This window comes from Mercurialis annua, linkage group LG3 (genome assembly GCF_937616625.2).
Source record: "Mercurialis annua linkage group LG3, ddMerAnnu1.2, whole genome shotgun sequence".
Taxonomy (NCBI): Eukaryota; Viridiplantae; Streptophyta; class Magnoliopsida; order Malpighiales; family Euphorbiaceae; genus Mercurialis; species Mercurialis annua.
The window spans coordinates 61,563,003-61,635,091 of record NC_065572.1 but is presented as its reverse complement, the minus strand read 5'-3'; the positions used below and the strand labels follow the sequence as shown (position 1 = coordinate 61,635,091).

Below are 72,089 nucleotides of genomic sequence, written 5' to 3'. Positions count from 1 at the left end.
TTTGAGCATATAAATTAACAACTTGATTACTTAAATATCTTAGTGTAATTTGTTGTTTCTATTGCCTCATGCTATTTTATATTCTTTCCGTCCCGTTTAAGAAAGAACGGATTAATTCTGCATTATGATTTTTATTTTACCTTGTTTACCTCGCTTAGTTAGTAAAATTTGATCTCGTGATAAACTAAATGTATCATAGATTTGTATTAATATATGTTTAAAATTATTAAAAGGATAAAAATGGCAACTCAATGCACATTGACATAAAACAATATGATATAAACTTCTAAGATGAGACATGCAAACATAGAATATGTCTATTTTTAAATGGAATAGGATGAGCAACTATTTTAATATTCTATTCTACTTAATAATTTTCTTTATTATTATAATTTTTTAATATAGTGTGGAAATATATCTTGTTTATCAAAAGTCGAGTATAAAGGTAAAATGATACCTTGTTTATGCATTTCATAAACTTTAATTGATCTTTTTCTTTTTAAATAGAATAGGATAAAGAAAATATTTTTAATTAATAATCAAAAGTTTATTTAGAAAAATTTAAACGCCACGAAATTTATATACTTTATGCGTATGTCTAATAAATCAACAAAGTGAACCTAGTTTCTGAAATTGCGTTGATATGTTCAAAATTTCATTTCTTTTTTCTTGGTATAAGCATAAATAATCGTCATTTCTTCCTTCTTTTAACAAAATACCTTTCTTTCTTCATTTTGCTGTTCAAACAGTCCGTTGCTAGACATGGGTTTAATAACAGACTATTTATACCCACTAGTTTTGCATTACGTGTTACGAATGTGGCTTGTAATATAACTCGACAATTTATATAATATTTTAATTTATTAATTTTTAAAATTATTTAATATTAACAACATTTTTTAGAATTTATTTTAAATTTATTATTGTTATACCAATGTATCTTTCTTTTCTTTTTTGAAAATAACCAATGTATCTTATGTATAATTAATATTGAATTAGTAAGAGATTTTGTTGGATTAACAAATATATTTATGAAGTAAAATAGTAATAATTGTAATATATTATTAATTAATTTTGTTATAATTATCTAATTACATTAAATTTATAATCAATGTTAAATAGGCTAGATATTTTTTTGGATTAGAAATCATATTATGAGTTGGATTAAAATTATTATATTAAATTAATCATAATTATATTATTGTGTTTTGTTTATGATCAATTTCAATATATTTTTTGTTGGATTAGAAAATATCTTATAAATTAGATTAAATTAATTTTATCATAATTATATCACTGTATTCTATTTATAATCAATATTAAATTAGTTAAAGATAAATTAGATTTTTTGTTAGATTAGACAATATCTTATGAGATTGTGATTATTATTGATTACTTATATTAATAATTAAAAAAATATTAATGTAAAAGTGATTGTTTCCTCCCAAATACTACTTGAAAAATAAAATTGAAAGTCATATTTATGCGTACTAGTTTCGCCATTACGTGCTATGCACGTGGCTCGTAACGTAACTCCTCAATGAACATGTTAGTAAATTTATTATAATTATATCAATTTTTTATTTATAATTAATATTAAATTGGTTGAGAATTTTTGTAAAAATAAATATAATATATTCGGCTATTAATTTTTTTTTCATACTGAATTTATTCTTCTTTTGTTTTTATAATAACCATAATTAAATAATTAACTTAATTTTATTAATAATATCTTTAAAAATAATAAGATAAAAATTTAACTAATAATATATTGACCAAATACAATATTTTAATTTTGTAGTTCAATCAAACTAAAAGATAGGTATTCCTACTAATTTGGAGACAATTTAGTTATTTTTTACATACTGAAAATAAAATTGGAGATAGTTTAACTGCCTATTCTAATTAGGACTTTAATTACAATAGTGATTAATTAAATAATTACACTGAAAATAAAATTGAAGATAATTTAGCTACCTATTCTAATTAGGACTTTAATTACAATAGTGATTAATTAAATAATTAATTAGTTAATGACTATAAAACCTTTATTTAGTAGTAAACTGAAAAGGATTATTCAATAAATTTGCCTGTCCCCCCCCCCCATCCGTGCTTTTATATATACTAGTTTCGCATTACGTGCTATGCACGTGGCTCGTAACGTAACACGTCAATGAACATATTAGTAAATTTATTATAATTATATCAATTTTTTATTTATAATTAATATTAAATTAGATAAAAAAATTTGTTAAAGTAAATATAATATATTCGGTTATTAAATTTGTTCCATACTGAATTTATTCTTCTTTTGGTTTTATAATAATCATAATTAAATAATTAATTTAATTTTATTAATAATATTTTTAGAGATAATAATAAGATAGAAATTTAAATAATAATATATTGACCATATACAGTATTTTAATTTTGTAGTTTAATTAAACTAAAAGATAGGTATTTCTACTAATTTGAAGACAATTTAGTTATTTTTTACATATTAAAACTGAATTGGAGATAAGTTAGCTACCTATTCTAATTAGGACTTTAATTACAATAGTAATTAATTAAATAACTAATTAGATAATGACTATAAAACCTTTATTTAATACTAAACTGAAAAGGATTATTCGGTAAATTTGCCTGTCCCCCCCCCCCCCATTCGTGCTTTTATATATAGTATAGACTAGTCTCGCTTTACGTGCTACGCACGTGGCTCGTAACGTGACTTGTCAATTCATGAATTATTATTTTAAAACAAAATTAAAAAAATCAAATTAATTTTTTTTATAGTTTTACACATAACGAACAAACATTTGGACAATATTAATTGTGTTGCTAGTGTAATTAAATCAAAAGATTGATATTCCTATTAATTCGGAAAAGATTAGATATTCTTTCTATACTCAATTAGTATTCATCTGTCATGATACAATTTTATTTTAACTAAGACTCTAATTATAATAATTTTTAATAATTAATTAAATAATTAATTTGTTAATGACTATAAAATCATTATTTAATATAAATTAAAAAGGATTATTCTGTAATAAAAATTCAACAGACTTATAAGATTAGATCGATCATCTAATTAATTACAACACTAAATTCAATATAAACAAAATCGTCACTTTTTCTCTCAAATTAAAGAGACCTTGGCTGTCCAAGTTCCTTTTCCGTTTTCTTTTTCAGTTGCCACTAATCCATAGGTTTCAAAATTATTCAATTCAAATTGTGTAATTTCGTAGAAAAATTAGTTTATTATTTAACACCAAATAGTCTATTAAAATTAAAACCCGCCATTCTAGTGACTTATAATATGAGTTGCATTTAAACTCTTTATTAATCTATAATATTTTTATTTGTATTATTATTATTTAAATTAATTTTTATTTTTAAATATAAATTATATCCTTAATGAAATCTATTAGCGTAATTTTGCCTGTCCCCCCCCCCCCTTCCCACATATAAGATAGTTATAGATAGATAGTATAGATATAGATAGATAGTAAGTATAGATGTACTAAATACATAAGATAAGTGTTGTTAGAAATTTCAAGTACCAATTAGGCTTTATGCAATACAATGAAAAAACCAACTATCAATATGCAATTAACAGTCAGCTCTAGCCTAAAAGAAGACCTTAAAAATAGGTAGTCCGTTCAAATTGAAAGTTAAACTCTTTTATTAATTAGAAAAATTATTATCTATATCCATTATATACTATCTAATATGAAAGTTAAGTATTAAAATCGTGATGCACTATTTCTTAAAAAAAATCGTAATTACACTTATTTGTGTTAATTAAACACATAGTCATCAACTTCTTATAGAACTCTATTTTAGGATACTTAATTTTAGGAATCAAATACCAACGAGCTGTAGCTCAAATGGTATAAGCGCTGGACAGCAAACTGTCAAGATCGTGGGTTCAATTCCTCCCACAAGCGTTCCCCCTCCCCCAATTATCAAAAAAAAAAAATTTAGGAATCAATTAGTAATTAATGATGACCATAAACCTTTTCATCAATATGAAAAAAGTTTAAAAATACTTTTATATTTAATTCATTTTTCAAATTAACATTAAATCATTTTAAATTTTTTATTTCAGATTTATAATTTTAAAAATTAAAATATTAAACAAATGCATGAAGAAATATTTTTGGGAATGAACCGACCGTTCATCCTTTGAGAATGAACCGACCGTTCATCCTTTGAGAATGAATAGTGTTTGTACTTAGAAGATGAACAGTGTTCGTCTTTGAAGACAAGGACTTACTTACTGGAGTAAGTTGTCACCGATTGGAGTGTAAAGGAAATGGTGATCGGAGTGTACGAGGATGGTAGTAGTTGGACTAGAATTTAAAATTTTAATTAATTAAGATTTCAATTAGGTTATAATTAGAGAATAAATTATGATTAATTATAATTAATAAAGTTAATTATATAGAAATAAGAAATTCACTCTTTGAGGGGTGAGTTTGATGCTAAAGTGTTAAGTTACGGGTTCATTTGACCCACTCCTTCGAAAATGATCCATTTAAAACTCGTCAAAACCTAAATTCAAAAAAAAAAATCAAAATAAATAAAATAAAATTTTTATAACAGAATACCTCTGAATCATATGCTTTTTCAGAATATCTAGTAAAGTTTTATAATAAATTTACAACTCTACATATGTTATTTTATGATAAATACTCATTTATCTATATCTTTACTATGTATAAAAGCACGGATGGGGATGGGGATGGGGATGGGGGGGGAGGGGGAGGGAGGGGGGGGGGGAGACAGACAAATTTACTGAATAATTTTTTTCAGTTTATTATTAAATAAAGATTTTATAGTTATTAACTAATTTGTTATTTAAATTAATCACTATTGTAATTAAAGTCCTAATTAGAATAGATAGCTAAATTATCTCCAATTTAGTTTTTAGTATGTAAAAAATAATTAAATTGTCTCTAAATTAGTAGAAATACCTATCTTTTAGTTTGATTGAACTACAAAATTAAAATACTATATTTGGTCAATATATTATTATTTAAATTTCTATCTTATTATTTTTAAAGATATTGTTAATAAAATTAAGTTAATTATGGCTATTATGGTTATTATAAAACCAAAATAAGTATAAATTCAGTATGGAAAAAAAATTAATAACCGAATATATTATAATTACTTTTACAAAAATTCTTAACTAATTTAATATTAATTATAAATATAAAATTGATATAATTATAATAAATTTACTAATATGTACATTGACGAGTTACGTTACGAGCTACGTGCATAGCACGTAATGCGAAACTAGTTATTCTTAAATGTGCACATTAGATTCCAATAGCCAGAAACAGGCTTTAAGCTAAAATTTAAAAATATTCGAAAGTTTGTGTTAGTATTTGAGACAAAATTATAATTCGTGCTATATGATAGGAATACTCCAAAACGACGTCGTATAAAAAAGGCTACACTGACGCTGACCACGTCAGATTTCAATGCCAGAAACGAGACATGGATTAACAAATAAAAATATATAAAAGGTTGTGTTAATATTTGAGATAAATAGTAGTATGTGTTTAAATCGAAAAAATACTAAATGTTGTGTTATATGATAAAAATGAATAACTCAATTTAATTTGGAATTTATATTTAAAAGTCTCAGACCGATTAGAATTTTCGATCCAAATCCGCTAAACCGGGCCATGAACAGTGTAAGCCCAACCCATCAGCTAAATGTTTTGGAGTTGATATAAAATATTCAATTTGAAAAATTTAATTTTGAAGTAAAAAATAAAAAGTGGACTACTATTTACCGCCCCAAATAACCACCCACCGCCCAACTTTTGACCAAACTACCCCTAACCTATTTTCAGTTTTTTTTTTTAAATCAATTCTTTCAATTCAATTAAAAACCCAACGAATATTCAAGCGGATTTATAATAAAAATGTTAAAATCGACTAAAAATAAATCTAACAATTAATCGGTTTTAAATTTGTTCATTTAAAAATTTTTAAATTTTTTTTTAAAATTTTTTAATGGACAATCGCCCTAAGATGGCGATGGTCCAATGGACCATCGTCCAGCTTTGGCGATGGTCCAATGGATCATCGCCAAAGCTGGACGATGGTCCAATGGACCATCGCCATCTCCTGGCGATGGTCCATTGGACCATCGCCAACGCTGGACGATGGTCCAATGGATCATCGTCCAGCTTTGGCGATGGTCCAATGGACCATCGCCAGGAGATGGCGATGGTCCATTGGACCATCGTCCAGCTTTGGCGATGATCCATTGGACCATCGCCAAAGCTGGACGATGGTCCATTGGACCATCGCCATCTCCCGTCGATGGCCCATTAAAAAATTTTAAAAAAAAAATTAAAAATTTTTAAATGAAAAAATTTAAAACCGATTAATTGTTAGATTTATTTTTAGTCGATTTTAACATTTTTATTATAAATTCGTTCGGATATTCGTTGGGTTTTTAATTGATTTGAGAGAATTGAATTTTTTTTTAAAAAAATGAAAATGATTTAGGGGTAGTTTGGTCAAAAGTTGGGCGGTGGGTGGTTATTTGGGGCGGCGAATAGTACTACCCAATAAAAATCAGAAAGTAATTGAAAATTGAGCAATGAATTTTGAAACAGAAAATGATGGGATGGGGAGTGACGTGGTAAGAGAAGAATGGAGAAGGCACGCTCGTTGATGTTAACGGTTAGATAAAGTTGCAGAACCGCTTTGTTCTTCTGAGTGGACCGCCACATTTTGGAAAGCTGCTTTGGCTAAGCTATGAGGCAGCCGCTTTTATGCACCGTTCCACCTTTGCTGCTCATATTTTTTCATTTCCCAGTAATTTTTTATGCTCACTTACTTAGATTTGTCATAGATATTTTTATTTTAGAATACTTTTATTATTAAAAAAATTGACATAAAATAAAACCAGTAGATAAATGTTTATTTAGAAAAATTAACCTAGAGAAAGTAAAAGCGAAAATACTATTTTCTAACGGATTAGAATTCTCTCCTGTTTATTTTTTTTTTATTTTTTATCTGCGAAGAAAGGCCAAAGCCTAGGGAACAAACTAATTAATTCTACAAACTCTAGGAATAGAGACACCAGCTATATCTTCAAGCATCAGGTTAGCTATATCCGGCAGCATTTCTTCATGAATAGAAATTCCAATGGGACGAGAAAAACCATAGTTAGCCATCCAATCCGCGCAGCGGTTTCCTTCTCTATACGTATGGTAAACACTCACTTGCCAAGGTCTGTCCAGAAGGGACCTGATGGCTCGAAAAAGGTTCGTGTTAGCGTTAGCAGAACTATCATTCTTCCTGATAGCATCAACAGCAGTCTTGCTGTCCATTTCGAGAATGACATGGCGGTAACCCTTCTTCCAGGCAATCTCAAGACCATCCAAAGCACCCCACAACTCAGCTTGAAGGACTGAACAAATGCCAATGTGCCTACTGAATCCGAACTCCCAATCTCCATACTTGTTACGAGCTATACCCCCGGAGGAAGCATTGTTTGAAGGCGAACGAACGGCTCCATCAGTATTGAGTTTGATCCACTGAACCGGAGGAGGGGACCAACCAATGAGGTAAGTCTGTTTTGGTGTAGCGCCAGGATCAGAAAGCAGGCTGAAATGTTGAGCCTTCAAAGTATAGCTCACCATAGTACGGATAGAATGAATCATGTCGACTGAGCTACGTCTGACATCTTGAAAAATAAGAGCATTCCTTTGAGACCAAAGAGACCAACATGTGATGCCAAAAGTCAGCCTCCAATCTGACTGATTCCAACTTTTAGTTTCCTGCAAATTTTCAAAGAACCACTCGTGAAAAGGGTTGTTAAAAAAATCAAGGCAAAACTTGGGATTAATAAGTTTACGCCACACTTCCCTTGCAAGAATACATGAGCGAAGGATATGCTCATTATCTTCGATAGCAGCTCCGCAAAGATGGCAGGAAGCATCCTTCGTCATATGTCTGCGTCTTCGTTCATGATTCGTAAGAAGTTTGTCCTTCGCAGTAAGCCACAGGAAGGTCCGCACCCGCTGAGCACCTGGCCAGCTCCATATACTCTTCCACTTGGAATTTTCCTCTCCACAAAGATTACTTACCTGCATATTATAAGCTGAAGATACCGAGAACTTACCTGAGCTGGTGAGCCCCCAATAACGCCGGTCACTACCATCAGAGGAAGAGGGAGGCTTCATAGCAGCTAGATGTAAAAGAACCTCATTTGGAACCAAACCCTCTAATTTATCCCACTTCCAGGAACCATTGCAAACATAATCTTTTACTGTTTCTTGAAAGACAATGTTAGGAACAGGAGTTAAGGCCAACAATTTAAGCTGACCAAAATTGCCTAGCCAATTATCCTCCCAAAACCTAACATTATCGCCATCCCCCACAGCCCAGTGAATGCCAGAGAGGACATTATTCCAGATGTGAGAAATATTTCTCCAAAGACTTGAACTCGAACTGTTAACTTTGCAAGTGTTACCATGACGAGACCAACCGTACTTGTTGCGAAGGACCTGAACCCACAGAAGCTCAGGTTTAGTCAGAACTAAAAAACCAATTTTCATAATAAAGGCGTTGTTTTGCTTGCGAATGTCCCGAATGCCGCTACCACCATGGGCGGGAGGGGTGCACATATCAGACCAATTAACAAGAGCAGGTTTCCTGGATTCATCCGTGCTACCCCAAACAAAGTTGCGAACGACACGGTCAATTTGACCACAGAGGCTCTTAGGCAGCGAATTAGTTTGCATGGAGTACCCGGGAATAGCCAACAAGACAGTCTTAGCCAAGGTGATCCGACCAGCCATAGAAAGAAGACTTGCGTTCCACCCGGATAGCTTAGATCGAATCTTATCAAGGATATAAGCATAAGTGTCTTTAGTTACTCTAGAATGCAAAAGAGGAACACCCAAATACTTTCCGAGATCAGTTGATTTTTGGAACCCCAAGTGGGAACTAATATTAGTAGCGCACTGACCGTCAACATTCGGAGAGAAAAAAATCTTAGTTTTATTTAAGCTAACTTTGAGACCGGAACTAGCAGCAAATTCATCAAGTATAGCCTTAATGACTCTTGCTTGGTTCTCGTTCGCATGCCCAAATAACACCATGTCATCTGCAAAAAAAAGATGGGAGAGGTTAGGTCCGAGCTTATTCAACTTAATGGGCAGCCATTCACCATTTTGAATAGCGAGTTCAATACGGTGAGATAGGCGTTCCATGCATAAAACAAAAAGGTAAGGAGATAGGGGATCTCCCTGACGGATGCCCCTGGTCGGTTTGAACTCTTGAGATTTACACCCATTCCAAAGAAGACTCATATGCGAAGAAGAGACGCAATTCATAATCACTTTAATTAAGTTGTCGGGAATGCTTGCGTCTTTGAGGGTGTCTTCAATGAAATTCCAACTAAGACGATCATAAGCTTTCTCCAAATCTACTTTGATTGCAAACCAGCCCTCTTTGCCTTTCTTCCTTCTCATAGAATGAATAACCTCTTGGACAATAATGATATTATCAGTGATGTTGCGCCCAGCGACAAAGCTGACTTGAGTGGGATTAACGATAAGAGGCATAATAGGCTTGAGTCTGTTGGTAATAATTTTGGTAACAATTTTGTAGACTACCGTGCACAAACTTATAGGCCTAAAATCTTTGATAGTTACGGGCTTATCAGCTTTGGGAATGAGGCAAATTAAGGTCTTATTAAGTTCAGGATCCATAATACCATCGGCAAAAATTCTTTGAACTAAAGAGCAGATCGAATTTCCCACAACAGCCCACTGATTTTGGTAGAACGCTGCAGGGATACCGTCCGCTCCCGGGGCCTTCCAAGGCTGCATCTGAAAGACCGCTTGATGGCACTCTCCATTTGTCACATTACTGGACAGATTTACAAGCATACCGACTTCAATGGAAGGGAAATAACCTCTGTAATGATAAGCGGGTCTGGAAGCCACATCTTCGGAGTATAAATCCATGAAAAAGTTGACAGCCATATCACGAAGAGTTGCTTCATTATCACACCAGTTTCCTTCAAGATCTTTGAGCATGCTAATACGGTTTTTTCTTCTTCTAGCCATAGTTTTAGCGTGAAAGAAGGAGGTGTTTTTATCTCCGAGCATAATCCAGTCACTTCTAGATTTTTGAACCCAAAGCGACTCCTCTCTAAGAAGAATTTCATCAAGCTCAGCTTTGAGTTGCGTTTCCAAATCACTAAGGAAATTAGAGTGACGGATTTCCAAAGCTTTTTGAATTCCATTAAGCCGAGCAAGAATAGACTTCTTTTGTTTGAAGATATTACCAAAAACTTGAACATTCCAAACCCGGATATTATCGATAAAGTGCCTCACATTGTCATTGAATGAATTAAGAGAGTTCCAGCAATTACTAACAAACAAACTGAAATCTTTGTGAGTGAGCCAGGAAGCCAAAAAACTGAAACTTTTGGGATTATTAACTGTCGGACTAGGAGGATTGAGCTTTATGAGAATAGGTCTATGATCTGAGCATATCCGAGGTAAGTGATGGATGATAGCTTCAGGGAAAAGACGCTGCCAAAACTCATTACAAATGCCTCTGTCAAGACGCTGAAAAAGAGATCCCCGCCTCCAAGTGAAAACAGGACCAACGAAGTCCAATTGATTAAGAGCGTTAGAATCCAAAAAGTTGGCGAAATGGGTGCAGCTGTAATTTCTTTGACGAGCTCCACCTTTCCTGTCAGAAGCGCAAAGAATAGCGTTAAAATCTCCAGCTAGCAACCAAGGAAGATCATTACCTGTATTAAGGGCAGAGAGGTCGCTCCATAAGGATTGTCTTTTGGATTTATTGGGGCTTCCATAAACTGCCGTGAAGAGGAAGGATTCATTCCTGTTAGCCAAAGAAAGAGAAGTGTGGATATATTGACGGTGGTTAGATAACACCGTAATATTAATACTATTATTCCAGAGCAGCCAAATACCACCCGAGAAGCCTTGAGCTTCCACCCGGTGAGAGAACTCAAAACCGGAACGTTTGATGACTTTATCTGCTTTTAGTCCTGCAATTCTGGGTTCAACCAAAACAATCAAGGAGGGATTATAACAATCTTTGAAAGACTTCAAAGTACGGAAAAAATTGTTGCTAGCTGCCCCTTGGCAGTTCCAAATTAAGAGATTTAAATTCATTAAAAAGATGGGGAATAGAAAGCAAACCGCCTTTAGGATGGCCGGTTAAGGTCTTCGACGCTAGTAGAAGTCGCCACTAGATCCTTGATACTAAGGTCATCCAACAGATTGTTGCTGCCATCTCCCTTCATCACTGCATTGCCCATCTCCAATATCATATCACGAGCAGAAGAACATTGGAGGTGAGGAACTTCTTTTTTCTTTCGAATTTTGGTATTGCTTTTCGAATGTTTGTTGATCTTCACACTCCACTGACTATGAGATTTATCAGGGCCTTTTTGATTAAACTTATCTCTTAGAGTGAGATTTTTTAGTTGAGATAGTTGAATCGAATCCTCGTTATTGTTATCTGACGAAATGATAGACACAGCGGAATGCTTTGTGGGATCCAAGGTAATGCTCACTTTAGCCATAGAATTATCCAACTTAGTTAGGATATTGTTTTGGTGCATATTACTTAACCTGTTAGTTTGTTTTGCTTCTGCATGCTTTTGCATTGGATTGTTGTGGTCTTGGGTCACGTCACTTGCATGAATTTGCATGGCCATGAGATTACTAATTTTAGGAATATTTTCCTTTCCCACATGAGCTTTATTTTTTCCTTTTCCAGATGAAGACCTTGTAGCATGATCGGCGATTTTCCTAATCTGAGGTCCTGACATATTTGTCTCTGAATTAGGAATAGCCATCTCAGCCTTACCATTCTGGGCATTAGTTTCCTGAATATCCTCCACCAGGTTAGCCAGAGAATCAAATCTTGACCCTGATATTTTTTGACCGTTATTGCCATGATTGTTGGCCTGAAAATCTGGTTTCCTTCTACGATTAGCCACCTGCATCCAGGGACCGAATTGAGCATCCTCGACCACCGTAGCTGGCGGCTGGTTGAGCACGGAACTGTTAGATTTAGCCAAATCATCCATAGAAGTATCAACAGTTTTAAAAGGACAACAATTTTCACGATGACCGTAGCGGCCACAGTCAAAACAAATTATCGGTAGCCCTTCGTATTCAACCTTTTGGATTCGGCCATCAATCAAAATTCTCGAAACAAGAGGCTTGGTAAGATCCAAACTGATGGCAAGACGGGCAAATTTCCCACGTTCCCTAGCTTCAGTATTATAGTCAATGCGAACAACACTGCCGATGGTAGAGGCAATGGCTTTTAGAACATGATTATGATAGTAATGGTAAGGTAGACCGGGAAAACGAACCCAAGCGGTCACCGAAGTAGTATTGGTGTTATCTGAGGAGAAAGAAGGATCCCAAGGTTGAACGGTGAGATTGTGACCGAATAGCACCCAAGGACCACCAGACAACGCATTGATGTAATCATCCATCGAGTAGAATCTCACAAGAAAGAAATTGTTGTCTAGATCAACCAGGCTCGGGTAGTTTTTAGGCTTCCAAAGTTTCATCAGACGACCAAAGAGAGTCCTGTATCCAATGGTTTTGCCTAAGAGACGAACAACCACACAAAGTTTCATGTTAAGGGCAAAAAGATTATGAATTCTGTCTGAAAAGTTAATAGACGGAACGCCCTTAGCATTGCCTATTTCAATATCATCATTAGACAGGACAAAGGCAGAGTGATCATCTTCAGGATCAGAATCTAAGGCTTTATCATTACTCATGAGCTTCTCTTTGAAGGAAGCTTTGGGAATATTTCCTTCTTCCACATCCGTCGTTTTTGCCGTTATTTCCACTTCCATGTCCGCCTCTTCATTACCGGTTCGCAGTATTTCCTCCGGACGGTTCTTTACTTTCTTCGTTGAGCACTTCTCGTCGTCGGTCGGTGGATCATCAGAGGGAGAGCCGAGAGAAGTATCTTTCAGAGTGTTTTCCATCCTCACGACCATTTATTTATTGATTGTTTGATCCCTCCTGTTTATTTAACATCTATGCCATTCATTATAAAAAATATTACTATACACCGTCCCTATTTATTAGGTACTCTACCACTAAATTACCTAATTGCTTTTTAATCAAAACATAATAAGTTTTCCTCTTAACCTCATTCGAATACCAAAACTATTATGACTGATTACGATTTTAATTCATCGGAAAATGAGTATCAAATTCCGAAAAAAATCCCAAGATAAAAAAACTTTTATTAATTTTTTTCTTTTAATTTTTTTTCGAATTTTTTTCCTTGAAGACATTTTCAGGATCCGTCTCCCCCTCAAGGGAGAAGTTTTCGAATTTCGTCTCCCCTGACCTGAGGGGAAGACGGATCCTGGAAACATCTTCATGAAAAAAATCAAAAAAGAAACTAAAAATTTAAACAAAAATTTACTGGGATATTTCTGCATCTTGCTCGGTTACGTTCCGACATTTTTAAAAAATTTGTTACTCGTTCTTCGTGTTTGAATGTGAGTTGAGAGGATTTGGATATGAATTTTATAATTAGGATAAGATAAAATAGTATTTAAGTAAAAATAGAGGGCGATACCTAGTAATTTAAGGGAGGTATTAAGTAGTTCACTTATAAAATGAAGGGTTAATGGTAAAAAAATCACGAATTTTACACGTTTTTTCATTTTAATCACGCAATTTAAATTTTCTCATTTTCATATACGAACTATCACTTTTTCTCACATTCATGCATGGTGCTGAGGTGGCACTCATTCATTGGTGTAAAATGGCCTCCATCTCAGCGAATTGCACCAATGGAGCCGTAACAGCTCAACACCGTACATGAATTTGGAAAAAAGTGGTAGTTCGTGCATGAAAATGAAAAAATTTAAACTGCGTGATTAAAATGAGGAAATGTGTAAAGTTGGTGAATTTTATGACATTAACCCTAAAATGAATGGTAATTTAACTAAAATTGAACCTTTTTATGTACACCATTCATTTTGTAATGAATGTTATATATTCAATGAACATGACTCCTCGTATTTATCTGAACATAACATTCAAAAAAATATTTTTAGAGTTTTAAACCTATATATAAATAGTAAAAATAATAGAATTCAACTTGAAATCAAAAAAGATAACTCTAAATAAAAATAATTAAATTAAACATAAAAATAAATTAAAAATTTAAAGGCTTGAATCTTTAAAACATTTGATTCAAAAAGAATTTAATCGTTGCTTGTCCTGTTTTATTATTGAATTTTATCCAAAAACAACTGAGTAAACAAAAGTTAATGAATGTCGATCATTGGTCTGTTTTTAATGAAATTAAATTTAAAAATCGCGTGAATCGCACACTTGAAATTTTGACAGAATTATAAAAATGTCGTTATCCAGCTTTTCCATCCATTTTTTTCAGAAGCTCCAGTTTTGTGTTTATTTCCACATCAAGACATGTCTTTTATACATGAATTAAAAAGACAATTTTTAATTTTAATAGTCATATGAATTGTTCTTAGGAGAAAAATTATTAGTTTTAAGAAGAGAAATAGGAGAGAGAAAATTCCATGCAAAATAATACTAAAATATGTTATATATTATTTGGACTTGACATGTAAAATTGAAATATATTATTTAACAAAACAAGGAAATGTTTTTTCATATATATCATAATACGATCATAATTTTAATTTATTAAAAAAATATAAATTTATTGAATATGATTTTGCCACCTCAATAAACATGCGAAACTATAATATATAATTATAGTATAAAATAATTATAAGTTTTATATATTATGTATATATGTTTTCAATTATAGCTAATGGTCTGAAAAAACCTTCGTCTTTAGCTGACGTTGTAAAATCATCAGTTTCATCCAAATCCGTAATTTTCATTTTCAATTGCACCCTCAAGCATTAAATTAATATCTTTTCATTTAAAAAAGTTCAAATCAATACTTTATATTTTAACATATATACTAGAGCTTATTGTCATATTGAAGAAAAAAAACGCCTCTTCCTAAAAAAATTAAAACTCACTAATAATTTTTTATTTAATACAAATAAATATTATTATATTATAAATATAATTTTTTTATTTTAATTATAACATTGAGTATTATTTAAAATATATGTTAAAATATGAAGTATTGAAAAAGAGGTCAATTTGATGTTTGAGGATGCAATTGAAATCAAAAGGTGTGAATTTTAATATTTGAGGGTGTGATTGAAAACGAAAGGTGTGGGTTTGGGTGGAAGTGGCGATTTTATAACGTCACGGCACAAACAAAAAGGACTAAAAATGGAGATTTTTTTCAGACTATTAACTATTAATTAACTATACTTCATGCTATATAAATTTTCTCTGAAACACTGTAAATCTCTGAAATTAAATAATTGTTAATGTAATAGAAAACTATAAAAATTTAATGTAATATAAAAGATTAAAAGTAATTCAATAAAATTAACTAATAAACTATAGTTCAATTAGTATAAGTTCTGAGTAACAAATTGTCGGATTGTGAGTTAAAATTATTCCATAAGCGTTCTCTTTCTTCAATTATATATAAAAAAGATCAATAAAATTAAAATTTAAAATCTCAATATCAATAAAAAAATTAATTGATTTAAAAACCCCTTCTTTCTCTAAAAAATTCTATCCCTTCTCTCTAAACACACTCTTTTCCTTTCCTTTTTTTCACTTTTTAATAAAATTTAAGTAGCTTAAATAAAAGTTTTTATTTGGAGATATCTCATATTTTAGTGATTTGAAGGAACAATTTTTTAAGAGAAAGGTGTTTTTTAAAAGATAGAAAAACCACCTTTTAATTTTTCTTGTGGTTTTCTTCAAATATATAGAGTTATGAGTTTTTTTCCTTTTAAATGATTGGAAGGATCTTTAAAGTAGTTGGTTTTCTTAAACGGTTTAAAGATCTTCAACTTGAAAAAAAAAAAACAGAATTTGCTTTTCTAAGATAGTTTGATTGTTTAAGCTTTGTAATAGAACTTTGCTTATTCGGGTTTGAATTTCTACCGGAACCCATGATGTATTTTGTTTTCGAATCTGTAATTTTGCTTTTTCTTTAAATCGTAGTTTTTAGTGTGTTTCTTGTGAGCCACTTTTTTTGCAAAATTTTTTAGTTTTAGCTTTTTGCCACTTCTTGTGTCCTTTTAATATAATTATTATTCATCAAAAAAGAAAAAAAATAAAATCTTTAATTTTAGTCTTTTGTAAAAACTATTTTTTAGAGAAAATATTTTTTTGTTGGAAATCATTTTTTTATTTTAACTAGCGGTTTTTTCAAACTCTAAAATTGGGATCTTAATTAGAAATATTTTTATTTATTTATTTTTAATTTAAATTATGAATTGGTGATTTCTAATGTTATTTCTAGATCTATCTTATTGGATTCATATTGAAGACGCAGATGGAGTTTAACAAGTAAGTAGTTTCACGATATAATCGAGTAGGTCTAATGAATTAAGATCCCGCATTTCGGATAAAGCGCCGTGTTTAAATTTAGTAAAATTTTTCTTTTGATTAATTTTTTGCTTGTTTTTTTTATAACTCTATATGTATTTTGTTGGTTGATTAAAGTTTTATAAATTTATATAATTAATTGTTTATGACTTTTATTTTTTATTTTAATCTTTTCTATAAATTTATTTTTTTGGAAGAAAAAAAATATCAATAAGAAAATTAGGAGAAGGAAAATTGAGAGCGTGAAGATGAGGTTTGCCTCTTCCTTATATTTGGTTCATAAGCTCATTCCCGAAGTCATCGGAAGAACCTTTGAATTTTGCAAATGATGTCATTTCAGTCAAAAGTAAGAATAACAAATAAAATATCGACAGGACTATGTCATTCATATCTGATTTCTTGGCGTTTGGCATTGGCTCTTCAGTCTTCTATGCAGTGTTTTTAAAATCTATCTCCACCATCGCTTTATAATTTAATCGGTTAGTCAGCGATTGAACTAACAAAGTATTATTTTACCCCCTCAAGTTGCATCAAAGCATCAAAAAAGTTCAAATTAGCGAAACTGAATCATTTATATTCCGAACTTGTATAAATTTGGTCAAAAAAACCCTTTTTGCAGACATGGCACCTTAACTGGAGAGATAGTTTCATAAAAATCATAAATTACTTTAATTAATCGTAATTAAATACTAATTATGATTAATTAAACCCTAATTATAACAAATTAAATTAGATTTTGATCATTTGTTAAAAAAAATTGAATTTTTTCAATTTGATTAATCAAAAAAATTCGGCCAATTATTCTTCATGAAAGAAAAACAGACCCATTGAATATGTTCTTCTTTGTGTAAAGAGCAGACCCAGCCTTAGGTCTGTTCTTCATTTCAAATGAATAACAGACGTTGGGTCTGTTCTCAATTTTATGAAGAACACGATTTCTTCTTCCTTTGAAATGAAGAACAATGGGTCTATTATTCGAGCAGATCTGCTCCTCGTTTCCTCGTAAAAATGAGGAGCTGCTACTCCTTACCGGAGCAGAGCGAGGAGTAGTTTCTCCTCTCCTGAGAACGTAAAAAAAAATTAAAAAATTGAATCCTTTTGTAAGAAATACAAAAAGTTTTTAATATTTTTAGTTAATATTAATTTGATATATGTAGTTTTAAAATTAAAAAAAATTGTTATGTGTTAAAATAAAAAATAAAAAAAAATTAGGACCACTTTAAATGTTTTACCATTAAAAACCACTTTGTCAAAAAAAAATCACCTTAAAAAACTGAAGAATGTACCTCACTCTCTGAGGTGAAAGTGGGGAGGACGGTTTTGACCAAATCTACACAAGTTGAGGGTATAAGTGATCTCATTTTCAAGATTTGAATTTTTTTTAATATTTTCACACAAATTCGGGGGGGTAAATGATCTTTTGCTCGCAATTGAACTAATTAAATAAAATAATTATATATATTATTATGTTTCCGGTTATTTAGAAATATTATTATTATTATTTTATTTCATTTAAAAAATTATTGTATTTTTATAATGAAATTTATTGTATTTTTATAATGAAATTTATTGTATTTTTATAATATAGTTTATTATATTTTATAAGAAAAGCTGCTTCCTTATCAGCTATTGTCACAATGAAATCAAAATTTGCTATTATCTATTTTAATTGTTAAATACATTTTACTAGATAATTAATAATATTTATAATTACAAAACAATAAGTGTATGACCATTTTTTTTTCTTTTAACTATATTTTTAATAAATAAATATACTTCTTGTTGTTAATTAAAAATAATGAGACGGGAATTAGTAAGTATTATCATTACACAATTAACAAAAATAAAATATAAATAATATATATATATATATATATATATATATATATATATATATATATATATATATATATATATATATATATATATACTTTAATGAATTATTAAGCATTATCATTAATCAATTGATAAAAATAAAATAAAAATAAAAGATATAATTTATATTTTATAATTTATAACTTTTTTAATACATAAAAGATGGAAGAAGTATGATATTCTTTTAAAATAATTAAAAAAAATCATTTTCATGTACAATTTTTTAGTAAAGTTGATTTTGTCTCCTGAACTTGATATAAAAGATCAACTAAGGTCAATTTCGTAGTTTTAACAAGACAAAAACACATTTGAACTTGTTCACACTCCGGCTTTAAATTGTCCAACTATTTTTTGCCATTTTTATTATAATTTATAAATAATACTTTAATCATTTTCTGACACGAGAAATTCTTATGTAAACTCAGTCTACCACGTCATCCGTGAACTAAACCAATCATATTATAACACCTCATTAAAATGAGGGTATTTTTGTAAATTCGTTCGTTATTTGCATACACTTTTAAATAATGATATTAAAAAAATATTCTCATTTTAATGAGGTGTTATCATATAATTGGTTTAGTTCACGGATGAAATGATGCACTGAGTCTACGTAAGAAATTCTCGACTGACACCTCATTTGATGGGCAAAACAAGCCAACATGTCAAATTTGAATGTATTTCTTTATAAACTATAAATTTGACATTATTAATTTTTTGTGCCAAATTCAAATGGCAAATGAACATTTTTTAATTATTTTTTTAATTATATAGAAATAAATGAAATATAACTAAAGTTATGAAACAACTTGTATTGTTCAACCGTTTTAATGGCTCATAAATTTATACAATTTTTAATTCAAAGAGCTTGGACCATATTTGTCATTCCTTTTTCTTTTTTTCCTGAAAAATAAATAGAACCGGCCTTTGTTCCACCAAACATCTTCATACATCTCTTGCTAAAGAAAATGTCGGTTTTCAGATTTATTTTAGGCCAAATGTTGTAAAAAGGCCAAACCTTTTATAAAAATTTCACAAAAGTCCTGACCTTTCAATTTTGTCGATTTTGGCCAAAAATAAATTATTTGGTTTCAATTGTGGCCAACTCTCAATTTGATTTCAATTTGCCTATGTGATGCCTATGTGGCGTCTATGTGGCATGCCAAATATTGAAAGGTCAGGACTTTTGTGAAACCAAATAATCCATTTTTGGCCAAAATCGACAATATTGAAAGGTCAGGACTTTTGTGAAACCAAATAATCAGTTTTTGGTCAAAATCGACAAAATTGAAAGATTAGGACTTTTATGAAACTTTTGTGAAAGGTTTGGCTTTTTACAACATTTGGCCTTTATTTTAACCTAAAGTACTTGATTAAAAAACTCTTTACACTAATAAGAATCATCAAGATTCAGCTTAGATATCATAGCAACATATAATAATAACAAATTACATTGCTGCAAAAAAGTAACAAAGTCACACAGACTCAGCAGCAGCAGCAGCAGCTATCATGCAGGCCACTCCAGGCTTTAGATGCCAAAGGAAAAAGATGCGGTTTGACAAAGCAAAGATCCTCATGCTCATCTTCTAAGCTCAGGGTCCCATTTCTTTTTTATTTGCACATTGGCGTTATTCATAAGCAAATCTCATCAAATGCATCATCACTCACACATTTTACTTTTGCAGATTCCAATTTTTATAAAGTGTAAAAGAAGTAAAAATAATAGGAAATAGAATCATTCCATTTCCAAGAAAAAAGGGTAAATATTTACATTACCATCGTCGATGATTACAAAGACTCGGATCACAACTTTGAACATTTTTTTGTACAAATTTCCCCTTCATAAGCCGCTCAAAGGATGTAAAAAAAAAAAATTCCCAAATGAGACTCATTTACTTACAATGACTTAGGATTTGTGTAAGAACTCACATTAAATTTCTCATAACAAACCCTAAATCCTACGAGTCTCAACTCTATCGAACCGGTCATCTTATACCTCGTATGAGACGACCCGTTTTGATTTCTTTTCCCTAATCAAACTCTATTATTTTTGTTAACAACTCAACTCACTTACTCGCTCACTTACAAAGACAACATGATTACTTACATACAAAGAGAGCCTTTGAACATATATATATACACACTAACAAAAGATCCCTTAAGTTTTACTTTTGTTTCCCTCTCATGAGAATTTCAAAATTCCTCACTTTTTACTCTTAACTATGTACTCCTTTTTATGTGTTTAAACTCTCAATCGGGGGATTTGGTTCATCTCTTTAAGCCAAAGCCGGAATACTACAATTCCGGCGATCCCTATCGAGACAATCAAACCCCTCAACTCTAACAGCTGGTTTGTTTCCAAAATTTGCCCTAACGCAGCCGCCTTTCCTACCTGAGGAACTCGGAGATGATGACGACTGGGGCTGAACTGGCATCATAGGCATAAGTGTAGATATAGGGGAGAGTTCCTCATCCCTGAATCTAGCATCTTGAATTAATGGGTTAGCTACTCTGCTCGGCGGCGACCCGCTGAAAAAAGGGGGCGGCGACGAGGCTACTTGTGTACATGATTGCTCCACACCATAACAACCACCCTGTTCAACCAAAAATCAGATCAAAACCAGCTCCATTTATATACAAATAATATGCCTGGTGTCAAATGGATCATCTTCTTCAAGATAGTGAATTTTACCAAAACACATGACACCAGATATATTTAATTTTCCATTAATACATACATAGAACTAGAGAGCTACAAGCTAGGTAGCACGAATACTCCACTCAATCAGCGTTTCTTGTTTCGAAAACGTGTCGGACACTTGGCGTTTCAGACACAACTTCAATTTTAACCTACAACATCTTAAAATAACAATGTTTCGTTGTGTCCGAGTCCGTGCTGCCTAGGCTACAAGTTTATGATTGGTTCCTTAAAATATTAGCTATAAAATAATTCAGTTCAGATTTTTAATTACCACAAAAATTCAGAAAAATTTTATGATTTTTTTAAATTTACCAAAGTAAAATATAGTAATAAAAATTAGAAAAAACTATTACCTTTGTAAGAATGATGTCCAAGAGATCATTTCCTGCTTTAGCCTCACAAATCTCTGCTTGATGGCTGAAATTAAACAAAAATTCACAACTTAGACAAGAAAAAAACATAAAATTAATAAAAAGAACTAAACTTTTTCAAATTTCAACAAAATTGAAGGACTGAAAACTAATAATTTTTTACCTGAGATGCCATCTGAGAGACCTGACAGGATGGTTATCATTAATACACGAGGAATTAAATATTCCAAGACGTCTCGGTTTAGGACAAACCACCGGATCTCTCCATTCCGACATGGTACCAGAAACGGAGCTCCGTAACTCTTCCCGGGTCGAAAAAACACTGGTCTGAATTGCACACTGATTCATATTCTCCTCTTAAAAAAAACACAAGACCTGGATAATTAAAGAAATAAAAACATAAATTATAAGCAGCAGAATCTCAGATTTAGCCTTCTTTAAACAGATCTAAAGCGTGTAAGAACAGTTAACAGATTAAAAAAATTCCAGTCAAAAACAAAAAAAAACCATAATTAAAAAGGATTTGCCAGCTTGATACAGTTAACACCTTAACTCATACTAATTTTGAAGAAAAAAAAATCAGATTAATTTGGATAAGAGCACGAGGCAAAAAAAATTAACAAAAAAATTCTAAAAATAGATTTAACCATAGATCTAAGACCAATTCGGACCAAAAAAGATTTTGTCAAAAATTTTGAGTTGAACTTAACAGAAATAACTTAACAGAATTAAGACCAAAGTATTTTTATTATTATTACCTTAGTAACTGCTAATTAGACTGTACAGCTATGAATAATAAGTATTTTTGTTAAGCTAAATTTATGAACAGGTGAGGGAGATGAAGTGCAGGAGGGGAAAGGAGGGGGGATTAAGACGGTGGCGTTTTGATTTATAGGGGGGCGGAGGAGAGAGAAGATTGGAAAAGTTGTGTAGGTATTGGGCAAGAGGTGAACCATACATAAATTTAAAATAAAAGGGGGACAAGGAGAGAGAAAATAATAATTAAATATTAATTGAATAAATAAAAAGAGTGTGGAAATGGAAATTGCTTCTTTGCGTTTGGTTTTTTATTTGTTTTTAGGAATTTTTTATTTCTTCACGCAGGCGGTGCCACCCGCCAAATCTCATCGGATTTAGCGACATGGGCTGGGGATAATAATTAAATATTGGGATTTGATGGGAAAATATCTCTTTTAAAATAGTGAATGATTTACTAATATTTAATTATTAAAGATATTAGACCCGGATCAAGCTCTTCATGCCAGAGCTAAATTTTAATGTTCATATTTTAGAATGTAAAATCTCATTTTCCGCTTAACCTTATTAATATTTTTCACGGACTATTGTTCAATCTCAACGTATGATGTTCATGGCGATCTAATTTTAAAATTTAAAATATTTTATAACTTTTAGTTTTTTGTATTTTATTTTCCGGCAATTTTGATCGTATGTTGCAATACTAGAGTGTCAGATCATGTAAAACATGACACGGATACATTGATGTCACCTATGATCAAAATCGCCGAAAAATAAAAATGGACTATAAAATATAAAACGTAAAAAATTATAATTTTATATGTCATGTCTTTAAAATAAAGGCTTATTTCTCTACAAATATATATATTAAAATTTAATATGGTAATATCTCATTTTTCAACTATTAGACATTGTTTGGCTAAGGAAAAGTGATAAAGTTTAGTCACGAATTAAAAAAAAATCATGAAATTGTTTTTTAGTTGAATAAATGGTCAACGTGCCCCCTGAACTTGTAACACAGGGTCATCTAACTCAATTTATACTTTTTTGAACAATCAATCCCAAAACTCTTTATTTTTGGATCAAATAGCCCCATAATTATATTTTTAAAACGCGTAAAATACAAATCGGAGGTGAGGGATGCAAAAAAATAATTAGATACTTCCCTAATTATTGATATATAGTTATCCTAAATCTATTTTTTAAAATAAAAATATAAATTATCGGATTATTTGACCAAAAAATGAAGAGTTTTGGAGTTTGGTTGCTCAAAAAAATATAAATTGAATTACATGACCTCGTGTCACAAGTTTAGAAGGCGCGTTGACCCTTTATTCTTTTTTAATTTATCCATGATATTCTATTAAACCGGATTAAACTTCTTCTTTTTTCTTGCATTTGAAGATTGCCAAGTCTTTCAATATGCATGAGCTTAATTCTTTTTATGGTTTATCTAGTTTAATTAAAAAAAATCATACTAACTCTCGCTAATTCCCGCGAACAATCTAAAATAGGTCTATTTCTAATAAAAAAATAATTTTCTTTTAACTTCAAATCCACTATTTAATTTTTGATTTGTCTATGGTATTTTATTAAATCGGACTTAATCTTTTTTTAACTTTAAATTAATATTAATCCGGCTGGAGCCTGTCCAAAATTTAGGATACTTTCGCTCCAACATCTAATAATATTATTTGGATAATTACATGAATATTTTTTACAGAATTAACGAGATTTATAATACAAATAAAAATTACTTAGAAGCTACTTTTGTCTTTTTTACATATTGCACATAAACCTTTTTATCATAAATACTCATTTTTATTCTTTATTTTATTATAATAATAAAACATATTTATAAAATAATTAATGACATGTATTTAAAGTACAATTACTAAGGACAAAATAAAAAAATTTATGTTTTATATAGTCATCTAACTAAATGTATTTGTTTATAACTATTTTAAAATTTTAAATTAATTTTGATCATTATTTTCAAATTTATCCTTTCTAATAACAGATTCTATGATTTAATTTATAAAATTGTTTATTAATTAATCATTAGATTGATAGGTTATATTAATCTTTATACTTACAACTTTACTTAAAAACGACACTTTTTTAATTTGTACAATTTTAGCTAGATGGAAAAGTTAAAAATAATGGAAAGAGTATGCTTTATGTCTTATTTATATGTGTGAGAAAATAAAAAAAATCCAAATAAGACAGTGAAATATTTTTTTATCAAAGATTAAAACTTTCATTGATGATAATGAAAATTACATAGATGAATGATTCTCCAACCATCAAAAGGTTACCCAAAACATAAATAATTCAAATCGAAAATATGATTTTGAAGCCGTTTGATTCTTGAAGTTTCAAACTTTTCAAGTTTTCATCTTCAATAGATCAATAAGTTATCTCCCAAGTTTTAGATCTACAACAACATTTAAAAATTTATTCAATCAAAATTAAAATTCATACAAGCATCTTAAGAAAGATTATTAAAACAAAAAAAGTAGATCTGCGATTAAGAGTACTATGGGCGGAGAGAAGATTATTTTTCGGTTAATCAGAAAAATTATCTTCTCCCACCAATATGAAAATGAAGAAGAAAAAAGATTTTTGATTTTAGAGAGAAGAGAGAGCACTAGTTTTTAGAGAGAAGGGAGAGCACTCCCAAATTTAATTTCTTTACAGTGCTATTAAAAAAATTAATTGTAAGTGTTTTAAATAGTTTATATAAATTATAGATAATTTTATTAAATTTTTATGTGGATGCCGTAATTATTTCAAATATAATAGTTAAAATATAATGTTAGGATTTATAATTATATGATTATTTTACAGTTAATTAAATTCTAAAGCAAATTAAAATATAATTAAATTAAATTGGAGTGTTTTTACTAGTGGGGCTGAAGTAGCTGGAGGTGAGCATGCTTCAGTCCTTTACAGACCCTGACCCAATGGCATTCATAGGACTAAAAAGAAGGGCTTTTTCGGAAGTAAGTAGGCAGTTAAAATAGATCACAGCCATACGCACGAAGATCAACCGTGTATTTTATAACCACGTGGCAGCTTAGATCTAGTTAGTGTTAGGGACGTGGTCGGCATGATATTGCAGTGTGACCAGTTATAAATGTTTTTTTTTCAGACTTCTGTCTTTAGATCTGGTATTGTTATTTTATTTTATTTTTTTAAAGCTCATGCACATGATTAGTGGGTTCGTTGAAGGTTAGAAATTAATAATTATCTCAACTTTTAAGCAACAAATATCTTAGGACTCGGATTCTTGTTTTTATTACATCCAAATCAAATTCTCTTAGTAATTTATTTATGACATATCCTTTAATTACTTTTTGCATAAAGAAAAGAGGTGTTTAAGTATAGAGATATTTTGATTTAATAATTTCTATTATTAGCGATAATTAATTTAAATCAAGATTTTATGTTATAAAAAAATGTCGGTTTTCTCTCTTCTTTTTTTCTCTCAGCGCTAGTTAGGACATGTGCTATCATATGTTGTTGCTAGAATGGCGAGGAATTTCTTTCCTTGATATCTGATTCTGATAATGTTTTGCCAATAATTTCCTTTTCTGTTCCAGCTAGTGAATCAGTAATAAACATCCTTAGATTTATTACAGATCTAAAAGAAGAAGATAAGATAGAGACTATAATGATTGAAAAAAAAGGAAAAAAGGAAGAGATTTAGGGTTTTACTGGTCGAACTAAGAAATGGAGTTCTCTTTTTGATAATAGATCTGGATGTGATTCAAGTGAGCTAAGATTTATCCCATCACTTGTTAAAAATGGGAATAGATTTGTGAATTTCAATTCTAAGGATACACAAACAAGCGATAGCCCAATTGGTATTACTTGAATTGCACTTCCCAGAGGGTGTGGATTCAACCCACCCCTCTACAGCCAGTGGGCTGAATTAAATATTCTAAACTAACACTATAACTAACCTCCGCTAACCATATCTCAGATAAAAAAAACTCTAAGGATATTGTTTAGGAAAAGGGAAAGTGGAAATTTGCAGTTGTGGATTGTGGATATGGATCATTTCCTAAGTTTGAAAGAATTAACTCATTCGCGAGGAACATATGGACTAAATTAGGTCTATTGATTGTTATCTGTATAAATGTTTCTATATTCCTATTTGAGTTTAGTTAGAGAAGGAATGCAACAAGGTTATAGGGTCTGGCCTTTATACGTTCGATCAAAAGCCATTGATGTTGAAGAAATGGCATCCCAGAATGACAATGGACCCAAATGACAACAAATCTGTTCCTATTTGGATTCAACTGTCCGGTTTTCAATGGGAGTTCTGGTCTACTAAAATTTTAAGCAAAATTAATAATTTTTGTGGCACTCCCTTATATTGTGACCAGTGCATCATTAGTAAAACCAAGTTAGGTTATGCTAGAGTTTTGGTGAAATAAGATGTTATGGGCCCTTTCCCTAATGTGGTGGAAATGTTAGATGAGTTTCGAAATATCTTCAGATAGAAAAATCATATATGAACTCCGATTTGTGAAAAATGCTTGCGGATGGGTAATTCAAAGAACACTTATAGTGTTAACCAGGATATAAAAAAAGCTTTAGCGAAAAAAGCTAAAAAGGAACTTCTGGAAGTGGAGGAAGAAGAGAATCAGATTGATTCAGTTATCATGAGATTAATGTTGAGGTTAGCATAGAGATGATTGAGAAGGAATCAAAAAGATAATTCTTTGATGAAAGACCCTAATGTCCAAAAAAAATGTTCTAAGTACTAAAGTGTCTAGTCCTTTCAACTCTTTTAGATAATAGTAATATTATTGATGAAAAGTCGGTTTATGGTACCATTGATGATAATTCTTAGAATAAAAGTAGTAGTTAGGGTGATGTTTCTAGAAAGAATGGAAATAAGGCAAGGCTAAACTCCAAAATGTTGGATACTGACAAATGATAGGTACCTGGAACATTAGAGGAATTAATAATTCCAATAAGCAGTCAGAGATGGTTTCTTTGATTAGCAAGAATAGGTTAAAGTTCATAGGGATTACTGAATTCAGTTAAGTTTGAGACAGTTTGGAAGTGTTTGAAGAGTAAAATTCCAGGTTGGAAAGTTATTAATAACTATAGTTGTTCCAGTACAGGGAGAATAAGGATCATTTTTAATGAAAATGAAATTGATGTTGATGTTCTTGCTTGTCATAACCTATTCATTCATTGTAAAATAGTGAGTGATAGATTCTCTTTTGTGTGCAATGTGGTCTATGGCTCTTATATGGTAGCTGGGAGAATTGATCTTTGAAATAATATATTAATTCCCAGTCACAATTTAAAAGAGAAGTGGATAGTTTTGTGACTTTAATTCAGTCATGAGTAACCAGGACATGGTGGGAGATATTGATATAGATGTACAAGCTGTTGAAGATTTTAAAAGTTGGGTCAGTGATTCAAATATGTCTGAGCTTAAAAATATTGGGAACACTTTTACTTGTACTAATAACCAATATGGTATTGGTAGAATATGGAGGAAATTGAATTGATGCTTTATTAATTCCTTTTGGTATGAGAATTTGTCTGACTCCTTTTATGATGTTATTTCTCCTGGCATTTCTTATCGTAGCCCTTTAATTGTGGATATTAAGAGCAGAGCAATGAATAGAAGTGTGAGTTTTAAGATCTTTAATGTGTGGTGTAAGCATCACATGTTTGGTTGCTACTAGTGGTGTTTGAAGCATTATCGGAAGTGTCCCCGATGAAAATCGATCTGTTTCCCCCTTCCGATACGTCAGAGGTGATGTGATGATGCTGGGATCCACAGGTTGCTTGTTCTTGGGTTCCAGCAGCTGTTTGTTTCTTATGTCAGCTCCATCAGTAGTCATCTCTATCAATAGATTTATTTTGGTACGCAACAAATCTCCTTAACTGAAGTTCTAACCTATTCCCACAGACAATACCAATTGACGATCTTGACCTGCAAAATAAGATAAAAAAACTAATCGGATGGGGGTGGTCCGATTGGATCTCTAATGCTTAAGTAGTTTAGGTTTAAGCTGAAAAAGTGTGTATTGAATGTGTGTGTAAAGACATACCTCAGATCCTTATATAGTAGTGAGAATATGACCTGTTTGAGTCCTATAAGGAAAGTAATTCTTTTAAGGAATACGTATTGAAGTAGGGGATTCCTACTTCTCAGCGCGATCTTATCTCTTCCTCTATTCAGGGAGGAATCTTTAATAGGAATGTCTTTCTATTTTAGTCTTTATTCTCGTTTAGGAGAATATCTCTTAATAAATTTAGAAGATCTTATCTTCTAAATTCTCTCATTAATTATTGTATTATAGTTGATTTTGAACTCAATGTCTTAATATGATTGTATCATTAGAGGTCGGCTTTTGGGCTTTAGCCAACTCCTAGGAGGATACTAGTATCTTGATTGGGCGACGTTTATACGAGTATATTTTTTGACAGGCGAATTTTTTAGAGTTCGACCGTGTCGATATATGTCGCCGATTTATTTAAGGGAGAATTCTGAAATAGGCTTCATTGGACGAACTCTCATAGAAAATGGTCCATCATTATGGTTGATATAAAACGTGTTTCCATGAATTATTATTTAAAATTTATTTGATTTCTGTAGTTTAAAATTTTATGTAGAATAAATACATTAATGGATTAAATTAAATTTTAATTATAATAATTAACTCTGTTGATTAAATTAACTAATGAGTAAATTTACAAATAAAATGATATATCCTAGTTTAATAAAAATAGATAACTTTCCATTTTGAAGGTCTAAAAATATAGGTAAATTTGTTATTTTAGTTTTACTAGTTAATTCGAAAGTATAATATTACTTTTTATTAATTTCAACCATTTTATTTTATTATTTTATTATTTTAATCATTATTAACAATTATTCTATTCAATATAAAAATTTAAAACTAAACATAAATTAAATTTCTAATTTTAATCCCAACAAACAGTCAAATTACATAACAATTGGTAAAATTGAAAATATCTATATAAATTAATTATCTGTATAAAAAATAATAAAAATAATTAATTTAAGTTATAATTTGTATTTTTTATGCAAATTCAATTTTATCTAATTTTAGGGAATGAACTTAGTATTATATTTTATTCAAATCAGGAACAAATATTTTTATTTCTTTAAAATTGAATGAACTTGATTAGTTTAATTATAAAGTGTTTTTTTCCGCATCATTTAGAAGTTTCGAGATGTTTTCATTTTAATGTTTTATTTTCTAAATTTAGAATACTTATACGTTAAATTTTCTTTCTTTCTGTTATATTGGGCTAATAATCACCCATGGCACCTCAACTTTGGGTGTACGGGCGCTAAACCCCCTGATGTTTAAAAACGGGCAGTAAACTCCCTGAACTTTGAGGCGGCGCTCACAAAACCCCCTAAGACCAAATATCGCCGTTTTTTTCGTTTTCTGTCGACGTGGCATCCAATTTCTCGTCCGGACACCAAATGGCGGCGCCTGTCCCCCCTGCATGCATGTCTGACACCTGCTGCTTGTGTAAGAATGCGTCAGTTGACTTTTTATAAAAAAAAAAAACAAATGAAAAGTAACCGCGGTAATTTATTTTTTTCTCTCTCCTACTTTTCCTTTTCCCCACTCGCTCCCCTCACTTCCGTTTCACTATTTTCGTTTTAAATATTTTCGCCACGCTTCGTCTTCTTCCCCTCGTTTTTTCGTTTCTTCGCTGACACTGACCTAGGGTTTGCTCCTTTTCCATTTTTCGTTCAATCTTTCTCATTTTCCTCGCATTCTTCCCCATTCTTCTTCCACTGTTCAACATTGTCTTTCATTTATCGAAGTGTAAAAAATATAAGTAAAATCGCTGAAAAACCTAACTAAAAGAGAACATTACTTCTGCAACAAAGAACAAGAAAGTGATTAAGAAAGTGATTAAAGGTTAGAAATTTAAAGTTACTCGTTATTTGATTTTTTGTGGGTTGGTTAGAAATTTTAACTCCACTAACATGTTGGCAGGTTTTTAGTTTGTGTGGCTGCAAAAAATGAAGAGAAAAGGATTCAGTAGACGAAAACGAAAAGGAAAGAGTGATTCCAGAAGAGGGCCTCCTGGAACTGCTGGGTATGGCTTGATGGATAGTTCCAGCAGCGATGATGTTGTTGAAGGTATGCTTGTAGTCTATTTTATAGGACATTTTTGCTAAGAAATTGGCGGGGGTTGATGACTGTAAAAGTTGATAAATTTGTAGGACCACTTAATTAAGAAACATGTCAAATTGTTTTTTTTAGAGATAAATTGGTTGATTGGTTTGGGACCATTTTTTTTGGCTGTATATGCTTTTTGAATAATAGAATATGCTTGCTATGCTTGGTGATTGTGATAGTTGAGTTTTTAATATGTCTTTATGTGTTGGAACTGCTGTTTTAGACAATTAAGTATTATTGTTTGTGTACTTAATGATGGTTGGTTGGTTGAATTTGGTGTTGCTTTTTTTTATTTCTGTTTTTCAGTTTCCCCTGCAGAATTAAATTGTTTTACCATCAACTTACACATTGGTGGGGAACTTGGGGAGTGGGGATATCATAACGGGGAAGTGAAGAGTAGGGTATATAACCTTGATGTCATTACAATGGGTAAGTTTGATAAATGGGTGGCAAAACTGTTACCCAAGAAGCTTGTTGACTACCATTGGAAAGAGACAGCCGTAGAATATAACGTGGGGATAAAACCAATTAGCCATGAGGATGATTTTATGAAAATGGCTAGGGCTGGGTCAAAGGCGGGGAGTGTTGAGGTGTACGTTAGGGAGTACTCCGTTGGGGATGTTAGGAAATTAAAGCCTAAGAGAAGTCCTAGTCCTCCCCCTCCATCAGCAGTTGTCTTAGAGGAAATTGAAGAACCGAAGGACAGTTTCAGTTATCCTAGTCTGGGCCTGGTGTTGAGTCAGGAAAATTGGGAGAAGCATGGGGATCGTGGCTTCAGAAAAAAGGTGCCAGGTGCCATCAGAATGGTGCAAAGTCAGGGGCCAGGGGTGAAAACGCAAGGGAGCCAGGGGCCATGGTTGAGAAGAAGGTCAGCAAGTCAAGGACCACTAATGATTCAAGGCCAATGGGAACCTGAACCCCCCCCCCCCTCCGTACACAGCCGTTGGTGAATCAGAGGTTCGACAGTGGATGAAAAATACTATGGAAGATCTGATGAGGGCGGGGCCTAGTGAGGGCCAAAATCTAGCTGAGAGGTTTGAGGAGGTGCAAAATGAGGGGCTGAACGAGGGGCTAAATGAGGGAGAAAATCAAAATATGAATGAGGGGCTAAATGAGGGGCTAAATGAGGAGCTGAACGAGGGGCAGAAAGATGGGGTGAGTGAGGGCCAAATGGAGGGGCCAAACGACGACGAGCATGGGCAGATGGGAATAGATGAGGTTAGTGAGGGGCTTTATGATGTGTTAGCTGCTAGTGATGGGATGTGGAACGAAGGGGACCTTGGTGAGGTCAATCAAGAAGCTAATCAGAGAGGCCCTGCTGCTGATCTGCAATGGGAACCTGAGAGGCCAAGTCAGGTTGAGGACCAATGGCAAAAATGGGGGAACTTCGATGAATTGTTAGATGGCCTTTCAGCTGAGCTTCGGGTGCTATTCGACATGCCCAGTGAAAGAGAGAAGGATGTTCCTGAGGGAGTTGTAAATGAAGAACAGAATGTGGAAGAGGAAGGGGGCATGTGGATGCAGAGCAGAATGTGGAAGAGGAGGGGGGCATGGGGATGCAGAGCAGAATATGGAAGAGGAGGGGGGGCATGGGGATGCAGAGCAGAATGTGGAAGAGGAGGGGGGGCCTGTGGATGAAGAGCATATTGATGATTACATAGTTGACCCCGACTACGATATATGGGATGATGACGACGATCTCTTGACAGAGCTGAGATCAACAGGCCAACTACACGGAGAGTCATCAGTTCCAGTTCAAGATGGGGATGAACAGGATGTTCAATCAACACAGAGGTCTGGTGGCAGACCAAGGGGTAGTTCACAGCCAGAATTTGGGCCAGGTGGTGTAGAAAGAACCATAAATCCGGATTTGAATGAAGCTGAGTCGGACTATATTGCATCGGATGACAACAACACAGCCTCTGATTCTGATGGTCAAACTGGTGCGCGGTTTAACAGGTTCGATGAGCAGGCTGCGAGGGTCAATCCCTCGTTCACCGAAGGAATGTTGTTTGATAATAGGCACCAGTTCAAGAAGGCCTGCAGGGAGTGGGGAATAGTCAACAGGTATCAAGTTTGGTTCCCCACTAATGAGAAGACGCGGGTTAGGTGCAAGTGCTATGCCAACTGTGGTTTTTTCGTCTTCGCTTCAAAACTAGATATGGCCAATCCGGAAGACGAGACATTCCAAGTGAAGACCTTTTTCTTGGAACACACTTGTCCTAAGAGGACAACCAACTTCCACGTCACAAGTGCGTATCTGGCAGATAGTTTTTTGGAGGAGTTCAGAAACAATCCCGACTATACCCCTGAGCAGTTTAAGGGCAAGATCCAAAGAGAGCTGAAACAGAACATCCCAATCCAGAAAGTAAGAAGAGCTAAGAGGAAGGCAATGGATAAGTTGGAGGGGGATGAAGATGGACAGTATGAGAAGATGTATGACTACAGGAGGGAGGTCCTTAGAACAAATCCTGGCAGCACTGTCGAGTTTAAAGAGCCGAGAGGGAAATTTCAAGGCATGTATGTCTGTTTTGATGCGATGAAGCAGGCTTTCAGGAATGGCCTTAGGGAGATTGTGTGCCTTGACGGTTGTTGGCTCAAGGGAAAGTATGGGGGTCAGTTGCTTTCTGCAACCGGTATTTACCCGAATGATTGCATGTACCCCCTTGCAATGGCGTGGGTGAAGGTGGAGAACACAGATTCTTGGACGTGGTTTATGGAGCTGCTGAAGTCGGATCTGCACTTGGGCAACAGCACAGTTTTTATGTCTAATAAACAGAAGGTAATTTCTTTAATGCAGAAGCTTGTTTTGTTCCTTGCTCTCTTGTTTGAGGAAAGCGGTCTACTTTTTATGGAGATAGACATACTGAAGGGCCAGATCAAGGACATGGAGGTCAAGTGTGCAGACTTGAAGAGGTCAACCAGGATCATGAAGTTTGGTTTTTGTGCTGCTTGTGCAGTTGCAGGATGCAGTGTAGCCTTTCGTTGCATGAAGAAAAAATGATTAAAATATTAACAGATGTAATGTTGTTTCCTTTAATGTAATGTTGCGTATTATTAATGAAAAAAACTTGACTTGTCTTATCATTAATTTTATGTAATTTTAAATTTTGTACAGTAATTATTAATTTACTACAGTAATTATTATATTATGGATGTTGGTGTAGTATGCAGCCCGATATCATTAATTATAACTACTGACTTGTCTCATCATTAATTATGTTTACGAAACCAACAAACCCATCCGTTGGTCATTAAGTATATACCCTTTGATTACCCCCATTAAGTACATCCACTGACTTGGGAAACAACACGATGGTTAGGTTGAATATGAAAAGACAAGTATCCAACTTATTTAAACAAGTTATCATGCTTAATTACAACCGACTTGCTTCTTACAGAGATCATTCTTCATATTAAAAAAAACAAAGCTATGTCTGATAATATAGTTCGTTCATTTAATCTTGAAGTTATGGATTGCCCCATCTGCTGCGAACCGTTAATTCCTCCAATTATTCAGGTTTTTTACATTTCATTTATATGTTTTCATTTTTTGAATTTTTTGATTAGTTTATTGTTTATCATATAACAGTTTATTTTCTTCAGTGTGAGAATGGCCACACAACTTGCAGCACATGCTCTGTGAAGGTTAAAAATTGCCATTCTTGCACTTTGCCCATAGGATCAATGAGAAATCGGGCGATGGAAGCGGTCGTGGAGGCTGTTACAGTGTTTTGCCAGAACAAAATTTATGGATGCACTGAAAGCTTCAGTTACGACGCAAAGACAAAACACGAGAAGTACTGTTCCTTCGTAGCGTGTTCATGCCCGGTTCCAGACTGCACCGTCAAAGGGTCGTCCAAAATGATTTATGGTCACTGCAAAGAGATGCATACAGATTCTTTTATACCATTTCATTTTGGACGTAGATTCGGTGTTTCTCTGAACTTGGATGATAGGGGCTTACTTCTCCAAGAGGACACATCAGACACTGTGTTTGTTCTGAACAACACAACGTCTTCTTATGGGAATATTATAACTGTGTTTTGTCTGGGACCAATGTCAAACGGACGCTGCCCTTATGACATCGAAATAAAATTTACTGAATCCTCCGTTGACAGGTTTCATTCTTCTACGAAGAATTTTCAAGACACCAACAGTTACTACCGTTCGTTGACAGGGTTACTTATTGATAGCAGTGATCGTGATTTTTTTCCTGACGGGTTGGTAAAGATGGAGCTTTGTGTATGTCGATCATGGGAGCTTGGTTCGGAGGATGACATATAATGACAAGGATGCTGCCCGAAGTCAAATTCTAGATCTTGATGATGTATTAAGTTTTTGTGTCGTAACTTTGTTTAGAAAACTGAGAATATATAAGTTAGTTTTTTTGTAGTAACCTTTTCTGTTTGTTTAATATGTAAGACTTTTGATCAGTATGTGTTTTAAAATAGACGTAATATACTAATTATTGTATGTTTCTTAACATATTATTTTAAGGGTCTTTACTTGATTACATAATACAAGATCAGGGTCCTTGGTTGAACAAGTAAATAAAGTTTAAGGTCCACAACTGAACAACGGTCCTAAAGTTCAGGGTCCACGTATGATCGTTAAGTTTAGCTTCCTAAAAACCAAACCAACCAACACGTACAAACACAAATAACGTTTCAATAACGACCAATTCACAATAATAAACGGGAATATCATAAGCAAACAAACAATACTTCTCCAACATTTAATCAACTAGCGCAAAAATATAAATTCTCAGTATTAATATTAATTGCAAAATAAATATTAACCTAAAAGGTTACAACTGTTGATGCATAACTTTGCACAAAAAAGGTAACTCAAGTGTGTCAATCTTCAGTCTGAACCACCAGACTGCTGCTTCTCCAGGGGTTCATCAACAACTTCAGGTTCATCAACAACTTCACTTTGCAGCACCTCCACTGGTTCACCAGGACTTTCAATCTGCAGCACCTCCACTGGTTCACCGGGACCTTCAATCTGCAGCACCTGCACTGGTTCAGCCTCAGCAACAGCCTGCAGCTCCAATGCATCATCCCCATCTTCAAGTTCTTTCAACTCAAATAATGTTTGTCCAAATACAGGCCTTATGTTGCACACGTCATCACAGCTTAACTTCCTAACATACACATCAACACTACCATCTTGTGCCCCAGCCAGTGCCATGTCCATGACATGGTCATCGTTTTCCATAGGAATTAATTCTGCAGTATACATTCCAGCCCGCCTCCAATAATACATTAACAATCCCTGAACCTTCAATTCAAGTAACCACTTATCTAGACTATTTAATCCTATATCCTCAATATGAAATTTTCTGACAGCCACATCCTCATTAAAATAACCAAACCATTCAAAGTCTCCATTGTAGTTAAGAATAATTTCAAAGACCTCAAAAAAACGTTCTTCACTAGTAGCTGCGCAAACCAACAAATTTAAAAACAAACAAACAATTTTCAATTACTGAACAAGTAAAACCCAAACTGAAACAACATCAAATGACAAACTAGAAACAAAATACCCGCAAAAAACAACATCCCATAAAAAATCAACACCAAAATTCAAAATAATAATAAAAAATAACAGAGACCAGAAAAATCATACCTTTTCGTTTCTTCCCTTCTCTTTCTTCTTTTCCCAATTTCGTCGTTTTTTTGTATCCCATTTTCTGAAAATTAACAGAGACAGACAAGACAAAAATTTAAAAACACTTCGGTAAATGAAAGACAATGTTGAACAATGGAGGAAGAATGGGGAAGAATGCGAGAAAAATGAGAAAGATTGAGAGAAAAATGGGAAAGGAACTAACCCTAGGTCAGTGTCAGCGAAGAAACGAAAAAGCGGCAGTGAGGGGGAAGAAGACGAAGCGTGGCGAAAATATTTGAAACGAAAATAGTGAAACGGAAGTGAGGGGAGCGAGTGGGGAAAAGGAAAAGTAGGAGAGAGAAAAAAATAAATTACCGCGGTTACTTTTCATCTGTTTTTTTTTAATAAAAAGTCAACTGACGCATTCTTACACAAGCAGCAGGTGTCAGACATGCATGCAGGGGGGACAGGCGCCGCCATTTGGTGTCCGGACGAGAAATTGGATGCCACGTCGACAGAAAACGAAAAAAACGGCGATATTTGGTCTTAAGGGGTTTTGTGAGCGCCGCCTCAAAGTTCAGGGAGTTTACTGCCCGTTTTTAAACATCAGGGGGTTTAGCGCCCGTACCCCCAAAGTTGAGGTGCCATGGGTGATTATTAGCTGTTATATTGAAACAAATTGTATAATTATTTTCACTGCCATGCTAAGAATAAAACAAACAAATATATTATATATTTTTTAATTTTTATTTAGGATGAAGCAAAATTTATTAAATAAGGTGTAAAGTAGCATTTAGCTAGTAATTTTTAAGTATAAAAAAAATCTATTCTGTTTTTGTATTTGGCACAAAAGATCAAATAAGGTTAAATTTACAGTTAAATATGATTGAAGCATTTTATACAATCTAGAGTTTAATATATCAAAAATTATTGAACTTTTTTGAATTTATCGAATCTTATTTAATTGAATATGAAACAGTTATATTTGTAAGAAATTCGGAATAATTTGAAAACTAAACCCGATGATCTGACATGGAACAGACAACATGCTGCCTGATTCGCAGATCTTACTTACGAAAGTAAAAATAAATTACTAACTGTTTCGCGAATTAAGTGCAATATTCAATCACTCTTCGTTCAAAACTTCTCCAATCATCCGCAAACTCACAACATCCGATTCAATCAACACTTGATCATAACTCCTTCTAAAAAAGAGAGAACAAACCTTTTATAGAGAAAGGACAACAAATCTTTCATAAGGAAAGGACAAAGTAAAACATTTATAAAAAAGACAAATAATAAAAAATAAATAAAACTAATATACCTTATAGACGAATCCATTTTATTGATGAAAGATCTTCAATTTTTTCGTTTTTTGATAATTGAATTACGTTTCGTGATAAATTTTAATCCATCAAAAAAATAAAAAAGAATTAGCTATTTATCATATTCTTCGGTAGCTGTTATTGGCTTAATTTTTCTGTTGAACAATTTGAAATTTAATAGGTAAAACAAGTTAAAATGTCAAATTTAGAATATATGTTTTTTTTAAAACTATGAGTTTAATTTTAATTGATTTTTTATGATAAATTGAGGGGGTAAAATGAACTTTTGTGGATATTAAAAGAGAAAGCGGAAAGGAAAAAGATAAAGATGGAGAGACGGTGGAGATGACTAGGATTCAGCCTTTTCTCACTATCTTGGGCCATTTAAATTATTTTTCTCTTCCTAATTAATAAATAATTCATTTTAAAAATAAAAAATTGACATTTAAAAAATCACGTGGAGGGTGTTGTTCCGTTGAACAAAGGAGCCATGTTACAAGCTGTCAAGGCTCCCTAAAATAGGAATAAAAATGACAAATTGGCCACGTTTCATCTATTAAGTGCCTATTTCTTCAATTTAATTGTCCTTTTACATTATACTCTTATCTTTACCACTTGTCAACTACCATTTAATTTAGACCAACCATTTTCCCCCTATATTCTAAACTTTTAGTAGTAGTATTATTTTTCTCCTAATACTCCATCCGTCCATTTTTAGTTGTCGTTTTATGCTATATTGCTAAAAGGCTTAATGCCTTAAAAAAACCCTAACCTTTTAACCCCTTTTCAATCCTACCCTGACGTTAAAAATTTATCAATTTTATCCTATTTTGCATTTTTATGTTTCAATTGTACCCTGAAATATTAAATTAACATCTTTTTCATTTGGAAAAAATTTAAAAACATTTTCCATGTCTAGCATATATTAATTATATATTTTTAAAATTTAGTTAAATTTAGTTAAATTAATTAAGAATTTAAATTAGTGTTAATTTGATTATACTTTTTAGTTAGTTTTTAAAAATAAAGAATTTATTTGTACTTTTTTGAATAGAAAAAAATTTAATTTCATCTTTAAACTGAGTTAATTGAATGATTTCATCGTTTAAATTAAAAAAATTAACAAAAATATAAAAATTGGGGTACAATTGAAAACGGAAAATTCAAAAGTGGGTAAAATTGTCAACTTTTCAACGTCGGGGTGGAATTGAAAAAAAGTTTAAAGGTGAGGGTTTTTTAAGTGATTAGGCCTTGCTAAGATAAAGAAAGTGCTTCTTTTGTCTTAAATTATAAGCATAAAGACTAATATAACCCTATTTATAAACTCTATTATTGAAAAATTTAGTTTTGAAAATAGAGTTATAACTTACTATTACATGATTTAACTTTGAAAATTGAACTATCATTTAATGAAGTGAATTAATAAGAAGGTCAAATTTGGAATACTGTTGTAAAAATCACATAGAAATCATAAAGTGATAAATATTGATGGACAAAAATATTTGCCTAAAGCGACAACTAAAAATGAACGGAGGGAGTATATGTTTAGATACTCGCTCGTTTCTAAATTACTCCATAAACATCATTTTTTTTATCTGTTTTTCAATACGTCAAATTTCATTAAATAGAATCCGAAACAGTTATATTTGTAAAAAATTTAAAAAATTCGAAAAGTAAATCAGATAACCTGACATGAAACAGACTAATACACTAACATGACTTATCTGATTCACAGATCTGATTATAAAAACAAAACCTAAATTACTAATTGTTTCATCAATTAAACACAATTCTCAACCAAACTTCTTTCAATCCGCTAACTGAAACTACAGCCAGAACCTCCGATCACCACCACCCTAACCTTTTAAAAAAGGGATAACGAACCTTTCACAAAAAAGGACAACAAATCTTTTATAAACAAAGTACAACAAACCTTTCACATAGAAATGACAAAAAACAATAAAAATTAACAACTAAAAAACTAGTATATATAGCACATAACGGTTCCATCTTCATTATTGAAAGGTCATCGGTTTATCTTCGACTTGGTTTTCGACGATAAATATTAACCCATCAAGAATAAAAATAAAAAGAAATTGGATATTTATTAAATTCTATAAAAATAAAGCAAAATAGAAAAAAAAAAGATGAATGCCGCTAACGATTGGAGAAAAAAAAACTATTGGCGGTTAGAGGTTTTTTTAGAGAGGAAAAGTGAGAGAGAGGGTCGAAATTAATCAAAATAAGTTGTTAATTTGGTTTTGTCATTTTTATCTTAAACCATACATTTTATATTTATCATTAAAATGATTAATTGTCATACCTTTAACTATTATAGTAAAATACATTAAAAATAAAAAGAGAGATACAAAAATAACAAATAATGATTAACTTATTTTATATAAATGAATTAATTTTTCAATAAATATTTATATTTATTAAAATATCTATTAGTTTGGAAGTAAAAAGTATTAGATAATTGAAACTTTCCTTACAATAATAATTTCAGTTGAGTAGAATTTACATATATCATACATATAAAAAATATCTGATTGTTCCATCTGACTTACTTTAAAAATCACAAATTCAGTTGAACCGGATTGAATCGAGTTGAACTGACTTATCCGAACTGAATTGCCGATTGAATCGTTAGATCTCTAATTCATGTCTAAAATTTATTTTTTAGATTTAAATTACTCAATAGGGTGAATTGATAGTTGAACCGACTAGAGGCCTTACCGGTTTGGCTACCTGTTTGGTTTTTAAAATATGATATGGTATTAAGATGTATTTTTATTTTGGTGTCTGCCTCCTGGATACGCTACCTGTTTGGTTTTTAAAATATGATATGGTATTAAGATGTATTTTTGTTTTGGTGTCCGCCTCCTGGATACTCTCAAATCTTATCTTGATAGTATGAAAGGTTTTTGGCTTCACATTCTTAAATCTATAAGTATCCTTTCCAAAATGATTTGCAAATATTGCATTCATGTTTTCTTAATTCTTCTCATACGATACGCCCATTTCTATTAAATCTTCAAAAATTCCATCCATATCTCTTTATTAGTTTACCTTCACAATAAATACAAAAAAAATGTATTTTTTTGAAGAATTGCATTATTGAAGGCTTTAAAATTTAAATGTCCTAATGCCAGATTATGTTTCCCTAGACAGTAGCCAAACACATTGAACTGTTCTATCTGAAAAAATTATGTGTAAAAAGATATTGTCCAACTGTTTGAAAGGAACTACACAATCAAAATCTTGAATTTTACTATTATGTTTAGTGCACTAACCTACAAGCAAGCATGCAGGCTTTGAATTAAAATGACTATTTTCAATTTTGATAACATTTATATAGATTTGCATGCTACTATAATTCCAACATGCCTTTGATTCAAACTTTGTCATTATTTCTTCAGTAACATCAACTATTTATATAATATAATTTATATAATATTTATCAAATTTGTAAAAATTAAGCTGTTACCTGTAAAATGTGCTGATGCACCTACGTTTGATTTCGACTCCAATCAAATTCCGATTTGATTTTAATTTTTTATCCTGTGTTCATATTATGATCCATAAATATTTTCTCAAAGTCGCAATCGTATATTTATCTATACTGTCAAAGAGAAAAATCAGGCCATTAAATATGCTGATATTAGTTAATGGCTTTGAGTGTATGTCCACCTTCAATTTTAACATGATAGAATCCATAATTTATATTGTCAAATAATAAAGATTAATTATTATCTGATTTACAAAATTTTCATGTGAATATGATAGTTGTTATATTCAGTGGCGACGGTAGATACATGCAAATATGTTATTTTTTAGTTCTAGGGGCGGTTTTAGCCGCCCCTACAAGGGAGAATCGCCCCTACAACATGTAGGGGCGGTTATAATCGTCCCTATGAGAAAAATTTCTCAAAAATCTTTTTTTTTTTAATTTTTTTTCCGGCGAGGAGGGTCGGCCGATCCTCTTCGACCCTCCCTAGTTCCACCCCTGGTTATATTAGCTTCAATTAATTAATCCAAATATAAGTTAAAAGTCCAATTTTTTTATTACTAACTAGAACTTATTTCGTTGCATTTGATTTGTTTTTTTAATTCACAGTAGTTTTACTCTCCTTTTCTTACCAGAATATAATTTATATTAAAGAAAAATCAAAATACACCGAAACAAAAAAAAACATAAAAATTCAATAAACCTAACACTTGATCTATTTGAAAAAAAATGAAACAATATACTAAATCCAAAAATGAAATTTTAATGGAGAGAAATCAACTGATAAATTTTTATTTTATAGATTTTTGGTACACTATTTACAACTTTAAGATTTTTATCTTTTTAGAATGTTCCATTTATAAACTATTAGAAAGTAGATTGAAGAAGAATAATGTTTTCATTAATTATTAATGAATTCAGTACATAGCTTATATAAGCTGATTTACATATAACAGCTATATTGACAGCTGTTTAATCTAACTTACTTTAGCTACCTAACTGACTAATCCAACTAACAACTAACTGCTTTTTATTTAATTAACAGAAGAGTCATTTCTCTTTTGCTAATATTACAATCTGATCCTTATACTTTAACATCCCCCCTCAAGCTGGAGTGTATACATTGTGTAGACCCAGCTTGCTGATAAAAGAAATGAAAGCAGAAGAAGGCAATGGCTTGGTGAAGAAATCTGCCAATTGCTGAGCTGATGCAATAGGTAGCAGATGAATCAAACCTGCTTGTATCTGTTGTCTCACAATATGACAATCAATATCTATGTGCTTTGTCCTTTCATGAAAAACAGGATTGTGTGTTAAGTAACAAGCTGCTTGATTATCACAGTAAACCATTGCAGGAGTGTTTTGTTCAATGCCTAAATCTTTCAGAAGATAGCTCAACCACTGGATTTCACAAGTTGTGTTAGCTAGAGCCCTATACTCAGCTTCTGAACTAGATTTAGAAACTGTTGCCTGCTTTTTAGTTTTCCATGAAACTAATGCATCACCAAGGAAAACACAGAAACCTGTAACTGACCTTCTTGTATCAGGACATGAACCCCAGTCTGAATCAGAAAAAGCCTTTATTCTGAGATTGTTAGATGCTGGAAAAAGAAGACCCTGACCTGGTGACTTCTTTAAATATCTTAAGACTTTAGATATTGCTGCATAATGATTTTTAGTTGGAGCATCTAGATATTGAGATAATTGCTGTACCACAAAAGCAATATCAGGCCTTGTACTACATAAATAGATTAGCTTTCCTACTAACCTTCTATATGCTGTAATATCTTCATGAGGTGGACTATCATCCTTTGTTAATTTAGTATCTGAAACCATTGGTGTTGAAGTTGGCTTTGACCCAAGAAAACCAGTCTCTGTCAAAAGATCCATTGTGTACTTCCTTTGACACAAATTAATTCCCTGCTTGGATCTTGAAACTTCCAGTCCTAGAAAAAACTTTAAGTTTCCCAAATCTTTAATCTTGAACTCTTGATCAAGATAATTTTTGACACTGTTAATCTGATTGATGTCATTTCCAGCAAGAATGACATCATCCACATAAACTAACAAAGCTGTGAATGAGTCATTCTGTCTTCTTGTAAATAAAGAAAAATCTGATGTAGCTTGAGTATATCCTTGTGAAATTAAAGCATTGGTAAGCTTAACATTCCACTGTCTGCTTGCTTGCTTTAGTCCATATAATGACTTTGTAAGCTTGCAGACTGTATTTGGTGGACAAGACAACCCAGGTGGAACTTGCATGTACACCTCTTCATGCAATTCTCCATGCAAAAAAGCATTGTTGATGTCCAGCTGCTGTATAAACCAATCCTTTGAAGCTGCTATAGTTAATAATACACGAATAGTAGACATTTTAGCTACAGGAGAAAAAGTCTCTAAGTAATCTATCCCATTCTGCTGTGTATATCCTTTAGCTACTAACCTAGCCTTATGTCTTTCAATAGTTCCATCACTTTTATACTTAGTTTTAAACACCCATTTGCATCCTATTGGTACTTTTCCTAGAGGTAACTGAGTTAAAAACCAAGTACTATTAAGCTGCAATGCATCCAATTCTTTCTGCATTGCTTCCTTCCAACAATCTGACTGAATTGCTTCATTATATGTCTTTGGTTCTTTACTAGATTCTAACTGGACTGCAAATGTCTTATGACTATCACTAAGATGCTCATAAGAAAAGACTTTTGCTATAGTATGTGGAGATGTTCTAATCCTAGGACCTGTGACTATGTTAGTTTTAGGTAACTTACAGACATAATCTTTTAAAAACAAAGGTTTAACACTAGTCCTAGATGACCTTCTAACTGGCAATTCAGTACTAATATTTCTAATAACATCAACAGAAACAGGAGTATCAGTATTAACATCAGAAATTTCAATAACAGGATCAACTGGATTAACAACATTGTCATATAAATTTTCAATATTATCTGAATTTCTTGAATCTAGTAAATCATCTTTAAAATGATCAGTAACATTAGGCAAGACAATTTGAACTGGAGAGTCTTGAATTATTTTTAAATCTTCATAAGGAAACATATGCTCATAAAACCTCACATTCCTAGATATAAAAACTTGTTTATCTTTAATATCATACAATCTGAATCCTTTAGTATTAGAAGGATAACCTAAAAACACACACTGTGTAGCTCTAGGTGTAAATTTGTGTCTATTAACAGGTAATGTGGAAGCATATGCTAAACATCCAAAAACTTTTAAATTATCAAATACAGGTGCTTTATTATATAAGATCTCATATGGTGTTTTGTTGTCAATAACAGGTGAAGGGATTTGATTTATTAGATAAACAGCATGCATCACACAATCAGACCAAAAACAAATAGGAACAGAGGACTGGAATTTTAAAGCCCTTGCCACATTAAGTATATGCTGATGCTTTCTCTCTACAATAGAGTTTTGTTCAGGTGTATATACACATGTAGTCTGATGAACAATCCCTTTTGAACTATAAAAAACAGGCATATGAAATTCTAAACCATTATCAGACCTAAAACATTTGATCTTTTTATCAAACTGTGTTTCCACAAAACTATAAAAATTCTGTATAATCATTCTTGCATCAGATTTTGATTTTAAAAGAAATAACCAAGTGAATCTACTTTTATCATCAACAATTGATAAAAAATACTTATGACCATAAAAAGATTGAGTCCTAGCTGGCCCCCATATGTCAATATGCAAAATATCAAAACAATTATCAACATTGCTTTTGCTTAATGAAAAAGGTAATTTCTTTTGTTTAGCTAAGTGACAAACTTTACAATGTATATCAATAGGAACTTGAATAGATGAATCAAGAGTTTGTAAAGATTGCAATCTGGAATGTGCTAAATGACCTAATCTATAATGCCATAAAGAATGTACATCAACAGAATTTTTCAAACAAGAATTCACTGAAGGACAAATAGAAACAGAATCATGAAACTGAGATTTATCAAGATGATAAAGCCCCTGAACTTGCTTAGCTAATCCAATCATCTTCCATCTGATAACATCCTGTATTATACAAAGTTTCTTGTGAAGAATTAAACAATAATCATATTCACTAGTCAACTTGGTTGTAGAAATAAGGTTAAAAGAGAAATCAGGAACAAACAAAACATTATGCAATATTAAATCATTACTAAACTTAACTATCCCTATATGTGTGACAGAAATTTTTGAACAATTTGGCAAAGTTACAAAGATTCCAGAGACAGTTTTATAAGATGTGAATGCATCTAATGAACATGCTATATGGTCTGTTGCACCTGAATCTATAATCCAGGTAGCATTAACATGTTTTTTAACATATGAACAACCCACAAAACTTTTAAAATAAGAAGTAGTTAATAAATGTGTACCTGTATCTGCTGATTCAGCAACAAAATTAGTTGAAACATTATTAGCTCTTGGAGAAGAAGCAGAATTATTGTTCTGAATTAAAGCCATAAGCTGAGTATACTGCTCTTGAGTTATTGAAGATACAGGAACACTAGCATGCTGATTCTGATTATTAGTATCACCCTTTTGTTCAACCATTGGTTCATTAACCATGTAAGCCTGATTCTGATTGTAACTTGTTTCCTGATTATAAAATGTACCCTGATCTTGAATGTAAGAACAACCTTGTTCATCATCTATTACTACCTCTCCCACTTGATTTACATAAGACTGAGGTCTATATCTTGGCTTAAAACCAGGTGGATAACCATGTTTTTTGAAACATATATCCACTGAATGTCCAGACACACCACAGAAACTGCACATTGGCTTCCCATTGTTTGGTGCAGTATAAAATCTCTTTTGTCCCCCCTGTGGACGAAAACCATTTCCAGAAAAATTTCCTATTGCTGACTGAGGTCTAGGTGGTCTATATGAATTGTTATAATTCCTTTGAAAACCATTATTAGATTGTGCTGCAAAAACAGAAGGTTCTATAGTTTGTGTAACAGCAGCTGATAAACCTATTTGTCTCTCATGTTGCAAAGCTAAAGAAAAAGCTTTATTGATCTTTGGTAAAGGATCTATCATCAAAATCTGTGACCTAGTAACAGCATAACCTTCATTTAATCCTTTTAGAAACCTAATAACATAGTCCCCTTCTTGGAAATCTTTAACTTTCTTTAAAGCCTCACAATGACATTGAGGAACACATGAACAAATAGGCACAGCTCTCAAGTTTAAGTACTCATCCCGTAATTTTTTTAACTGTGTAAAATAATCTGTAACAGACAAATTATTCTGTTTAAAAGCATAAATCTCTTCCTGTAAATCTGAAATTCTCAAAGCATCTCCTTGTGAAAATCTATCAGACAAATCTTTCCACACATCAACTGCATTATCAATCCAAAGAATGCTTTGAGCAATAGACGAAGATAAAGAATGTAAAAGCCAAGAGAGTACCATTGTGTTGCAACGCTCCCATACTGGATAAATTTGATCTTCTCTGGATGGTACAGGTATACTGCCATCAACAAACTTTAGTTTGTTCTTTGAAAGTAATGACATTCTCATGGTACGAGACCAGGAATGGTAATTTTGTCCATTGAGTGAAGGAGAAACAAGAATCAAAGAAGGATTCTCATTTGGATGTAAGTAAAACGGACTAGCAGGATTCTCAGAACCTAAATTTGGAACTGACATTATCAAGAATTGAACAAGATTTCAAAGAAAAACTGAGAATTGAAAAATTAGGGTTATAAAGATTTCAGGAATTGAATATATGATCGATTAATCAAGAAATTGATTGTGTACTTTGTTTTTAAAGATCAAGAAGATAACAGATGAAAGATTAGATGATTGAATTGAAAAAGAAACTTAACAGTAATCAATTGAAGAAAAAGACGAACAATAAGCTTTAATTTTCAGATGAACTTGATTGAATGATTGAATTTCAATTTCAGAGTAGATGCTCTGATACCATATTAGAAAGTAGATTGAAGAAGAATAATGTTTTCATTAATTATTAATGAATTCAGTACATAGCTTATATAAGCTGATTTACATATAACGGCTATATTGACAGCTGTTTAATCTAACTTACTTTAGCTACCTAACTGACTAATCCAACTAACAACTAACTGCTTTTTATTTAATTAACAGAAGAGTCATTTCTCTTTTGCTAATATTACAATCTGATCCTTATACTTTAACATAAAGCGACTTCAATTAAATCTTAAAAACCTTAATTCACAAAGAATCTTCAATATGTGAGTCCAAAACATTGCTAAAATGTTCTGATCGAACTAAAAATCTACATATACGAACAACAAAATTATTTTTAAAAACATACTAAAACAGATATTTTTTGAGTGCGAAGCAATGTTATCGTTAAAAAATTAGTAAAACTTATAAGACTATACAGAGAGATAAGAGGTGACTTTTAGGCTGAAATGCTGAAAGTCACTCCTCCAAACAATGAAAATTAAGTTTTGGTAGAGTTTCTTTACAGAGAAATGAAATATTAGAGATTGGTTTAACTCTTGATATCTCATTTTTACTTCATCGTAATTGATCCCGAGGTATATGTGGTGAATCTATGATTGTTCAAGGTGCTAAACAACAAATAAAAAAAGAACAGAAATATAAAATTCATCTTAACACCAATTTTAACAAATTTAACAAATTTAATTCACAAGTAATTTAGCAATAGGACAAAGCCAAACAGTAGCCACGTCTTTCACAATCATTCCAATTTCAAGTCCAATCCGGCAGAAAAAAGTATTAAAGTGGGATCCGTACAAATCAAATTGAACCCAACTAAATGAATAATTTTACTTTTAAATAAAATTAAAAATGAAATTCAAGAAATTAGTTTTTCTATTTTTAAATTAAACCAAATTTAACTAGTTGATTTTGTTTGCACTAAAGCTTAACTATTAAAATTCTATCTTTTAACATTGTTTTTTATATTCTAAACTTTTAAAATCATCAATTTTATCTCATTTTTTTTAATTTTATTTATAGCCATATTCTCAAACTAGAGTGTGAAAATTAAATATGCTCTTCAAGTTTGAATTGTAGTCTAAATATTTTTTTTAAAAAGGTATTAAAAACTGTAATAAAAAATAAATTTTGACGGTAAATTTTCCTTTTCGCTTCAATTTTTGACACAAAAATTAGTTGAGTTCTAATATAAACCGAACAGAAACAAACAAACCAAAAAAACCAACCAAACCAATCAATTTGGTTTGGTTTAAAAAATACTTCTTTGAAATTTATGTTCTATTCGGTTTTAAAAACATGGTTGTTTTTGGTTTGATTTGGTTAGATATTATAAAATATAATACTATTGATTTGTTTCAATTTTGGATATAAAAAATTAGCTAAGGTGTAGTGTAAACCAAACTAAAAAAAATCAAACCAACTGGTTCGGCTTGATTTGAAAAAATAATTAATTTTTAAAATTTATATTCGGTTTGGTATAGAAAAAAATAAAAATGTTAATTCGGTTCAATTTTGAAAATGAATTAGTTTGGTTTGATTCATTTTTATTTTAAAAATTAATTTTTTGTTCGGCTCTATTTTAGACATATAAAAATTTAGTTACGCTCTGATGTAAACCAAGCAAAAATAATCGAACTAAAAACCTATCAAATTAGACTATCCGACCAGTTCATTTTTGTTTAAGAAATTTAATTGTTTAAATTTTTCGATTTAGTTCAATTTTTATGAAATGAAAAATTTTAGTTCGGTTTGATATAAGCAAATTGAATTTTCGGTTTGTTTTGAAATCAAAATTTCAAGTGATTTAACATTTTTTTATGTTTGCAATTTCAAAAGTAAATCGTGATTTTTATAATACCTAACTAAATCAAATTAAATTCATTGGTTTGGTTCAATTTTGTTAGTTTAGTTTGATTTTATTCTAAATTTAAGCATTTGTATAGGACAAGCTAAATGACAAGCATAAAATGCCATTAACCTCACAGTTGATTCTGTTTCCGGCATCACCAAGTGATTTGAACATTAATTTCAACTAAAATAGAAGCAATTTATACTTAGAAAAATTCTAATGCCGCCACGTGTCATCATTAACTTGCTAATCTCAGATTATTTGGTTAACCTTTTGTTGATAAGCAGTGAGAGAAAAAGGTTAGAGCATATTAGTATCTAGAAGTAGAATCTTTGTGTTATCAAGCTGAGGGTCGTTTTCAGATGACAAATATTATGTCAATTTGATTGTTAATTGCAATTAACTCTTAATCAGTCTTTCCTAATCTTAATTAATAAATAAGTTAGCCTAAAGTTGGGTCTTGCCATTTTGTGAAAGAAAGAAAGTTAGGACAATCTATATTTTAGGTTGGTGTGACCATTTATGCCTCTACTTTTTAGCTTTCACTTATCTATTTGGTATCACATGGAATTATTATAGTTTAAGCAGAAATAAACAAATTTAATTCAAAAAATGTAGTTCTATTTTTTAGATAAGTACATACATTTTAGAGTAAATTACTCTCAAATCATTTATATATGTCATAATTTATATGTTCACCATTCTTATTTGAAAATCAAACGGTATTTTTGTTAATGTTTAGATCATTTTCTTCATTTTTATTATTAATAAATAAATTTAAAGGATTAATTTTAAAAATTTAAAGTTTAATGTAATCCTTATATTTATCTTGTTAATATATATAAATAAAAATTATAATATCATAAAATTTAACGACTTAACGACTTTAATTAATTTTTTTTATTTTATTTTAGTTTTGAAAAGTAAATGAAGTGAGAAAATTGAAAATGCTACGAAAATTTTTAATATAAAAAAGTAAAACAAATTAGATTGAATTTATTAAGCCATTGTTACTTATAAAAGTATAATTTATATTTATATTTGTGTTAAAAATAAAATTTAAAAACTTAATTGATTTTTTGTATTTAAATATTTTGACATAGTTGACTCACATTAAAAATTATAAAAGACTAACATATTAAAAAAAACAAAAGTGAAATACCATATCGATTAATTTTCAAATAAGAAGAACGAAAGTGTAAATTATGACAAATATAGAGGCATACGAGTAATTTTCTCTATATTTTAATTACTATTTTTTTAAGATACAAATAAATAAATATTATTTTAAATATTTCATTTTATTTTATATTGTAATGTTATATATTTTAGTTTTACCAGATAAAAAAAGAATGAAATTTCTATTAAAAATTTATTTCTTGAACAGAGAAAATGCCCTTAGTGGTAGGGCTTAAATTAATTGTTTCTTTGTGAAAAAGGAGAATAACTCCAAATGATCAAGGCCTAATAGCAAGAGAATTCTAATGCTTTATAAGCCTCACTTTCCTCCTTTTCTTTACCACTCACAAATTCAAGAATGGCAAATTGATGAATTTAAAGTTATTGCGTCACCGAACAAAATGAGTAATTACATATGCGTAATTGAATTTCTAAGTCATAATCTATAGAATTAAAGGTAAAATGAAAGGGAAAAGTTGAAAAATACTTGATTTTGTTAAAATAATCTCAAAAATACTTATGTTCGTTTTTATTTGCGGACAATACTTACAAAAGAAAATAAATTGCACCTAGCACTTGATTTAATAAAAACATTAAACATAACACTTAAAATCTTATATTTCTAAACCCTAAATCATACTAAACCCTAAACCCTAAATCATGCTAAACCCTAAACCCTAAATTCCAAACTTTAAACCCTAAAACATGCTAAACCCTAAACCCTAAATTCTAAATCGTAAACCCTAAACCCTAAATTATGCTAAACCCTAAACCCTAAATCATGCTAAACCCTATATCCTAAATCTTAAACCCTAAACCCTAAATCATGCTAAACCCTAACCCTAAAATCATAAACCCTAAACCCTTAAAATTCTAAAATCTAAATTCTAAGTCTTAAAAAAATGGAGTTAAATGTTGGATGAATAAAAAAATGAAGTTAAATGTTGGACAAAATAAAAAGGTTGGGTTAAGTGTTGGATGAAATAAAAAGGTGAAATCAAGTGCTGGATGAAATAAAAAGGTGGAATCAAGTGCTAGATGAAATAAAAAGGTGGGATCAAGTGTTGACAGAAAAAAAAAGATGCTCAAGTATTTTTGGAATTATTTTTGATAATCAAGTGCTGAGTCTAATTTCCTCAATGAAATAAGCAAAGCCTGATAGCGACGAGCTGAGTATGTAAAAACCAAAACAAAGTAATTCATAAATTCAATTTAATTTGACAGATTTTCTTAATTTTTATAAGTTCGGTTCGGTTTTGAATATAAAATTTTTCTTAGTTAAGTTTTAGTTTAAACGGAATAGAAAAGTCAAATGAACCGATTAGCTCAGTTCAATTCAATTTGAAAAATTTACCAATCTCGTAAAATTCTTTAAAAATCTATTTTAAACATTAAAAAAAATTCAGTTCGGTTTGGTTGGATTAGAATAGAGTACACACCCCTAATGTCTAATGACAACAAAATTAAGTTATAATCAAATAACATGGACTAATATGTTGATCCTCTAAAAAAAAATTAAGATCCCTATTTTGTGATGTAAATAAATTTGGGAGCATCTTAAATTAAAGTTGGCTTATGGGGTGTGAGGAGGGGCCTAGGGTTTGGACACAAATTGATTTGGCTTTTCCCTATTTGCCAAATCCAAAGATGTAGGATATCTCCACCCCATCAACAGATTTGCTGAAAATGCCTACTACTCTACACTTTTCATTAATGATTATGCCTACTTTAGCCTTCATGTTGAGTCATGATTGATTAGGGAAAAAGATTGCTAAGGCATAAGATTTTTCCTATTTCTAATCATAACTTGATTTTGGTTTTAAATATTTTAAATTTTTATAAATTCGGTTCAATTCAAACCGAATGCACGCCCTTGAGAGCGGTACATAAGCTGTGCGTAAAATTCCTAACCATAAGCTGTGCATTTTTAACCAAATTACAGAAGCCGAGCCGGCATTGAATGAACATAAGATACATATGCAAAAGAATTATCACATCCTGCCATATCTAAGACAGTCAGAGACTAAGCAACAAGAAAAATTGAATGCACCTGCTATTTTTACTCATCATTGAAAGCATACAATTTAGTGGCGAATGGTTTAAGCAGAGACTGGCTCAGATGCAGCAGCCGCAGCAGCTGCGGCGGCCCTTTTCTTTGCAAAGTATTCGTCAGCACGAGCAATGTTCTTGGCAACTGATGGTTTAACCCATTTCTTACGGCCGGGTAATACAGTAAGAGAGCAACCTAAAGACTCGAGCTTTTCCTTTGCTGCTGCCGAAAATGCACGAGCCTTTATGTTCACCTTCACGCTTAGCTCCCCATCACCTAAAATCTACAGGTAAAAGAAACAACATGAGCGAATTCTAAAAAATAACTATTGAAACACAATGATTAAAATGTATCCTACATGCTATTATAATGTACTCTCTGCTCTCTTCTTACAATAATTAGATACTTAGGGGGTGTGCATTTGGTTCAAATCAAACCAAACCAAAAAATTTCCCTTTCTCAAAACCAAACAGAAATTTTAAGGAAGTATAATTTTTCAAGCCAAGCCAGTCAGTTCGGTGGGTTTTTCAGTTCAGTTTACATTAAATTTAGCTGAATCTTTCCATATCCAAAGCCGAACCGAACCGTATAACCAATTCTTTTATAATATCAAACCGAACCGAATTTGTCAATTTGTTTTGGTTTTCGCACACTTCTACCAGATAGCACCTTTTTAAAGCTATGGCAAGTAATCAAGAATAATAATGAAATTAGTCCTCAAACTAAATAAGCAATGAAGAGAGACAATAATTACTGCGTTTCCTTTGCTCAGTCTTCTGTTGTTAAAGAACTAAAAAACATGTAAACTATAAATTTTATCACCAACAGTAAGCCCTTTCTTCTACTTCAAAACAAGCAATTGAGGAAACTTTCGATAGTAAGTTGATGCAAATTATTTGTTATTCAAATCTGTAGTTCATCCAAAACATATTGATATCTAGCACATATGCTGTATAAATTGTTGAGCTCTAAATTCAAGTGATGCATTTCATAATCACACATACTATTAGTTTCTGAAGGCTATTAGACAAGGCAGGAAGATCAGAATTAAATTGGAAAGAACAAAATAAAGAAGACAATAGGAGCATGCAATTCCAATGAAAACATAGTACGTTTTCCAAACGTTTTACGTTTTCTTGAGTGAACACATTTTACGTTTTCCTGAGTAATTACTGCTTTTCCAAATGGCAAAAGAAGTTGTAATTCTGTTTAAGCATTGAGCTCCTGAAACTTTCATTTATTGACTTGCATATAATACTATCACTCATGATGTATACCTTCAAGGGTAGTCTCCTTTCTCTTCCAGATGGGTTTATCAAGCCCTTCTCTTTCAAACTCTCCAGTGAGACCTCTTCGCCCTCTACAAATCCTGCAGTTTCTATGTCTTTTAAGTTCACAGGGACGAATTTAGGTAAACCCGCACGCATACCTTCATAAGAACAAAGAGCAAAAACAAATGTAAGTACAAGTCTAAAAATATTAGTATAAATACTTTGAGATGTATAAATGCAGAGGATCCATTTCATTAAATTCAAAGAATTTTTCTAAACAATATGGAAATCAGGATGCAAGAATCTGGATTTAAATTGTTGATTTGTTGTAAAATATATGTCTATGTGAGCTGACTACATCAGATATTGCAAATTAGGCAAAGAAGCTTGCTCCACAGTGGATTCTTCACAACTTTAAGATCATATGAAGTTGACAGAGGAAATTTCTATAATTATCCGTAACACTGTATGTCAGAGCTCCTTAGTTAACTGACCACAGAATGATATCCACAGCGGAGAATTTGGAAACTCGATATCATTCTTAAATGCTAATGCAATCCTTGCATCAATGTGATATCAAAAAATAGATGTAACAAAACTTTGACAGAAAGTTCTAAATAATACTAATGCCATTTATAACCAAAACAAGCTAACTATAAGGTCAACCCACTTAATACCTATGAATTTAGCAAAATGCAATCAACCCCATGATCTTGGGAGTCGTAGATAATTTTCAAAGACATTTGATTAGATGCTTCTAAGCTACCCCTTCTCGAAGATCAGACATAACTAAACAACTAGGAAAACTAGATATATCCAAGTTAAATTATGGCAACCATATAACAAAGATCCACAGCCAAGTATCTCATGAAACTATGAAAATGGCTATATATGTCCACAATAAGTATCTCGTGAAACTAAAAAATTACTTACCGATTACAGCCGTAGTGCCACCATCATAAATGGTACGGCTGTACCTCCAGATTGTTAATTTACATAGTATAATAATGTGATTGGTAGTAAGAAGAGAAAGAAGTTCCGACCAGCACAATAAGGTGACGATCTACTTTAGCTCCACAGAACATTCATATCATTTCATTTCACAGATCATTTAGTATGCTTGCATGACATAATAACTACACTAATAACATCAGCTTAATAATATCAGCAACACAGAGCAAAAAAATGAATTACATTTCAGATATTGGTGGTTAAGATGATATTCAGTTCTCGTTCAGTTTCGAGCTCTAAAATCCCTTTTGGAAGCTCAACAATCAACAACAACTAAATATTCAGGTCATCTCCATTCACTTCAAAAATAGTACCACAGAGGAAGTTAAATAATTTCACTAGGCAAGGAACATTTAAACATCAATTTATATATATTTAACTATCTGCTGCTTTTCTAAAACCTTTCTTCCTTATCGAAGTTAGCTTTATATCTTATGGGGAATCTACCGTAAAATGCATTAGGCAAGTCTCTTAAAGCAAAATTAGCAGAAATGGATGCAGTAGTATTTCATTAAGTGATAATTGACTAGTTTGCGTTAACTAACGCTTATCTAAATTAAAGACCAAGGTTAGGACATCAACATTTCCTAAGAGTCATACGAAGTTTAAATATAATAAGCAAAAATTAGATGCTATACCCTGCATTTTCATCTTGTTAGAAGTGTTCGAAAACAAGAACTTGAAGCCATTGAAATATCTCAGTCAAACACACGAAAACAATCTACTCTAAAATCTTCCCAACAACATGGAAATAAAAAGAAACAAAATTTACTATTTACACTTCACTTTCCATTTCAAAAAACTCAACTTTCACATTGTAGTTTCCATTAGAAACCAATGCACAATCAAATAACCATTTCATCAAATACACAAATTCTAACTAAAATCCCAAACAAACAACTACAAGAACACCAATGTAACAAAAACCCAGCTGAAAAAACACAAAAAAGATCACAACTTTACCTCCAGCAATCCCTCTCAATTTCGGAAGCCGACGATAAAGCGGCATTTGCCCACCTTCAAACCCTCGTCTAATCCCAGGACCAGACCTAGATTTCTGACCCCTCATACCAAACCCACAACTGTTCCCTTGTCCAGCAGCAATACCTCGTCCCTTTCTCTTCCTGTTCTTCCTAGAACCAGGCTGTGGTCCTAAATTGTCAAGCCTGAACCTCACATTTTGAGAAGATGCTGATGTGGCAGATGTAATAACAGAAGCTGCTTGGTTTGTGACTGTTAGTTTGGGTGTGCATTTGGGTTTGGTGGTGTTGAGGTTGAGTTTAAATGGGGTTAAAGGAGTTGGCTTTAGAGTGAAGTTTTTGAAATTTGGTTTGAATGGAGAAGATGGGTATTGAAGGGAGAGGAGAGTTGCCATGGTGAAGATGAGGAGTGTGCATTTTCAGTGCTTGGTATGGATATGGATAGGTTGTGTTGTATTTAAGCGACGTCGTTTTAAAATGTGGATGTGGATAAGGGGTATGAGATGGGTCTTCTTTTGAGATTGTAGGCCCAAATCAATGTTTTTGGTTTGAGAAAATTAGGGAATACACTCCAATTTTGAAAATATTTATATAGATTACCTCCCTTATTAAAAGATATAAAAAATACTTCCTCTTTTATTGTTATTTCTGTATTTACTCCCACGTGTCATTTTTAATTATATTTGCGCTGTTTCATTGTTTTTTTACGCCGTTTTATTTAAAAGTTTTCTTTTATACTCTTAGGGCAGTTATTGCTCATTATTTCCTGTTTCCCTCTTTTCTCTTCTCTTCTATTCTCTCTCGTTCTCGTTCTATTTCACTCTTCGTGTTTTCTGATTTATTTTCTCTTCACTGTATCGTTTTTTGATTGTTGTATCTTCCATTGTTACTGCTCTATCATCTGCATTGTTCATCGGTGAGTGATTTCTCTAATTTTTTTTTATTTTTAACGGTTATGCTTTTGTTATATCTTATTTTTTGTTGTGTTAGATCTAGGATTGTGTTTTTTTTTTAATGATTTTAATAGTTTTTTTTATCTTACAATATGAATTGCAAATGATTTTGTATTAAAAATTTGTGAATCTGTTAATGCATGTACAATTATTTGATATTTTGTTAGTTCTTATCACTGATTTTGTTTTTTTATACTTTTTATCTCCAGTTTTTATTATACATTATGTCTGATACTGATTTTGATCAAACATTATCGGAATTCTTGGTTCAATTGAAGAATCCTGACATTGCTCCTAAAGAAATGGAGGAAGCTTCTGATTCTCCGGTCCGTATGAGTTTGAGGAAAAAGACTATTGGTAGTAAACCTGTTGCTCCTAAAATAGAGAAGAAAGCAATAAAGAAATCAAAATCTGTGCAGAAGTCTGTTGCTGGAAAAAGGAAAGCAAATTTTGTGGTACCTAAAAGAGATATTAAGAGGAAAAGGCTTGGTACTGATAATTTGGATAAGAATGATTCATTTCAGGTATTTTTTTGATTAATTGTGTTTTTTTCGTATTGTACTGATAATCGAATGATAATATGATTATAACATGATGACAAGTTGATGATAACATGATGATAGCGTTATGTTAGTATAAATGTGTATACTGATAATATTATGATAATATGCTTTTTTGTGATAATATTGTGCAACTTGTATGTGTTCAGTTGTTTGGTAATATGATGATAATATAAAATATTTGTTTCTGTTGATACTCTTATGATAATAGTATGTCATTTTGAGAGTGTTGTTTTTTTCTGGTAGTTGTATGTGTTCAGTTATTTGATAATATGATGATAATATAAAATATTGCTTTTATGTTGATACTCTTATGATGTTTTTAATAGTTTTTGTATAACTGATGACAATTTTATGACAGTATGATACCATGATGGTAAGTGTACTGATAATCGAATGATAATATGATTATAACATGATGATAAGTTGATGATAACATGATGATAAGTTGATGATAACATGATGATAGCGTTATATTAGTATAAATGTGTATACTGATAATATTATGATAATATGTCATTTTTTGTGATAATGTTGTGCAACTTGTATGTGTTCAGTTGTTTGATAATATGATGATAATATAAAATATTTGTTTTCTGTTGATACTCTTATGATGTTTTTAAATACTCTTTGTATAACTGATGACAATTTTATGACAGTATGATACCATGATGATAATGATGTTTTTTTATAATAATATTTTTGTATAACTGATAACATTATGATACCATTTATAATACTCTTTGTATTTGTGTTTATTGCAGACATTTGATTTGTTACTTGGTCCAAAGGATCGATTTGTCGGTAAAGTTGGAAATGCTTCACAGAATGCAGTGCTGAAACATATTAAATCGAAGCTTAGTGAAGATCAGTTAGCAACGTTCAAGAACAGTAGGTTTGGTGTCTTTCTAGAACTTGACAAGGATGTACTGAGTCTTAGACTCATACATGCCATACTTTTAAGGGAAGTTCATCACAGCAATTTGTCAGAGCTTTGGTTTCATTACGGTTCGCAGAATATGCGATTCAGTCTATATGAGTTTGGTCTTGTTAGTGGACTTGTTTGTGTTGGTGATGAGTCAAGGTTTTCTGGTCATTTTAAGGACAGTAATTTTTTTAATAAATATTTTGGTGATGTGAGCAAGATTACCCGTCAGGTTATTGAAGCGAAATTTAAAGAGGCTGTGTGGGAGAATGATGAAGATGCTGTAAAGTTTGCAAAGCTTTACATGGTTCAGTGTTTTTTATTGGGTCATCTTGGAACTACTTTGGTTGACGATCGGTTCATTCACTTGCTTGACTGCCCTGATTATGATGATTTTCCATGGGGAAAATATTCATTCCAGTTATTTGTTCAGTCTACTAAGAACAAGCTGTGGACTAAACATAATGCATCAAGTCAATCTGCTTTCTATCGTTTGTATGGTTTTCCGCATGCTATTCAGTTTTGGTTTTATGAAACATTGGTTTCTGTGCCTGAGTATTTGTGTACTTTGAGCAATGCTGCTGTTTATCCTCGATTACTGCGTTGGAGTCCGAAGGATATTAAGAAAATGCAGAACTTTGATTTTCAGGTTTTTGATGATGGAACTGAAAAGGTATTATGATTCTTATTTAGCTTTTTTTTCTTTTATTGATTTGTGTGTTATTTGTGAGCTAATTATTTTTTATTTTTTATAGGTCTCAGTGCTTTCAAATATTGTAGCAAATGAGTTTGAGTCAAGTCAACTTATTGTTACTGGACTAAATTATCAAGGTCAAGTTGTGAAGCGAGCAAGAACTTCTGCTTCTGATTCTGAAGATAAAATATTGGAAGTGGCAAGGTCTGCTTGTATTAAATTTGTCCATGAATTGAAAGCACTAATTTTTGATAACAAGGCTGATTATTCTGATGTGGAGTGTGACGTTCGAAAGCGCATTTGTGCTTCTGTGGTTAGTTTTGAAGAAAATCAATTGAGTGATATTTTTGATGACAAATCTGGAAAGGTATGTGTTTTTATAATAACATTACGATAATAGTATATTATGATAACTGTATGATAATGTGAAAATACTGATACTTATATGATATTTTGATGCTCATCTGATAATGTGATGCTCATCTGATAATATGATAATTGTATGATAATTGAATGATAACTGTATGATAACATTTTTGCATAAAACTGTTACTGTTTTAATATTACATATTTATTGTTAGCATTGCAATGATACCTCTATGATAATACTTAATTGTACTGTTATTTTTATGCTTTTTCATGAGTTGTGTTTTGCTGTTTTGTTAATGGCTTATATGTTCATGATAATGTTTTTAATTAATGAGAATATGATGATACTTTTATGATAATCTTTTTATTTTATAATGATATAATCATTGTTTAATATAGGCTGATACTGTAGAAGAACTGATATATTCTTCTGACGGTGATTCTGAGGTAAATATTTTTATATATATTTTAATAATATGCATTATTCTAATTATTAATTTGATTAATTTTCGTTTTTGCAGACTGTTAATGAGAATAACAGTGGCTCATCGGAGGAAACTGTGAGTGATGATGATGTGAGTCATAAGGTCTTTAAGGAGAGTGCTGCAATTTTAAATAATGAAAATGTTGTACCTGTTTCTGAATCAGTTGGAGGAAAGGTATTTTTTTTATTGTTGTTGATTTCTTTATAATTAACTGTACATTTTACTAATTAATCTTTTTCTGCTATTAGATTGATGCTGAGGTAAATGTTGAGGAAGTGAAATCCTTGTCCAATGATAATCCTGAAATTGATGATTGTGGTGTAGAAGATGTGGCTGAAGATGTGGGAGAAGCTGTGGCAGAAGTTGATTCTATTGCTGATGATTCAGAGAGGAATTTTGATGTGGATGCTTTTTTTGATAGCAATCCTAGTCAGTGTACTGATAAATTTGATGTAGTTAAGGAGGCTGAGTTACCTGACATAACAGAAGAAATTGAGGATGCTGATTTAGTTCAAAAAAGGGATGTAATTGGGGATGCTGAGAATGTAAATGTAGCTGATGATATTAATCAGGCTGAGAATTTTAATTCCGTTGAGCCGTTGGAGCAGGTCGACAATGTCAATTTCGTTGAGCCGTTGGAGCAGGCTGAGAATGTTACTGCTGTTGAGCTGATGGTGCAGGATAAGAATATTAACGAAGCTCTGGATTCCGTTGCTACTGAGCAGTCTATTTGTACTGATGGTGTTCCAGACAAGGAACAATTGAGTTTAAAAGAAAAGGAATCTGACTTGGAGGTATAAGCATACAAGTTTGTTAATTTTTTGCTCTCTTCTTTTTTTATGATAATGTAATGATACTGTTCTTTTTTTTTATTTTTTGAGTTGTATGGCTACTTGTAAGTTAATTACATGATACTGTAATGATAATGTATTATTTTTATACTGTTATGATAATATAATTTTATTATTTTTTAATTGATACTGTATTGATAATATGGTGTTTATATGAGCTGATTTTTTACATTTATGTGATACTGTTATGATAATGATAATTACATGATAATGTCTTATTTTTTACATTTATGTGATACTGTTATGATAATGATAATTCTATGATAATATGTTTTAATACTGTTATGATAATGTAATTTTTTTATACATTGAGTGTGTCATGATAATTATATGATACTATATGATACTATTATGATAATATGAAATATTTTTGATTATTTTTTATGTAACAGAATGTTTGTAGTGCTGCTGGTGAAAAAACTGATATGCACAAACAAATTGAAGTTGAACTTGAGATGCTTGGTGAAGTCTGTAGTGATGAGTTTATGACACCTCCTGTTGAGCAATCAGATTTAGATGTTGCAAAGACAACTTTAGAGAAGAAAGTGGATGATAATTCTGATACTGAGATGGATGGTCTTGCTGCTTGTGAGCTACAAGTATCTTCTATTGTGGCATCTTTGTCTACCTGGATTTCGAATGAGGTATTTATTAAATTTAGGTTTTGTTTATTTTTCAATTATTTATGCAAGATAAGTTAACTGAACCTTCTGTTTTATGAAATAAGGTTCCTAAAAAAACAGTTATAAAAGAAGAGAATGTCATTGCTGAACAAGATATACCAGTTAAAACAGTTACTGCTCCTCCAAGAAGGAGATTGAAAGTAATGTTTTTAAATTTATTTTATTTTTAATTAGATGTAATATTTTTTGATATTGTAATGATAATGCAATGTTTTGTTTTCGTATTGTAACAGCTTCCCACAAGAAAAGCTAGTGAAAATTTGAAAAAGGAGACAACGTTGACAAATGTAAAAAGTTGGGCAATTCCATCTTTTGCTTTACTGGAAAAAGTTCGAAACTTAGACAAACCTGAAAAGGTTAAATCAGTTGGTTTGGTGTTTGTAAATCGCAATCCGTTGCTCCTAGAAAGTGTGTCTGATATGTGTAATCAAGCATGGCTTTCTGAATTTAATGATTGGATTTGTGTTGGCACATACAAGAGGAAAACAGAACATTAAGCTTTCTGTCATTTTCTTATTTTAATATGTATATTTTTTTTATCTTGTTGTAGTTAACACAATTTTTTTGAATTTTTGTAGCCATGAAATTTATTATCCAAACTATAAAATTTTAAAACCAGTTATAAGGCTTGGCGGAGAGGAAATTCGTGTGAAAGATTTCTTTTTCAAGCTTCATACACCTGGAGCTTATTTGGATTCAAGTGTAAGTGTATCATTATTTGGATAACAATATGATAATATAGATTGATAACATTATGATAATCACTGGTGATGAAAACAGTGGATAAAATAATGAGATAATGTTTTCTGATAACATTATGATAATCTAATTATAACATTATGATAATATGTGTTTTTATGATCATAAATGTTTTTATGATACTTCTATTATGTCTTCTTACTTTTGGTTTGTTTTATTATTTTATTTTCAGCATATTGACTGCCTGTTTGCATATTTGAGGAAGAAGTGTTTGTTTCTGAACAATGGTTACAGTACATGTGCAAATTTCTTTGACCAGTATGTGCAGAATGGGTATTTAATCTATAAGGAGGTTGGCAGTGTGACTGAAATACCGCAGTTCTCTGAATTGTATAATATCATTGTTGGTGAAGATGGTGTTTATAAGAGGGCTTGGGGAGATGTGAAGAATGTACTGTTCCCAGTTCATCTTAAAGTTGATGGTGAAAATCAGGATCATTGGATTCTTGCTAAGCTCAGTTTTGAATATAGGACTTTTTTTATCTACAACTCTCGCAGGAGTGAGCTCTATGACAAGCATACTGCTATTGCTATGAATGCATATGCAACATTGATCCCATTTCTATTGGATACTGTTGGATTTTATGATCGAAGGGACATCGACTTCAAATCTGTTTATTATATGGGCAAGAAAAACACTGATCCATTCGTTGTAGCTTATGTTAACAACCTTCCTGTTCAAGAGGATGCGTAAGTCTCTATCTTTTGGTCTTTTTTATATTTTTTGAAATAGTGATTTAATGAGATAGTTTCATAATTATTATACCACAATGCAGAGATTGTGGCGTTTACGTTGCAGCTTTTGCTGAATACTTGATAGAAGGGAAGGCTATTCCGAGACAAATCAGTTGTAGTGTTGTTCGTGAGCGATATGCAGCAAATCTGTACATTTATGGAAGGTGGAAGATCAAGAGTGGATATATATCAAATGAATGTTAATGTTTTAGTTTTTGGTTTAGGTGTTTCATTTTGTTATTCTGTAAAAAAAAATGGTTGTGTAGATTTTTTTTACTGTTAATGACTTTTATTATGATGTAATGACAATTGTTTGATCAGTTTTATGATAATGAGATGATAAGTTTGTGATACATAAATGATGATAAACTGTTTGTTCATTATCAGATGTTTGGTTTACTGTGACTCATATGATAATTGTATGTTTAATATTTAGATGATTTTTATATATTTTAATGATTAACATATGATAATATTTTATAATATTTGTATATGGTTGATAATAAGATGATAATGTAATGATAATATTATGATAATAACATTCATAAATGATAATAAACTGTTGTCCATTTATCAGATGTTCGGTTTACTGTGACTCATATGATAATTATACGTTACTGTTATCAAATTTATGATTATCTGATTTTATATATTTTAATGATTATCATATGTTTAATACTTAGATGATAAACATATGATAATATTTTATCATAATGATATATGGTTGATAATAAGATGATAATGTAATGATAATATTATGATAATAACATGATATTACTCCATCAGATATTGAATGATATTTTTTTATTTATTGAAAAATAGTACTATTGAAAATCTCAAATCACAGTTTTCTATCTGTTTTTTGGAATATTTTTACAAGTTTTACGATTATGTCCATAATATCCACATCTGCTGCACTTGTTTTGATTCTTTTGTTCTTCTGCTCCTTTTATTCTTCTCTTTTTTGGTCTTCCTGGCTTAGTTCTCCCTATAGGAGGTAAGACAATGATATCCTCAACCTCTGCAGTGACTTCCCATGTTTCTTCTTTAGGAACTGGGTATACAGTTTGTGCATATGTAGCAAGCATTGCTTCATTTGTGAAGTACTTTGAGCAATATTCAGTTGGGTCTTGATGTTTGTAGTTTAATACAGCAGCAGCATGTTTACATGGGATCATTTCTTCTTGATATCTGTTGCATGTACAAGATTTTTCCTTGATGTTAACAGTAGAGGTATCACCATTTTCAGTAACAGTGTATATGTCATCATTAGATGGCTCTACCTGATATACATGTGATAATGTCAAAAATATTAAAAGATAATAGCATATGATAATAGAATGATAATAAACTGATAATAGCATATGATAATAGAATGATAATAAACTAATAATAGCATGATAAGATGAAAATATTTCTAACTGTGATAAGAATGAATCCGTACCTCTATTTTGAGTGAATCTAAATAGTTTTGCCTTAGGACAGCATCATATTTTGAAGACAATTTTGTAAAGGTTCCTTTAGCAATATTTCTGTTCTTGTAGCTCCACCTTTGAACCAAATTTCTCAAGTATTCCATAAGCATCGTAACTGGTAATTCTCGTGCTCTATTTACTGCTGCATTAAATGACTCAGCAGTATTTGAAGTCATTATGTTGTATCTTTTGTTCACAGAATGTGAAACTGCCCACCTTTCAAAACCTGCATCTTTGAGATAAGCTGTAACTCCTGGATTTACGTTGCTCATTTCTGCCATATGAGTATTGAATTCTTCCTTTGTATAAGCTCTTGCTGCTGCTTTGAACAGGTCTTTAATTGTCTTCTGATCCTTTTTAAATCTGCTTTTCACGTTACTTAGTAAATGATATAAGCAAATATCATGTTGAACTTCTCCAGCAAAAACACTTTCTATTGCATTTTTAATACTCATATGTCTGTCTGAAATTATACACATTCCTTCCCTTACACCAAAAACAGTTTTGATTTGTCTAAAAAACCAATTCCAAGATGCATCATTTTCTGAATCTGTTATTGAAAAGGCAAGAGGGAAGATTTTTCCTGTAAAATAAGAAGCAAAATAAAATAATGATATTACGATGATACTGTAATGATATTATAATGATACTGTAATGATAATATGATGATATCGTGATGATAATTATATTAATCATACCTGCTGCATCAAGAGTTGAAGCTGAAAACAGAGAACCTCCAAATGGTCCTTTCAAAAATGTAGCATCAACAACCATAATAGGCATACAGTGACTCCATCCACTTATTGATGCATTAAGTGACATGAATGCATAAAGAAAAGTATGATCCACATTTCTTTGTAAGCTTACAACTGATCCTGGATTTGTTTGCTTCACCATGTGAAGATATCTCGGTAGTAGACCAAATGAATTTTCTGGTTTCCCTCTTAAAAGCTCTAGTGCAATTTCTCGACATTTTCAAGCTTTCCAGTAATCCAATTTAATGCTATAATCATTTCTCATGTCTCTGATTATGTCATTAGGTGTGTAAATTGTCTTGATATCCAACAAGTTTGACTTTATTATTTTTGCTATGGTTTTTGAGCTGACAAACCTCAGGTCTCCCATTCTCATCTCCAAAGAACATGTATGATAATTGTTGAACTTACGTACTCGAAACATTTTTGTATGACCAATTTTCGAGGCATAAAATTTCCAATCACAATGGTCATCTATGCATTTTAATCGGTACTGTCTTGCGCATGATTTTTGGACCTGTAATTATTAATAATATACAGTATCAGTTTTTTGTGAAACTGTTATGATAATAAAATGTCAAAATCAGAATATTTGAAATGTACCTTGAACTGAAAGTGTTCTTTTAGTCCATATAGGCTCATCTCTGATATTAATGTTTCTTTATCTGTGAATATACCTCCTTCTTCTATTTTCTGATTTGCTTGATTGGTTGCAACATGATCTTCATCAAAATCTGTTTCTGGAAGATTTTCTTGAAGTGTGCAGAGAAGGTTTGCATATTCAATCATATCCAAATTTGAATAAGACATTTCTGTTTCTTTAGAGTTTTGTTCATCCAGTTGCGTTATATTGTCTTCATGAACAAGAAGTGAATTGTTTGCAGCTTCTGATGATGATGTTTCCAAAAAAGAAGCAGATTTATTCAATATGATGCAGATTGGATATCTTGTGAAGTTAAGTTCACTCTTCTTTAACTGTATATAGAATCTGAGACTTCTTTCATCTGCTATTTTGACTGGAGGATAATCATCACTGATTAGATATTGAATATCTAATTCAGTTTCAGTATCTTGAACTTGCAAACTTTGATATACTAATTCGATAAAACTATTAAATGTGCAGTTCATTTCCAATAAAATTCCTGTCATTTTGAAGTCAATATACTTTCCATCTTCAGTCCATTGCCCATCATGTTGCATTAGTACTTGGATAAATTCCATCCTAAAAATGATAAACAGATGATTATCAGTTGAAATATTATCATATGTGTATCAGTTGATACATTATCATATGTGTATCACATTATTAAATAATCATAAGAGTATCACAATAACATATGATAATCTGATGATACTGTATCATCTGATAATCAGACTGTCAGATACTCATATGATAATCAGTTTTTTCAGATAGTCATATGATAATCAGACTGTCAGATAGTCATATGATAATCAGACTGTCAGATACTCATATGATAATCAGACTGTCAGATACTCATATGATAATCAGACTGTCAGATTATCATATGATAATCATATGACATTATCATATGACACTCACAGCTTCAATATGACTATCTGATTATCATATGACTATCTGACAGTCTGATTATCATAACAGTATCTGACAGTCTGATAGATAGTCAGATACTCATATGATAACTGTCAGATAATCATATGATAATCAGACTATCAGATACTCATATGATAATCATATGACACTCTCAGCTTCAATATGACTATCTGATTATCATATGACTATCTGATAGTCTGATTATCATAACAGTATCTGACAGTCTGATAGATAGTCAGATACTCATATGATAATCAGTTTTTGTCAGATACTCATATGATAATCAGACTGTCAGATAGTCATATGATAATCAGTTTTGTCAGATACTCATATGATAATCAGACTATCAGATACTCATATGATAATCAGACTGTCAGATACTCATATGATAATCAGTTTTGTTAGATACTCATATGATAATTAGTTTTTTCAGATAGTCATATGATAATCAGACTGTCAGATACTCATATGATAATCAGACTGTCAGATACTCATATGATAATCAGTTTTGTTAGATACTCATATGATAATTAGTTTTTTCAGATAGTCATATGATAATCAGACTGTCAGATAGTCATATGATAATCAGACTGTCAGATACTCATATGATAATCAGACTGTCAGATACTCATATGATAATCAGACTGTCAGATAGTCATATGATAATCATATGACACTCACAGCTTCAATATGACTATCTGATTATCATATGACACTCATAGTATCAATGACTATCACATTATCATATGAGTATCAGATTATATGCATCACAATATCATATAAGTATTTATTTTTTTTCACATTATCATATGAGTATGAGTATATCAAATTATCACAAGAGTATCATTTGAGAATCACATTGTGTCATAATCAGACTGTCAGATACTCATATGATAATCATATGACATTACATTATCAGACAACATCAATATGAGTATCAGATTATCAGATGAGGATCACATTATCAGATTTGCATCACAATATCATATAAGTATCAGATTGATTTTTCTTATAGGTTAAAATTCAAATATCATCATATTTTTATAATCGTATAATCAAAAGAAGATAATATAAAAAGCAATTTTATTCACGAATATAGTCAATTACCTTCAAGAATCTCTGTTTTTTCAAGAGCGAGCTGTTTTTCGAGCAGATTATGAGGAACGAACTATTTTTCGAGATCTGGAAGTTGTTACAGAGATCTGGATTTAAGAATTTGCAGAATCGGAGAAGATTTTTCCAAAACAGAGAGCTTGAAAACGAGCTGTGAGAAAATAGAGAGAGAAAATTGAGAGAGAAAATTGAGAGAGAAAAGGAAGGAACCTCGTTGTTAGTGAAATTAATGAGCTTATATAGTGGAAGTAAATTTATAATTATAAAAGTGAGAAGAGTAAAAAAATAAAAGGTTTAAATTCGTGATGTATTTTTTGTAAGATTTCCGCGCTGATGTATTTTAACATATTATTTTTGTATTTTAGGTAAATATGTATTTTTCTCTTTTGGTTTGGGCTTTATGATAACCAAATTGTACAAGTGATTTGAGAAAATTAGGGAAAACACTCTATTTTTTAAAATAATAGTAAATTATACCTCAATAAGGAAAAGATAGAAAAAATACCTCACATTTTTAGCACTTTTATTTTTTTTACTTTAAAGTTTTTTTTATTATAATAATACTTATTTCTTATTAATTTTTTACTCTAAGCATTTTATTTTTACTCTCACATGTATTTCTCCTTTTTTTTTCAGATTTTATTTTCTCTCTCTCCTTCTCTTTTTCTTTCTCGCTCTCTCTTTCTTCTTCTTCTCCTCCATTTTTTCCACTTCTCCAATTTCTTCTTCTTCTTCATTTATTTTTTTCTTCTTTATTACGTCGTTGCTACGCCTTCGCCGATCCGCCATTACTTTGCCGTTGCCCCGCTTTCGTTTCGTCTTCACTCCGCCGTTTTTTCATATTTTAGCGATTTTTTTAACTCGTTGTGATTATTACGATTTATTTTAACTCTCAGATCTAAAATAATTGTTCTTAATTTTTTTTTAGTTTAAGATCTGAAAATCTGCATTAAAAATAATTTTATGATGAAAAAAATGATTTTCTGCAGAAAAAACGATTTTTTTGCAGAAAACAGCGCCTGATTATCATATTGTTATCACTATGACGTTATCATATCATTATCATAACACTGCAGAGAAAAACGATTTTCTGTTAAGAAAAATGCTGGATTATCATTTCGGTATCATTAACGTTAGCATAACTGTATCATAACGTTATCATATCAATACCATAATATTACGCGGTTATGATAATAATATGATAAGGATATGATATAGTTATGATAAAGTACGTCATGATAATGTTATGATAATAGTTTTTGATATTGTTATGATAAAGTATATTGTGATAATATTATGATAATAGTATGATAAGTTTATGATAAAAAATTACGATATAGTTATGATAAAGTACGTCATGATAATATTATGATAATATTTTATGATAATGTTATGATAAAGTATATTATGATAATATTATAATAATTTTTATAAGAATAGGTTATGATAATAGTATGACAAAGGTAACGATAATAGTATGATAATGTACGAAAAATATTTTTTTACAGAAAAATTATGATATCTAGATGATAATATAACTGTCGTGTTTATAATAATATTATGAAAAAATTATTTTTTTCTAATATGATTTTATTCCACAGCTACAAATTAAATTATATTATTTTTTATGAAAATATTATGATCATACTATCATAAATATATAATATTATTTTGAAAAGTCAAAGAGAAAGAAAGAAAAAGAAATCAAATACATGTAAGAAAAAAAAAGATGTCAGGTGTGTGCTCCTTGAGCACGTGGAGAGAGAAAGAAAGAGAGAGTTGATGAGAGTTGTCAGTGTGTATCATATATGTAGAGTAAAATCACAAAATTTTATTACACGGAGAGTAGAAATATGAAATTCATAAATGTGTGAGGTATTTTCATTAAGTTTTTCGTGTTGAGGTAAAATTCACTAATATTTATATATTTTAGGTAAATCTATAAATCTCCCAAGTGATTTCGGATGAATCAAACATGCATTGCCCATCAACATAGGGAATTGTCTGTTGACAAAATAAAGTAGAACAAATAATCACTTTATTTCCTCAACTTGGCACAAAGTATTAAAAAAATTCAAATCTAAAAAACCGGATCATTTTTATCCTGAACTTGGCAAAACCGGCTCAAAAACACTCGCATGAGAATGAAAACATTTAATTAATTTTTATTTTTGTTAAAAATAAAAAACATGGAGGTTAATTTGATATATAAAATTTTGAAATTAAGAGGATTAAATTGTGTTTTTTTTAATTATTAGGTATTAATTTAAAATGTTAAATAAAAAATAGGACCATTTAAAACTTTTTTTCATCAAAAAACCACTTTGGAAAACAAAATCACCATCAAAATTGGATAGTGTCTCTCACTCTCTTGCGTGAGAGTGGGGAGGGGGGTTTTGAGTTGATTTTGCTAAGTTTAGGATAAAAATAATCATTTTTTCTATTTTTTAACGTTTTTAATATTTTCTTCCAAGTCGACCAAGATAAAGTGATCCTTTATTCAAATAAAGTGCTAGAAACTTAATTACATGAAGAGAGAAATAGTTATATTTTTAAAACTCATAAGGAAAATTCTCTCAAATGAAGGTTCATAAGGAAAAGAACAATTCTGTTGTAAACCCATATGGCAATATTTAGGGACAAATTAAAATCAAGAACTTTACTATAATTTGCAATTATAACACGAACTTTAAAACTTGGCAATATCAATAAACAATTTTCATTTTTTGGCAAAAAAAAACTGACGTGGACATTGTGATGTGCTGCCACGTGTTATTGCATAATTGGTCGGTGTAGAAATTTTCCGAAAAATAAAAATTGGTTACCGACATTGCCAAATTTTAAAGTTCGTATTGCCATTGCAAATTAGGCTAAAGTTTGTGATTTAATTTGCAATTAACCCTTAAATTAATTGATAAAATTACATTATATGGTTCAGTTTTTACAAAAGTTATACTAGTAATAAAAAACAATTTGTGCGAAAATCTTTCATTTTTAACTATTTATATTTAAAGCTCATTTAAATTTTATTCATATCTTGTCTTTCACTTAGGGGTTGGATTTTAAAAAATAGGGTTTAGGGTGGCTGGACATGGTTAGTCTGAGGTGGTCGGTATTGGGCAAAAATGTTGGCCGAACTTCAGAATAATTTATTAAAATACTACTTTACTTCTGTGAGGTTGTCCCGTGATTTTATAACAAGATATCACGTTCTTTACTATCAAGCACCTAGCTAAGATTTTGTTGTTATTTTCCAATATATATATATATATACACACGCAGACGCTAATAATCTATATGATTGCATGTATAGACTAATAAGATATCGGCACGTGTCAATAAATTATAAAATATAGATGTAAGTGTGGAATTATGAAATAAAAAAAGCTAAATGTAAATTGATTATTTTATAGAAAAATTAAAAGTAAATTCTAAGTAAATTTATTACAAATTTAATATAAGCTTAATGTAACTAAATTAATTTATTAAAATTTATAATACCATAAATAAATTTATAAATTGATAATTTAATTACTAATAAACTAAATGTAAATTTGAAGTAAACTCAAAGTAAACTAACTAAAGTTTTATTAAAAGTAAACTTAATGCAAACTAATCTAAAATAAACTCTTCCTAAAGTGATTATTAATTTAAAATAAATTTAGTAAGTGTTTGATAATTCTACTTATTGCTTAAACTGGTATATTGAACACTTAATTATTTTAAGTTGATTTGATAATTCAAAAACGTTTAACTTAATTTATTCAGTTAAGTCAATAACCACTTAAATTAATAAATCAAAAATTTTGACTATTTTTTTTACTGAACAAATTAAGTTATAAAATATCAATTTTATTATTGAATAAATATTATATCCTTATAATTTTTAATTATTATCCACCAATAGAAATGTTTTATCTCACATATTTTTTTAATTATAAATTATATCAATACTTAAAATTATAAATTATTTTATATTTTATTCTTTATTTTCTTTTTTCTTTTTAAATTCTATATTTTATTTATGTAATATTTTTGCTCTTAAATATTAGTTAGATTTTCGTTTGTAATACACAAGATTTATAATAAGATCTAAATGGTTTTTTGGAGTTTTATAAATTAACATTTTATTTTAAAGACTATATAATTTTTAAGGACTAATTATCAATATATAAAAATAAATTTAAATATTTTTATTTATGAAATATGTAATATTCATAATATTTTTAAATATTATTTATTTATATTTTAAAGATTTAAATAATATACAATTTATATTTAAACTAATCAATGTTAAGATATGTAAATATAATAATTTTCAGTAACTACAGTTATCAAACATACTTATTTAATTCAGCACCTAAAAAAATCAGCATTTATTATTTTCAGCACTTATTTTTAAATTTTATCAAACGTCATCTTAGTCTAATTAAAATAATTTAATATATTTAGTCTAATTAGAATAACTTATAAAAACTTATAATACTTAAAATAACTAGGTGTCTGTAAATTGCCCCTCTTCCTAAAATCGCGGTTTAAAAAATAAAAAAATTTATTAAAAAATAAACTAATTAAAATTTTACTAGAAAAGAAAATAAATATAAATTGAATATAAACTGAAAGTAATTTTATCAAATATCAATTTAAATTAAACAAACATAAAATAATCTCTTAGCAAAATAGCTATAAACTTAAAGTAAATTTAATCTAAAAATTAATTTATTACAAATTTATAATATTAAAAATAAACTAGAAATAAACAAAGTAAAATAAAAATTAAATAACTAATTTTTTGTTGTTGATTGTATCCTTAAAATAAATTGTGTGTATATATAATATAAACTAATTTAAAATAATTTGGTTAGTTTTTATATATAAACTTTTTTTTGTTAATTAGAGATGAAGGAGGGGGGCACAATCTAAAAGATTATTGTCCAACTCTTACCAAT

General features: G+C 30.9%; 6 protein-coding genes across 6 annotated transcripts; 1 reads left to right on the top strand and 5 right to left on the bottom strand.

Moving 5' to 3' along the window:
- Positions 1-11,230: 11,230 nt before the first annotated feature.
- On the bottom strand, positions 11,231-13,057 carry LOC126671820 (uncharacterized). Its single transcript, XM_050365627.2, has one exon. It carries the CDS (start codon positions 13,055-13,057, stop codon positions 11,231-11,233), a length of 1,827 nt encoding a protein of 608 aa, XP_050221584.1.
- A 7,076-nt stretch (positions 13,058-20,133) lies between these two features.
- Positions 20,134-22,450, bottom strand: LOC126674803 (uncharacterized). The gene is made up of 4 exons (XM_050369321.2): positions 22,244-22,450; positions 21,649-21,860; positions 21,468-21,531; positions 20,134-21,007 (listed from the first exon to the last, which is right to left on the bottom strand). The coding sequence occupies exons 2-4, from the start codon at positions 21,831-21,833 to the stop codon at positions 20,690-20,692; spliced, it is 567 nt and encodes a 188-aa protein (XP_050225278.1). The 5' UTR covers positions 21,834-21,860; positions 22,244-22,450; the 3' UTR covers positions 20,134-20,689.
- An 11,431-nt stretch (positions 22,451-33,881) lies between these two features.
- Positions 33,882-34,735, top strand: LOC126671060 (E3 ubiquitin-protein ligase SINA-like 10). The gene is made up of 2 exons (XM_050364756.2): positions 33,882-33,968; positions 34,055-34,735. The coding sequence occupies exons 1-2, from the start codon at positions 33,882-33,884 to the stop codon at positions 34,733-34,735; spliced, it is 768 nt and encodes a 255-aa protein (XP_050220713.1).
- A 579-nt stretch (positions 34,736-35,314) lies between these two features.
- On the bottom strand, positions 35,315-36,143 carry LOC126672802 (uncharacterized). Its single transcript, XM_050366754.1, has 2 exons — positions 36,083-36,143; positions 35,315-35,895 (listed from the first exon to the last, which is right to left on the bottom strand). Exons 1-2 carry the CDS (start codon positions 36,141-36,143, stop codon positions 35,315-35,317), a joined length of 642 nt encoding a protein of 213 aa, XP_050222711.1.
- Positions 36,144-51,834: 15,691 nt separating this feature from the next.
- On the bottom strand, positions 51,835-55,638 carry LOC126674599 (50S ribosomal protein L15, chloroplastic). Its single transcript, XM_050369074.2, has 3 exons — positions 55,194-55,638; positions 53,226-53,377; positions 51,835-52,231 (listed from the first exon to the last, which is right to left on the bottom strand). Exons 1-3 carry the CDS (start codon positions 55,603-55,605, stop codon positions 51,998-52,000), a joined length of 798 nt encoding a protein of 265 aa, XP_050225031.1. The 5' UTR covers positions 55,606-55,638; the 3' UTR covers positions 51,835-51,997.
- A 7,437-nt stretch (positions 55,639-63,075) lies between these two features.
- Positions 63,076-64,596, bottom strand: LOC126672798 (uncharacterized). The gene is made up of 3 exons (XM_050366750.1): positions 64,398-64,596; positions 63,669-64,282; positions 63,076-63,507 (listed from the first exon to the last, which is right to left on the bottom strand). Exons 1-3 carry the CDS (start codon positions 64,594-64,596, stop codon positions 63,076-63,078), a joined length of 1,245 nt encoding a protein of 414 aa, XP_050222707.1.
- Between the last annotated feature and the right edge of the window lie 7,493 nt (positions 64,597-72,089).

Excerpts from the sequence above, each read along its gene's own strand:
- LOC126672798 (XM_050366750.1), bottom strand. The coding sequence starts at position 64,596 with ATGGTGAAGCAAACAAATCCAGGATCAGTTGTAAGCTTACAAAGAAAT. Across the intron at positions 64,283-64,397 it reads TTCAACTCTTGATGCAGCAG|GAAAAATCTTCCCTCTTGCC; the intron begins GTATGATTAATA and ends CTTATTTTACAG. Across the intron at positions 63,508-63,668 it reads TAGATTCACTCAAAATAGAG|GTAGAGCCATCTAATGATGA; the intron begins GTACGGATTCAT and ends CATGTATATCAG.
- LOC126671820 (XM_050365627.2), bottom strand. The coding sequence starts at position 13,057 with ATGGTCGTGAGGATGGAAAACACTCTGAAAGATACTTCTCTCGGCTCT.
- LOC126674803 (XM_050369321.2), bottom strand. The coding sequence starts at position 21,833 with ATGAATCAGTGTGCAATTCAGACCAGTGTTTTTTCGACCCGGGAAGAG. Across the intron at positions 21,532-21,648 it reads TCTCTCAGATGGCATCTCAG|CCATCAAGCAGAGATTTGTG; the intron begins GTAAAAAATTAT and ends GTTTAATTTCAG. Across the intron at positions 21,008-21,467 it reads TGGACATCATTCTTACAAAG|GGTGGTTGTTATGGTGTGGA; the intron begins GTAATAGTTTTT and ends TTGGTTGAACAG.
- LOC126672802 (XM_050366754.1), bottom strand. The coding sequence starts at position 36,143 with ATGGGATACAAAAAAACGACGAAATTGGGAAAAGAAGAAAGAGAAGGG. Across the intron at positions 35,896-36,082 it reads AGAAGGGAAGAAACGAAAAG|CTACTAGTGAAGAACGTTTT; the intron begins GTATGATTTTTC and ends TGGTTTGCGCAG.
- LOC126674599 (XM_050369074.2), bottom strand. The coding sequence starts at position 55,605 with ATGGCAACTCTCCTCTCCCTTCAATACCCATCTTCTCCATTCAAACCA. Across the intron at positions 53,378-55,193 it reads ATTGAGAGGGATTGCTGGAG|GTATGCGTGCGGGTTTACCT; the intron begins GTAAAGTTGTGA and ends GTTCTTATGAAG. Across the intron at positions 52,232-53,225 it reads AAAGGAGACTACCCTTGAAG|ATTTTAGGTGATGGGGAGCT; the intron begins GTATACATCATG and ends TTTTACCTGTAG.
- LOC126671060 (XM_050364756.2), top strand. The coding sequence starts at position 33,882 with ATGTCTGATAATATAGTTCGTTCATTTAATCTTGAAGTTATGGATTGC. Across the intron at positions 33,969-34,054 it reads TAATTCCTCCAATTATTCAG|TGTGAGAATGGCCACACAAC; the intron begins GTTTTTTACATT and ends TATTTTCTTCAG.